The 60948-nt window shown below is 47.0% G+C and overlaps 9 protein-coding genes across 9 annotated transcripts; 3 read left to right on the plus strand and 6 right to left on the minus strand.

Moving 5' to 3' along the window:
• Window positions 1-13551: 13551 nt before the first annotated feature.
• LOC128725793 (39S ribosomal protein L50, mitochondrial) lies at window positions 13552-14552 on the plus strand. The gene is made up of 4 exons (XM_053819562.1): window positions 13552-13620; window positions 13730-13911; window positions 13991-14190; window positions 14263-14552. Exons 1-4 carry the CDS (start codon window positions 13552-13554, stop codon window positions 14496-14498), a joined length of 687 nt encoding a protein of 228 aa, XP_053675537.1. The 3' UTR covers window positions 14499-14552.
• Window positions 14553-14773: 221 nt separating this feature from the next.
• LOC128726016 (transcription factor grauzone-like) lies at window positions 14774-16789 on the plus strand. The gene is made up of 2 exons (XM_053819794.1): window positions 14774-14887; window positions 14973-16789. Exons 1-2 carry the CDS (start codon window positions 14774-14776, stop codon window positions 16419-16421), a joined length of 1563 nt encoding a protein of 520 aa, XP_053675769.1. The 3' UTR covers window positions 16422-16789.
• Window positions 16790-17172: 383 nt separating this feature from the next.
• On the minus strand, window positions 17173-20697 carry LOC128724884 (transcription factor grauzone-like). The gene is made up of 3 exons (XM_053818605.1): window positions 20590-20697; window positions 19177-20515; window positions 17173-18482 (listed from the first exon to the last, which is right to left on the minus strand). Exons 1-3 carry the CDS (start codon window positions 20695-20697, stop codon window positions 17173-17175), a joined length of 2757 nt encoding a protein of 918 aa, XP_053674580.1.
• Window positions 20698-21092: 395 nt separating this feature from the next.
• On the minus strand, window positions 21093-22754 carry LOC128724885 (transcription factor grauzone-like). The gene is made up of 2 exons (XM_053818606.1): window positions 22647-22754; window positions 21093-22571 (listed from the first exon to the last, which is right to left on the minus strand). The coding sequence occupies exons 1-2, from the start codon at window positions 22752-22754 to the stop codon at window positions 21093-21095; spliced, it is 1587 nt and encodes a 528-aa protein (XP_053674581.1).
• A 269-nt stretch (window positions 22755-23023) lies between these two features.
• On the minus strand, window positions 23024-24634 carry LOC128724887 (transcription factor grauzone-like). The gene is made up of 2 exons (XM_053818607.1): window positions 24503-24634; window positions 23024-24428 (listed from the first exon to the last, which is right to left on the minus strand). The coding sequence occupies exons 1-2, from the start codon at window positions 24632-24634 to the stop codon at window positions 23043-23045; spliced, it is 1518 nt and encodes a 505-aa protein (XP_053674582.1). The 3' UTR covers window positions 23024-23042.
• Window positions 24635-25303: 669 nt separating this feature from the next.
• Window positions 25304-26203, minus strand: LOC128724888 (transcription factor grauzone-like). Its single transcript, XM_053818608.1, has one exon. It carries the CDS (start codon window positions 26201-26203, stop codon window positions 25304-25306), a length of 900 nt encoding a protein of 299 aa, XP_053674583.1.
• A 1122-nt stretch (window positions 26204-27325) lies between these two features.
• On the minus strand, window positions 27326-28981 carry LOC128724889 (transcription factor grauzone-like). Its single transcript, XM_053818609.1, has 2 exons — window positions 28865-28981; window positions 27326-28798 (listed from the first exon to the last, which is right to left on the minus strand). Exons 1-2 carry the CDS (start codon window positions 28979-28981, stop codon window positions 27326-27328), a joined length of 1590 nt encoding a protein of 529 aa, XP_053674584.1.
• An 821-nt stretch (window positions 28982-29802) lies between these two features.
• LOC128725587 (protein hobbit) lies at window positions 29803-37940 on the plus strand. Its single transcript, XM_053819342.1, has 7 exons — window positions 29803-29861; window positions 29943-32631; window positions 32708-32851; window positions 33124-37254; window positions 37324-37425; window positions 37552-37566; window positions 37890-37940. Exons 1-7 carry the CDS (start codon window positions 29803-29805, stop codon window positions 37938-37940), a joined length of 7191 nt encoding a protein of 2396 aa, XP_053675317.1.
• A 962-nt stretch (window positions 37941-38902) lies between these two features.
• LOC128726782 (obscurin) lies at window positions 38903-60424 on the minus strand. The gene is made up of 24 exons (XM_053820610.1): window positions 60346-60424; window positions 59348-60213; window positions 56494-59254; window positions 55234-56304; window positions 54443-54577; window positions 53570-53809; window positions 53349-53490; window positions 52269-53220; window positions 51269-52184; window positions 49991-50125; window positions 48830-49600; window positions 47736-47902; window positions 47528-47642; window positions 46962-47460; window positions 46802-46905; window positions 46268-46730; window positions 46055-46194; window positions 44809-45988; window positions 43519-44731; window positions 42028-43449; window positions 40518-41949; window positions 40211-40436; window positions 40020-40125; window positions 38903-39946 (listed from the first exon to the last, which is right to left on the minus strand). Exons 1-24 carry the CDS (start codon window positions 60407-60409, stop codon window positions 39809-39811), a joined length of 15258 nt encoding a protein of 5085 aa, XP_053676585.1. The 5' UTR covers window positions 60410-60424; the 3' UTR covers window positions 38903-39808.
• Between the last annotated feature and the right edge of the window lie 524 nt (window positions 60425-60948).

Consider the following 60948-nt stretch of genomic DNA (forward strand, 5'->3'; position numbering starts at 1 on the left):
ACACACAACCACTTCGTACACTCATTCAAACCGTGTGGTTAAATATCGCGATCGTTTCAGTTAATGCTCCTTTGAGTTCTTTGTTGCACGTCAAATGGGATGGAAGGATGGGGAGAGGGCTTTCTTTTCCGCTGACTCGTAGGGGAAAAAGCTAGGAAACGTTTCCACAATCTTATCCATACGATCGGTTCAAAAATATCACTCGCTGCACATTTCATCCATCGCATCGTTTCGCACAACGCTCTCGACCGTGACACGGGAGGGCTCGTGGTGCAGTACGGGGTGCTAATGATGGGACCGACCGTTGGCTTCCGGAACTGAGGGGATGGGTGCTGAAATAAAGAGCAAGAAAGATGGAAACGAAATTAGGAAACGATATCGTTAACATGCACACGGTGCCGCGTACGGCTGTCTCGCGGAGTTTTCCTCGCGATCGAGTTGGACTTTGGGTGTTTTTTTTTCAGCTCGTGTACGAACCCCATTATTCACCGGCTCGATGACATAAAACGAATTAATCGAAAGCCGTCGACGTGATCGAAATAATGCACACATCCCCACCGGGTGCAGCGTGGAAAATTCACTCCCTACCGCACCGGAACCGTCCAACCGTCGATCGAAGGAGCGCACGATGGTTAGCATAAATAATCGATCGCGATCGCGAGGATTGCGATGGAAAGCATCGATGTTGCGGTTTGTAGGTGGCGGCCAGACTCACGGAAGCCCGCCGAAGGACTCGGTGTAGAGTCGGTGTTGAAAGTTGGGCGCGTTTCGGTGACGCAGGCGATGCCGTCGATCGCTCGCGTTACGTAAAACTGGGCCCCCTTTTCTTCGGGGTAGAAACATTTCGGCTTCATTTCGCGCCAAGGTTGCAGAGGTGCGATTTGAATCAAGCGTAAGTGGATGCCCGTGTCTGTCGATGTCATAGTGCTTGGTGTCCTGTAGTCGGTTTTTTTTTGCGAAATTGAGGCTCTTTGCGTACGGAAAGTGCTGTTGAGAGCACGTGCTTAAATCATGCTACATGGTCGAGTAAAGCGGGCTCCTCTCATTAACGATGTTGCTCTCATCATTAGGTTGAACGGGTGGGAGCATTTCTCTCTACTTTGTCGCCCAACAGGGTGAGATATGCTTTTAGAAAAGTTTCATAATGGTTTAGGGCTAATGTGATTTAATTAATAGCACATCTTAAGGATGTTCCACTTGATCGCTTCGTCTTTTGTGTACCATTTCACTCCCAGTAAATGTGGCTTGTTTTTTTTAAACATACATTATCTTGCTTTTCCCTGTATATAAATATATCATTCCATAAATTTAAACTGATGTGATTCTTTTTCAAGTATATATTTTATTGATTGTATTCAATGGATCCATCAGGAAACATTTCTACGGCTTTTGGCTGTTTCGTACAATATTTTTTACATTTCCCAACATGGTTTCATAAGTATCCTGTGCAATTTCCTCGGCGACAATGTTGAGTAAACTAGCAGCAGTGAGTGTTTGTGGTGATCAATAGTTGAATCCATCGAAACTACCAAAAAAGCAGGCGCACTTCACGGCACAGCCTACCTTGTCTAACAAACAAAACCCACGCTGTTTGGCAACATAGCATGCCAACGAAAATTACATTACAACCTTGCGAACAGTTGTGGATGATTGCACCCATGGCTAGTTGGCGGGAGAAAAAGCCACCCCACCCTACCATGGTCCGAGATGTGAAATCCGCAGCAACGTTCGTCCGGTAACGGGGCCTTCGTGGTGAAAATGTCCGCAACCATTTTCCACCGACATACCCAGCTGCCAGTGCTGGCAGGAAAAACCACTCGATCTCCCGGTTTTGTTTATTTTTTTCCACTTTTCTGGTGGCTCCTCCACCGACCACCACCGGCTCATATCGACGAGTAGATTGATGGTGCCGTTACCTAACGTACGTCAAAAAGGGCTCGCGTTTGAAGCCTCGCAGGGGCTGGCGTACGAATTTTCTTCGATAATTTTTTTTTTTTCGGGCGAAAGTGATTATGCGCACCACGGGAGCGGGATGCAGTTTTGCTTCGCGCCGGTTGCGAGGTTTCGCCTCTCGTTTTGTTCAATAAACTTTCTCGAAAATTCACGGCCGCCCGCGTTGCTCAACAGCCAACGGCCATGCGCGCGGCTCGCGTTGATCGTGATCGCGATCGACTGCGTCCGCGCTGATGGCTGTTTCACTTGCCTGCACAAATACAATCCATCCCACGGACGGAGGTTTCGCTGGAAAAACCGATTCCGTTTCGCCTAATATCGTTACAGGGCTCCAAACGCCCACATAAACTCTCTTTATGCCGCACGGTTGCAGCTTGGCCGGATTAGAAAGAGAGCTCACCTTAAGTGGCGGCTAGTAGGAGCTTATGTTGAAGTTTTGGGCCCGGTACGCCACATAAATCGCTCATAAATCATCATGCGCAAGGGCCATTCCGCAGTGGGGGAGGAAAACCTAATTATTCGAAAACCGGCAGAGGCAGAGCGAAAGAAAATGCGGAATGCACTCTCGCGCGCGCGCAACGATCGCTGCAGACGGTCGAATTAATGCTGCTTTCTATGCGGCACCAACACAGCGACGCTGCGAAGGTTCGGTTGAGGGAGACGTTCGTTTCGATACGTTTACGTTTTCGCTTTCAGCCCTATTGGAAAAGCGGACGAAAAACCCGCTCGAGCCCAGCGGGAAAATGCCTGCTTAAACCCGCCTACCCATTGCAGCTCGTGTGGCGGGAGAAATTGCTTGCTTTCGTGAATGCAATCGAAGCGCGGATCGGTTTCAAATCGGATCGAGTAGGAATTTAAGGAGACCACTGCAACGAGCTTAAAACCGGCAGGATCGAATATTATTTAATTTATTTTTGAGTAATAAATAAGACGATCTCGGGATTTTAAGCCGGGAAATTTGATTCATGTTGCTGCTGCTTACGAGGTGAATGTGGCAAGCAACGGTAGGTGAATTGTAAGACCGATTTTTCGTGACGGAATCGTGGAAAGGAAGATTATTGGTGAATGGGCTTGAGTAAGGCGGACCACGCCGTTTGTCGACACTCGTAAATGTTCTTGCTACACTTTCCTTTGCAGCGCAGCGTTGGTGGCGAAACCGTTGCAAATGCAATTGCGGAAAAACATGACTGAAACTTTATTTGGTATTAACCCGGCAAAGAGAGTTGTGTGCCTAATTACAAGAATGATAATACTCGGAGGGTTTAAGGTTAACACAATATTTTAGCCAAATAAAATAGATTTCATACAACCTTTGTTTTATTGCTTTAAATGTTGTCGACCATTTTATTTTCCCTTTACTATGATACAACTTAGATTATAAAATACAGCGGTATAAGCTTGTGAAGCATTCAAATACTAGATTCACAAAATTTTAAAGCCACACAAGCATCTACAATTTATTTACAACACCTGTATACCGCTCATTAACTCAACTGTTTTGAAGAAAACTTCCCGCATTAGAAATCCCCCTAAAAAAGCTCTAAAGCTCGTCCTTTCCGCCAGAAACTCGTGGCGTAGCGTTCAGGGGCGCTTCTCCACCCGAACCATCATCATACTCCCGTATGTACCACTCGACCAGATAGAAAATGATAACCGCCAGCACGATAAACCGCACGTAAATCCAAAACACGGCCCACAAATGTCGCCCAACCGTGCGTAGCCGGTGATCGTGCGGAATCATGTTGTGGCGTGGAAATTTGAAACCACCACCCAACGAGAAGGAGCGTCGTTTCGTGGGCGAAAAGGGGACACAACAACGTAAAATAGCTCTCCTGCTGATGCAGCTTTGATAACCTCAGGCGGTTGGCAATTGCACAATTTTTCATGCCACCTTTAATAGGGGCATCTCTTCTGCGATCGCAACCATCCACAGGAGCCCTCGAGATGTCGCCCGCACTCTGAGCCTGTAGCCTAGCAACCGGTGGCGGTATATTCGTCACTTTCTCTCCCCCACAAGCTCGTACTCGATTTATGATCTCTTTTAATAAACGATATTATTGCATAATAAAATCCACTCGCTCCCAATACTGCCACCTTCCGTGGCCGTCTGCAGCACGACTTTTCGTGGATCGACTCCCGCTGACCGCTGGAAAGTCGCAAGGTCCCGTCGAGGAGTTGTTTTTTTTTCGCCCTCACTCTCTCTCTCTCTTTCTCTGTCGCTCCACGCGCCCGCTCCGGTGCGGGTTTACGCCGTTGCGCTTATTATGCGGTTGTTATTTTGCATTTTCATTGCGCTCGGGTCTCGGGGAGGCTTGACCCTTCATTCCTGGCGGCTACCGGAGTGGGAGGATGCCGTGCCTTCCCTTCTTTCGGTCTCTCCTGCCTTCAACCCTCCAGACGAGGTGGCAACACCAACCAAGCGCCTCCGTGTAACCGGCCGAGTGTTGCGTTAGCGCAACCACCCGAAGGGTAGCATTTTTCGGAGCCACACCGACCACGAAGAAAGCACACGAGCGAACGAGGACAGGGATACGACAAAAATAACCTCCCCCAAGAAAAGCCGGCTCGCGGCACGGTTGGAAATTGGATCAACTTCACGGAAGGGGTCGTGGCTGGGCCTCTCCACGCCGCTTTGGTGCCGTTTTTGTGACCGTCTGGACGGGTTAAAGGGTTTACCGAGTCATTCGGTTGGGTGACATAACCGATTCTATGGACCCGTCGCCGGCCGGTTGGTTGCCGGATTCGTTGTGTACCTCACCGATCACCACGCGCTTTCTTGCACTTGATTTCTTGGCCCTTAACTGCACCATGCGCGGGCACGCAACTGCACCAGGCTTGCGCACGTAAGCCGGATGAGGCTCGAACGCAGTGCACCGTGTGGTGACGCGTTTGGCTTACGCTTGAGCTGTTTCCCTGTATCATACGCACCTGCAAGTAGGAAAGTGAGAAGAAAAGCACAATTAGAAAGCATAATTAAGCGGGGTGGGTTGCAGTTGCGTACCCTATTTTTAGTGAAAATTAAATATGGTTGCTCTAATACTAAAAAAAATCGTTGTTTATTTAAACTAGTTTTTCTCAAACAACAACAAATAATGTGTGCCCATAATGCACCATAGTATTTGAAGCGAGCATTCTCAAACATAGACCAATTGTGTGAATCCGTAAATGTACACTCAACTCATGTACTAAGAATCAAAACACCTACTACTTTTTAAATGGCCAAGATTCTCTCATCCTTTGCGTTAAATACGCCTTGTTAACAGACAATCTTGCGTCTTGAGAGAAAGCTTTACTTAAAGATAATATGCTACTTTCGCGTGCACGAAAAAGTTTAAAAAAAATGCTCTATCCTTACGCCTCTGCCATTAATGGACGCAAGAAAGCTCCTTATCTGCCATTTAAGTTCCATGCTCAAACAGAGCAGAGCTAAATGTATGCGTCACTGGAGCGCAATCGAAAGCGCACCGTGCCGTGGTAGCAACAACCCCTCTCGCAGACAAGATGGATGCATTTGGTCCTCTCGTCCTCGGTGTACCCTTTTGCGCACCCCTCGGGGGGTTTGTAACTGCACGTAACTAATCAATAACTTGTAACAAATTGTTATTAATATTCCCGCAAGCACCACTTCAACCAGCTTCACCCCGCCCGATTCCAAAGGGAGACCTTTCATCGATGGGTCAGTGTGTATGTGTGCGTGTGTATGGATCTTCCCCAACCACCATCCCCATCGGATCATCCCACCGGCACCGGCTCGGAGGCTGGTTTGGTTGGCAAGTGGTCCGTTTCGTTCCGCGTAACTTGTATTTCCGGTCCGCTTCTATTCAACACCAAAGTGGAACGACGTTCGGAAAAGGTGACCGAAGCGCGGCAAGGGCAGGAGGTGCTATTTACGGGCACGGATCCTCCAGTAGAGCTGGTACACCCGCCGGTAGCGAGGCGAGACATGGCAACGTGCTGCGAGATGTCCAGCATATCAATAGACCATCCGGGAGTCGCTTACGTCCATCGGGCGATCGATGAAAGTGGCAGTAACGCTTGGCGGGAGGCAAAACTCACGCACAACACTGTTAGCCGGTTACAAACACACGCGCAGGCGCGAGAGTGCCCGTGCGCAACCAAATTTCCGACGCTGTGGCGATCGCGTGGAAAGTGAATTTAATGACCACTAGACGCGAGCGATCGAGTAGCGAGAGTGTGAAGATTTCTGCCCCACAGCTCCAGAGCAACTGGTTTGAGCCTCACTTTGACAGGTGCATACACACACACACACATGAGCGCATGCGCATGCAAAAAGCTCCCGACTGCTGCTGCTGCACGCTGGGTTGGCGTATTTGATTTGCGTTAGCGTTTTTTTTTTTGCAATGGCGTCGGCACATGGCGAAAGCGCATCGAGCTGTGGATGCATCTGTTAGACCCCGGTTTCGGGGAGGCAATCTCGCAAACGCCACCGGGCTGGGATCGTTAAATCTCCTGCCGCAGATTAGCCCGGGTGCGGGATTCGTTCGCAATTAAGCACGGCACAAGGGTCCGAGTCCTGCTCGCGTTTGTTCGGTGTGTTTGGGCAAGTTTATGCACCTCATGGCACATTACATGCACCATTCGAGAGCTTCCCGATGTTGCCCCGACCGTTTGTGGCCGGTTTGGCGAGAAATTTATAAACGCCTGCAAGGGTGGCGGCAAACGCGAAAGTGTTGCCATTTTTTTTCCTCCTTCATTTCACGTTTGCTGAATGACGGATTCGGGTCAGATTTGTGCGCTTTCAGTCTGCACACCCGTTGCACCGTGGCTTGAAGCAATGATGGAGAACGTTCCGAAAGGGGGGGAAAAAACGCGAGCAGAGAAAATTTGCGAAGCCGTAAAATGATGTAAACGTAGCAAACAAATTGGAATGCGCTTAAATATTTACAGGAAACTGTACGTTTATAGCACTATCATGCATTTTTAAACCGTAGCAATGAGCTAAAGTTGAATGAGTAAAAATTTACTAGAACATTTTGATTTCAATGTATGGCGTAGCGCTTCGTTCCATTCATACAGTGGCGATTAAAATTGACGATCATCACAGTAAAATCATATAAAAATGTAAATCAATACCATAATGCGATCATTGGGAAAATTATCCTACTCCGATATGTTTCCTGATAAGCGCTTTGGACGTCCCATTATACTACGTTTCGCTATATTTTTCTTTCATCATTTCTTTTTAAGCTGCTGTAAATTTGCACATTTATAACCTCAACCATTTCCCAACGTCGAATTGATTAACGCACGCGAATTTAAATACTAAATTTTTCTCGCACACCTGCCCGGTCACAATACCGCACCTTAATGAGATTCAAACTCGCATTAACCCCGCTAATGATGCCTAGCTTTGGCTTCACCATTCGACACCGTGACATTCACTAGAATCGCACAAAAACAGTAGAAAAAAAATAACAATAACCAACCCGATTACAACCTCAACTTTTCCTAATCCGGTGCGAGAGCGAGAGAAAAAGGTGAAAGGTCGTCCCGATGCCGCCAGCCTGACAAAATGGTCAACGAATCCGCCAAGGCGATCGCCAAATGTCAGACCACGCAGCAGACCATCAGCGATCGGCATCATCACCATCAAGGACACGGCGACGTGTGCGCTCATCGCCGGAGCATCGGCCATCGGGATGAGTGCGTGATAAATCACTCCAGATTAACATTCGCCCCCGGTTCGTTCTAATGTCGCCACCGGTGGATTGATCCGTTTGCATAATGATCGTAAGGTTGCTGGGAAAAAGGGACCGAAAGAATTAAACCCACGCCGAGGCGGTTTGATCGCGCTATACTTCGGACCGCGCTTTATTGGTCAGCGAGACATTTGCGAAACGAACCGAATGGAGTTTGCCCCCATAAGGAATCGCCCCTTAATGGAGCCATTGCCGTGAACCGGACGGTCGCACGATTTGATACGCTTGTGACCGTTTGGTGACAGATAAAGATATTCATTAGAATTTCAAATGTGGCTCGAGAGAAGAAAAATAAAACAAAGAGCTCGCTCACCCACGGTGTACTAGCGCCGGCCACAAACGAGGCAGATGAATCTCCATGTTGCCGAGATGGCTATCGCTTCAGAACTCGCTTGTCGCCATCTTTCTGACCATGTACGATGAACAACCCTACTACCCCTGGACGAAGGATAATAAATTTGATACGATCAGGTACAAATGAAAGAGAAAACCCAACAAACACACAAACGTGTAGGCACAAATTATGCTTCGAGCCGGCATAATCGGAAGATCGGATCGGTCGTTTTTCTCTCTCGGTGTGTATTCGCAATTGTTTCACCTTCGTCGCGTTTGGGTGCAATGTTGGCGGTGCGCACTAGCAGGCATTGTTTGGGATTGCGAATTCATTTGCGATGCAAATTCTTCCGCCAACAATTGACAGCAGGCTCCCTCCTGGCTCTTATGGTAATTTTGGACGGATTGCGCTACGTCTGGCACCGTTCTTTTTTATGGTGAATGCCAATGCCAATCAAACCGCGATCCCTTTCGTAACGAGGGTGGCAGTAATACCGTTTTCATCTGCACATCTAAGCATATGCATTGGACGGGGATTTGTGAAACAAAAGGTTTTATAACATTACTGGGCAATGCTTGAGAAGCTAAGAGAAAAACCTACCATTAGCAGGATACACCAAGCATTTGCATCAAGTTGGTCTAAATTTGTGTTAAAAACCATGGAACATAAAACACAATTTTACTCGTAACATCCTACTAAATAGATTTTCACACTGCCCCTTGGAGCTTTTCTTCCTTTTCTTCATGATCGTGATCCTCAAATTACGACAACACAGATGTAAACAAAACCACACTTTTCTAGACGAACCCAACCGGATAATGGTTCCCTCACCCGTGACGTGCCGCGCGTGCTTTTCCAACACAATTTTCCAACCTAGCTGGCTCGTGAAGATTAGTTCCGCTTCAACGCAACCGGCACATCTTACCAGCGATGCGCGATCATTATCCAAGATGCTGCGGGTGGTTAGTAAAACGTTAAGTGATCATACATTCCAGCGCCTTCGATTGGAAGGAATTTCCCTGGTCGAGCATACGCGCGTGCCAATCTAGCCTGGGCTTGAAAACGCATATTGGCCCGCTTTTCTTTTGATCGGTCTTCGGTTTAAAATAGCAGAACGAAAAAGAAATAATACGACACCATGCAAATAAAGGCTCCCAATGCATTGGTGATTTTCCTGGCTATCTTTTATTTCATCCCAGCTGCGATGATGGTTTTCCTTTTTTTTCCAGCCCATCTTCTGGCTATTTCGTCCCATCGCACCCAACCTAAAACGAGCTTAGTGCTTGCTATGGACAATGGTTTACCTTGATTTTATTCTCTCCTGTTTTCGTTGAGGTATCGATCAGGCTCGGCTCGAAGCGGTTGACAATGGCGATTTTCCTTATTTTCCCTGCACCCCCGGGGAATTAGAAAACCGCACTCTGACGAATGTTCCGTACCCGGCACCACAGTCTTTGGGGAGTAAGAGAAAGAGTGAGACAAACACAAACAGAGAGAGAGAGGCGGGGGGGGGGGAGCTAATGAGGAGGAGAAAAGCTCCCCAACCTCAGCGCACTGATCGATCGGGCGATCTCCGCGGCCGGTTCGACGTCGGAAGCGCCCGATTATTCACCCCGGAAATTTCGTGAACCGGAAGGAAAAGTGCCACACAGAGGAAAGGGGAGAGGGGGATGGGGGGGGGGGGTACCGTAAGCCGCACACGGCCACCAAAAAACAAAATGAAGAAGAAAAACTCCGAAAAAAGGCCTCCGGTGACGAGAAACGCTTTTGTGACGGTTTTGTTGCCAGCGTTTTTGTTTAGCTCGTTTGCCTTTGCGATATTTGTATTTGTACTTATGTGCGTGTTTCTTTTTTTTTTCTTCTTTGTCGTTGTCGTTGTGCGTGTGTGTATGTGTGCACACAAACAATAACACCACTGATCACACTGAACGCGCGCGACTTGTTGCTTTAACGATCCGTCGCGATCGACGGAAGATCGGAAAGAAGGGGGATCGATATTCGTTCACCGTGGCTCCGAGGGAGCATTACTTAATTTTTACTTTCCACCACGAAACCGTGCGCGCGCGCGCATGGGCCAGACAACAGGAGAAGGGAAACGACCCACCAAGGGCCACCGTGGAGCCTCTTCGTTCAATTAGCGGGCGAAATATTATCTTTGGCGTTTGGAGTGGAGCAAACAAAGCGGGAAAAAAACCCCCAAACGCAAACACCACACACAGGATAAGCGACCGCCAGGCGCGGACAGATGAAGCGAAAAGTGAAACATCTATTTAAATAAAACAATACACACGGGCACACGTACACGGGCACACACACACAAACACAGAGGAAAAGCGCGATCAACACTCACACCGACGGACGGGAGACAACACTGAGACGGAAGACGGGTGCACACCGATCGCGAAAGCAAGTCTCACGGGCCTGTGCTCACTCATCGAGCGCTGCTGCTGGGGAACTGAACGCAAACGCAAGCGACGAACGGGCGAAATGCGTGTGCGCGAACACAAAACGCAAAACCCGAAACGTGATCGTCGGCTTCGTCGTCTCGGGCCGCCGTCGTCGTCGTCGTCGTGGTGGTTATGAAACGTTGGGCTGGTGGCTGCTTGGCTCGGTTGGGTGGCTGGCCAACCTGGTCCCAAACATGGCCCACCGGGGTGGGGTTCAATACTAGCCTTCCCCACTCCGGACGCGATGGCGATCCGAGGAGTCCCAGTCCACACTAGGGAAGCCCGCGATCGAAAGCCGTTGTCCGTGTAGCGACTTGTTTCGCGATCGCTCCGACCGGGACAAATAGAACAGCCCGGGTGGTTTGAGTGGGTGGTGGTAAAGTTGCCACCCTCCGGTACTGATAAGCGAAATTACTTTTCCCACTCGTCAAGGATTTAACTGCAGTGAGCTAAAGCGTGTCATGATATTTGTATGTATTTAAAATGCAAGCAAAGTCCCAAAAGATGTACCGATCATCGAACAGCAAAACAAATACGATTTCATAAGATACAGAAAATGCCTTATTAAACACGAAGAATACTTGCATCGTGTGGTATGATAATTGATTGAAATTTAAATTCCGTTCGATAAGATAAGCAAACCGAATGCAGCTTGGCGCGCTGCCAAGCTTGCCTGCAGAGCTTTCGGCATGTGGAATCCATCCTTCATGTTTATATCCATTCGATGTAAATTGCACATTTGAAACAGTTCGCCTGTATGCAATAAGAGTGTCATTAAGTCTCCCAAACCTGTTTCCAAATGCTGCTACACGTGTGGGGCTCCACGCTCAGTCAAAGGATGGGGGATTTCGAAATGCGTGCAACTTCAGCAAACGGTCTGCCATTGCAACGTGCGGGAGCTTTTGCGAATGCAAAATTTTTCAACCAACCTGGCACCTGAAACACGGTAAACTTCATCGAATTTAAGCAAACAGCAAGCCACTGACCAGCAATACCGCAGATCGCACGGACGGCAAGTGTCGATTTGGCTCAAGGAAAACAAACATTGGCCCGTCTTTGACCAGTTTCCAGCAACCGGTAAGCAGCAGGGCGAGATGGCATGAGAAGCGTCATCTAATGGTCTAACCGCGACTCTTCAGAGACCTCACCACTACCAGCGAGCCAACGATCACCAGAGTGACGATGATGATTAGCAAACCTGCTCCACTGGCAGCATCGACGAGGTGGGAAAAGTGACGATCGCTCCGCACGAAGGCGGTGGCATTTTCCGCTGTAAAGTTTATGCGGACACGCGCACAGAAGTGCGTCTACCGGTTGGTGCACGCAGAAACAAGGAGCATCCACGGATGGGCCACCGGACGACGCGGACGATCACGCCAAACTGCGATCGTACGGTTTGGTACACCTCAGCATGGTCCAGTTAAATGCATGATGTATCGAGTTTCGAGGAGGAAAGCTAGTTTACTCGTGTGGGTATGCTCATCTGCGGGGAAGCGCAAATTGATTGACTCATGTTTTATAACTTAACCTTCACTCTGCTATGACGAACTGATTTCATCTCGATTTCGGTTGAACACGAACCAAGATCAATCAACAGATATTTTTTGAAGGCAACGATTAAGATCTTTACACCTCTTCTTTTGTCTCAAGTACCAAAGAAATCCTTCAAAATTACTGAGCTACTGCGTGTTGAATCATGCTTAAATTGATTCAAGCGCGCATGCACCTCCTCGTGCCAGGCAACCAAACCAACGTTCGAAAAGCTCTCTGACATTCATGTGGCAAAATCGGTCAACTCCATGCGCCAAATCCGTCGTTAACCTGTTGTACATCAATCTGCTAGCTAATCTCTCTGATGGCCAGCTAAAAAAAGGCCGATAGGATCTTGTTGTCACCTTGGAATGCGACACCTTAACCGAGGCCTGCGTTTGGGCTGTTTTGGGTTGCGGATGTGCGCGGACTAATTTCAACATTCCGCCAGACAGGAGGGAGATTCGAGCCTGTGGATCCCCGTAGCATCCCGAAATGTCAAAAAGTCAAAGCGGTGCGTTTGCAGCACCTCGAAAATGGCGAACCGTCCTAACCTTGTGCCGCAAATATTACCGAATCAATTCCTCGGCTCTGATGAGCTGAGAGTGAGCTTTTTCTGGCTACGAAAGTGCTATTATTCAATCGAATCGTTGACAGCCCCGGCCGTATGGGGTCGTCGGGGGCCGGTTTCGATAGCTTGTTTTTTGGCACCTAGCGAGAAAGGCGAAAAAAATCCCCAACTATACACCAACGATCGTCCATGGATCACTGATGGAAGGCCACCATAATCGAATGTCGCTAATTAGCCGAGTACTCACCAGCCAGCCTTCTGTTCTAAACGAGAAGAACCTACAAGCGCGCGCATCTTTGATATAGTTATTAATCAAGAAAAAAGGTTTATTAAACACGTGTTACGCGTTAAGAAACACGCACGCGTATGCTTGCGTATGATAATAAACTAAACAGCGATCTGTCAAAGTGATGCATATTAATTTCCGAAAGAGATAAAACTACTGGATATGTACATTCCTCGAATAAATTCAACTTACTTGCATTATCAAAACCCTTATCATCTCCCAGCCCCAGAAAGCCTTATTTTATCAGTACATTCTCGGTGAAATTATATTGATCTATTCATTTAAAACTTGCTATAAAATTATTTCGCTGACTTAAGATGCAAGGTTGGGCAGCTTTTTGGACTTGTTCAATTAACCGAATTTTATTATGAAGCAGAAAAACAATATAAAATTTTGATTATCCGTACTTGGTTTATTATTTTCTAATAAAACCATCGACATGATCCAATGGATTCCGTTCGACGTAGGAACAAAATCAGAACTATTACAGATTTCAGCGATTGAATATAAACGTTTATGCGCATAGTATTGTCTGTCATTAGGACGCAAATACAGAACGACAAACAGCTCTTATCAACAAGAAAGAAAACACTCGTAGTAAAGGCCATATGGCCTTTCGTTGCCGGATAAAGACTTAATGTAATTTATAAAGTATCAATTCCTATTACGGATTATTTAATTTTTCATCTTAAAGTGAACAAACAGTAGAAATGGCTGGAATTATTCGTTCTTTGGCTGCTTCACGAAATGTTACAATTCTACTGAGCAAACAGACTGTGGTAAAAGTTAATGTTTACTGTATAACAATCTCAATAATTTGAAAGATTAATGTCTATATAAATGCAAAACTTATTACTTTTCGTTTAAATATCCTTTCTTCATCCACAGGATTTAACAACTCTGCGATATGCTAGCGCAAATCGCGTAAAACGCATTAAGAAACCAGAGATCACTGATCGTGATGCGAATCAGGCCAAATCTGAAGCAATGCGAGCAGAAATAGAGGAACAGAGAGTACTTTATGAAGGGAAACGATTCGAATCCGTGGCTCAATCACTTTCTGCAAAAGGGTATGCAATGACTTGCCATCATTTTTATAATAAATAACAATCATACAAACTTAACTTTATCTGTATTTTCTGTCTTCAGTTATCTTAGAGCAACAAAACCGTATACACCTCCCGAAAATGCAGCTGCACTAGTGGTCAAACTAGCGAAGGAAAATGGTATCAATGATCCTAAACAGCAATTCAGTGGAAAAGAGCAAAAATTTGCTTTTCTTTCCGCATGCGAGAATTCCTTCTCTCATAGGGTTCCAAATTCTATGCTGCATGAACTACATACCATTGGTATGTATCCCATTCAAAATATTTGTATCTTTTTAAAATTTTATTTATGAGTTTTTATGAATCTTTCGGTAGAGGATGCTGTAGTATTTTATCAAACGCCAGTCGATACCAGATTGCCATTGGACGCGATTCAATCTATGGATTTGCCCGAAAATTTGCACATTCAACATGAATACGTTCGCTTCCATCCAGAAACGGACACGATGTTTGGTGGAAAATCGGCATTCCCCAAGAGCTCTACGGTAGTGACAGGATTAAAATACAAACAAAAATATCGTGGCCATGAAGCAAAGAAATCCTGGCCCTAGTGGCAGGGGGATTGTGCACGTGTTTTAGTATATTTAATAAATTAGCTAAAAAATAAACCATAAAAAATTTTGTCTTATCATGTTTACAGACGTATTCTAATGCCTAGCTTAGAATTTTATGTAATAAATGCATGCTTTCTGGATGTGCAGTTGCAATTTCATTTTCCTCTGTCAAATTTCCTGTTTATTTGTTGACATTTCTTAGAAACAAGCGTCTGTCAACCCGCACGCAAAGTTTCTGTAATAAAATTATTTGTAGATCGCACAAGCTCACAATGGACGAAAAATGTCGATTATGTTTGAATCAAATAGATTTCAATCAAACTAGTGTAGCAAAAATTGGTGACGAGCTATTTAGTAATAAGTTAAGCTTGATTTTTAACTTTTCTGTAAGCACTGAGCGGTTTTGTAAAATTTACACTCGTGTTACAGTTTTTCTGCATGAAATAAACTATCCCGCTGTTATTTTTTTAGATAAATGCTAGTGAATGGTTTCCATCGTCAGTTTGCCTACAGTGTGAGACTAAGGTGGAAGATTACTATACCTACCATGAGCTGGTAAAGAACAACCAGGATCAGCTGTGGGCCGTGCAGCATCAAAAGCATTTCGTAGAAGTTAAAGAGGAACCAGATTCGGTAACAGATTTTGAATTGCCCTTCGAGGAAGCTGAACCCGTTCTGCAATGTACGGAACGCGTCTTAGAAAACATTCTAGACAGCCCAGAAAACGTCCTTGAACGCAAGGAAGATATGAATCCTGCCAGCGGCTATGAGTCTAGCGACAGCCCTAGCGGCAGTTCCGATGGGAGCGAGTATAAAGAGGAAAAAACGAAAACACCCTTGCGTTCGGGTAGGACGAAATCCGTACGATCTGCTGTGACACGCCAAACTCGCCCTGTTAAGAGAGGTAGCATTAAATTAAGCACACCAAAAAAGTCAACGGAACGTAAGCGAAAAACGACGGACGAAACCAACCAGCGGTTGCTGGAGTTTTACGACATGAAGTGCGAGATGTGTGATGAAAAGCTGGACTGCTTCACGGCGCTAAAGAATCATTATTATAAACAGCACCAGACCCAGGGCTACATCAAATGCTGCGGACGTACTTTCCACAGCCGGTATCGGTTACTTGAGCACCTGTCGTATCATGTGGGTGCAAGTATGGTTCGGTGCGAAATTTGCAACAAAAACTTTAGTAGCCGGAGCTACTTATTAGTTCACAAAAGTCGCGTTCACGGACAGGATAAAGATCGACCGTTCAAATGCACCCAGTGCCATCAATCGTACGCGATGGAGTGCCACCTTAAAGCGCACATCGTGTCGCATGTGCGAGTCAACTGCACTATCTGCGGGAAGGAATTGGCGAGTACGCTCTCGCTTCGCACGCACATGTTCAACATGCACCGAAAACGAGAGAATCATATATGTGAGTCCTGCGGAAAGGAGTTTCGCAGCCGGCAAGCGTTCGAAAAACACATTAAGATGCACAAGGGTCTCGACACGTCGGAGCAAATGCAGTGCACTGTGTGCTCCAAATGGCTAAATAGCAAGCGAGCGCTCCAGATGCACGTGAAGCTGGTGCACACTGAAGCAGGCCAGACATTCCAGTGCAACCTTTGCACGCAACAGTGCCCAAACAGTAGAGCCCTAGCGAATCACAAGCAACGTGTGCACGTGGAAGAGAGGTTTAAGTGCGAAGAGTGCGGAAAACTGTTCAAGCGCCGGCTATACCTGAAGGAACACGTGGCCGCACTGCACACGCGAAAACCACTTTACTCCTGCGAAGTGTGCGGTGCCACATTCAACTCGAACGCCAACAAGTATTCACATCGGAAAAACAAGCATCCCGTAGAATGGGAGGCACGCCGCAAGCTGCTACTGGAACAGCAGCAAGAGCAACAACTGCAGGCTGCTAACAGGTGAATGTTTTTGTTGACCAAAATGCAAATATGAGTTGGGCCTGCAGTTTATTTCATGATTGCCATCGTAGACTTCTCTTCAGTTGAAATAAGCATGTAAACCTTCAAGCTTATGTAAAGATTGGATTGAATCACAGGAAATTGAACATCGAAATAGGGTGGAACACGCAGGAAATTAATATAGCTTTTCCCTCTACCGTCAGTTTAGCAGTTCAGTTTAAACTCAGTCTACCTCTATTCCACAGATAGAATCGAATCTTTTCGATATGAAACCGTCTTGTTTCCATAAAATAATGCAGTTACGCATTTGCCTTCCTGCTGCCGTTACAGTTAAATAGTTGATTAACATAAGATAAAAGTGTGCTTTTTTCCTTTTACGGCCAGTGACCGAGCGGACAATTTATCTAGAATGTCTATGTTGCTTGCGCAACGAGTCGGTTTAAAACACTACGTTTTTCGATGCGTAAGAACTCAAACAAACTCTGGACAAGACTTGCCTGACCATTAGTAAATAAGCTCAAACATGTAGAAAATAAATTCGATTCCATTAGGAGCTCATACGAGGAGGTATTCTTTATTTGTTGAAACGCAACAGTCTAAATAAAAAAACGAATAAATTTTTTTGTAAAATATATCTTCTTTCTATTTTGTTGATCACCTACATTTGAATTCGATTGTAGTATTGGCTTTTCGACAACAGAATTATTGAATAAAAAGGGTGTTGGTAAAATACGGTACTTTATATGGTAAACTTATCATTCTAGTACTTCATTTGCCTTGGATCGGCTTTGCATTTCCTTCTCTTCTTTCTGCATCTTCCACTCAAGTGGATGCCGCGTTTTTCGATGGTTGTAGTAGTTCGCCTTCGAGTTGAACGTTGTGCTACAAAATTCACACCCGTATAGCGGCTTGTGCGTGTGAAAAGCGGCAACGTGCTCCGTAAGGTAGACCTTGCGCTTGAAACGTTTCTCACACTGTTCACAAACATAGTTTGTTCCCGAGTGCACCCGTTTCTTATGATTCTCCAGCGCAACGCTGTTGGGGCTATCGTGCCCGCACACACCGCACCGGAACTGTTGGCCCGGTTCCAGATGCATACAGCGAACGTGCTTCTTCAGGTTGTACTTGCCGTTGAGCCATTTGCCGCAGTAGCTGCATTGCAATTTTTCAATCGAATCAACGCCTGCATGCTTTTTGATGTGCCGTTGCAGCGCACTTTCACTGGATAAGTTCGTTCCACACTGGTGGCACATGTGCTTTGTACGCTCACCGCAGTGTATTTGCGCGACATGCATCTTGATATACCTAGCCTGCACCGTTTTTCCGCAGATTTGACACTCCACCGTGTCATGAGTGGGCTTATGAATAGCTAGCTCCTTCTCGGTATGATAAGTCCGTTTACAATGCTCGCAAGCGAACGAACGCGGTTTCAGAGCGTCCACGTGCTTTCTGGTCATGTGGCGCAAAAGATACGTCTTGCTATTGAAGGACTTCTCGCACACCTCACAACGTATCGTACCTCTATGAGACGCAATGTGCTCTATGACTCGAAAGCGGCGAAAAAATTGCTTGCCACAACAGCGTACGTATCCTCGACAGTGGTGTCGCCTGCGGTAGTGCTGCTGGAGCAGTAAAAGCCGATCGAAATGCTGCATCGAGTCAGCAGGACACAGCTCGCAATGCATCTCGAAAAACTGCCCTATAATGCGATCATGTTCATGCAACCTGTTCGGCAGGTTTTGTTCCGCGTCCGTACTATCTTCCGAATCCCTTACTTTGCACGTTGTTACTTCTTGCGGTACTACTCTAGTGTCATGTGCTGCGTGGGTTTCCTCGTCCGGTTTTTGCATTGCCATTTCATCAATCGTCATAGAAACGCCAGAGCTTCCGAAAAAACGTGTAGTAGAATCTACATAGACGTCGGTTTTCGGTACTTGTGTAAACTGCTCTGCATCAGCTGTACCAGTAACGTTTTCAAGGGATGATCCATCCTGGCCGAACAGATCGCGCTGAAGCAATTCCTGATTGCTTTGCACGTGTAGGGTGAATTGGTGAAATTCCTGGACTATTGAATAACACTTAACGCAGACAAAGGCAGGCAGGTTGGGCTCGTTAGAAATCTACAAACAAATTTATAACATTTTATTCACAAACCCCAACGTATGGTGGTCTCGTACATACCAAGTCACTGAAAAATCGTACAAGGAGCGCCGTGAACTGATCGTCCTTAACAGAGGGTCCTGTTTTTCTTCCAATTTTCCTAAGACAAAGTCGACACTTTTCATTCATTTCTAACTCTTTTACTTTTAAATATTATTTCTAAAAGGATTACTGTTTGTTTCATTAATTCAATTTTTCGTTATCCATTCCCTTTTGTTTGACATACTCAACAATGCACTTTTTCAAAGGTGTCAGTATTGAAATGTTTCAAGATAGTTGAGCTAGTTAGCTTCATACGCCTCTGTATCCTGAAATGCCAAACAAGGATTTCATTTTGGACAGGAATGAGAATGTAAAATGTGATAAAATCATATGGCTTATTGTGTTTCAACTAGTTATAGTAATGTTTTAAAACTGTCACATAAAATGACGAACCTTTATTGGTTTATTGCTCTCTTTGAGGGTCTCTCGCGTATCACGGATAGAAGGCCCAGCTCCTCATGAGCTGGATGTAATATTCTTCTCAACATACCAAATGCTGTTTGTTTAAAATAAATGATGGAGCGCACCTATACAACTAGGTTTTTTTTAGGTTTTACTCATTTCCTTCTTCTGTTTCATGCTTTTGTGCGCTTCCCACTGTTCCGGATGCTTATTTTTGCGATGAGTAAAATGATTCGCGTGCGAGTTGAACTTCATGCCACAAAATTCGCACGTGTACAATGGATTGTTAGTATGGGATGCCACGTGTTCGCGAAGGTACAGTTTCCGTTTGAATCGTTTGCCACAATGTTCGCACTCGTGTTTCTCCTGCACGTGCACCCTCTGCTTGTGGTACGTCAGGGCACGACTATTTGGACTTTCGTGGCTGCACAGATCGCACCGGAACACTTGACCCTTTTCTTTGTGCAAAAAGCGTACATGCTTTTGTAGATTGTACTTCCCGTTGAACCACTTCTGGCAGTAGGTGCATTGCATTCGTTCCACTAATTCAACGCCCAAGTGCTCCTTGATATGGCGGTCCATGGCAATCTTGGTGCGAAACATTTTACCGCATGTCGCACAAATATGATTACTGTTATCGCTATGCATCTGCGAGACGTGCACTTTCAGTGCGTGTTGGCTTGAGAGGATCTTTTTGCAAATGTCGCATTCCACCTGCACGTGCATCAGCTCATGCGATCGCAGGAGATACTGTTTTGGGAAGCCCATACCGCACTTTTCGCACTTAAATGGCCGCTCGTTCTCGGTGCCATGGCTTTTGGCAATATGCAGCGCCAGATACCGTCTTGTTTTGTAGCTCTTGTTGCATATTTCACACCGAATCGTACCTCGGTGTACGGCGATGTGATCCAAAAGCGTATAACGTTGGAAAAACTGTTTATTGCAACATCGTATGTAACCTCTGGTTTCGTGTTTTTGTAAGTAGTGCTCTTGAAGCTGCACGAAATCCTCCAGAGAAATGGAGCATATTTCACATTCCAGCGTAAAAAAATCCTTTATCTCTCTGTCTTTTTCCTGCTGTTTGATCAGGCTTTCACCATCCGGTTTGTCTTTGTTTTTAGACTTACTCGATGGTTCCAAATCGCCCTGTTTTGCTTTACGACGAGTCTTTTTACTTCTGGGCTTTGGTTCTTCGTCACTTGACGACTCCAAGTCGTGTTCCACGGCAGACGAATCTCCACTGAGGGGTTCGTTTTTTATATCAACACGCTCAATCGCTATAAGCTCCTCTTCCGCAGTTTCCGTTTCATGGAAATCAGTATCGTAAGATGGTTCCTCTTTTACGTCCCCTGAAAATGCAAGTTCATATTTCATAGCGTTTGATCGTAACCGGTGCTGATTGGCTTCCACTAGCTGGGTGAACGTATGAAAGTCGGAAACTTTTGCACAGCATTGCCGGCACACCCCAACCGGCAGTGCACTTTCAGCAGCGATCTATATGGAAGAAAGTATAAAAGTAAACTTAGAAAAATAGAAAAAAAACTGCAGATAAAGTTAACATTACTTACCGAAAATATAAACACCTGTGCCAGTTTTAGCTTAAGAATATCATCAGTTATTAATGTGGGGGTAGCACATTTTACATCTTCCAAACATAGACGACACTTTTCATTCATTGTGATAGATGCAATTTTTCCTTGCAAATGAACACGGTATTGCTCCTTCGGGAAAATAAACAGGTAAAGATGCTGTCAAATGAAAACAGCATCAACAACAGTAATAGACAAAAAACACATCGCTTCGTTGCATTTGCATTGAATTTTCTTTGCAGATTGTTTTCTCAACAAGTTTCCTACAAGGATATTCAACATACCACAGACAAAAGTTTAAAATTTCACTAATAAAGATATAAACTATTGGCAGATACCATGCTGCGTCTAAATAAGATTTGAACGAATGATAGCCATTTCCAACGCGGAAATATGATAGCGAACCAAATAGTACTAAAAAAATGCCAACGGCTATAAAATGGTTACATTTTATTGTATAATAGTACAGGATATTATTATATCTAGGAACACTCCTTTTTCAATTCACTACTGGGAGGAGCTTTACGTTGGGCCTCGTGGAAAGCCTGCCTGCGGGCTTGCCATTCTTCGGGATGTTTGCTTTTCCTGTGGTTGTAGCAATTTGCATTCGAGTTAAACTTGGCATCACAGATTCCACACTCGTATAATGGCTTGCCAGTGTGAGAGGCTATGTGTTCACGCAGGTAAAGCTTTCGTTTAAAACGTTTGCCACACAGTTCGCATTCGAAGCGCTCTACCACGTGCACCCGTTTCTTATGGTCGAGCAAAGCGCGACTGTTAGGACTCTCGTGCGAACATAGGTCACAGGCAAACACCTTGCCACCCTCGATGTGCATGAATCGTATGTGCTTCCGCAGGTTGTACTTTCCGTGGAACCACCGCTGACACACGTGGCATTGTACTTTTTGTACCACCTCAACGCCCATATGCTCGTTAATGTGTCGCTCCATGGCTTGTTTTGTGCGAAACTCTTTGCCGCAAACATCACAAATCTGATTTCCGTCATTCCCGTGCATATGAGCCACGTGCGTTTTTAGTGCATACTTCGAAGAGACGACCTTCTCGCAGATGGGACATTTTTCCGACAAATGGTTAGCTTGGTGCGCCTTTAACAGATGCTCCTTGTGAAACGATTGGTGACACTTGTCACATTTAAAGGGCCGATCTTCTTCCCGACTGTGGCTTTTCATCATATGTAGCGCAAGGTAGCGACTACTCTTATAATTTTTCTGGCATACCTGGCACTTGATAGTACCCTCATGTGCAGCCATGTGATCTAGCAACTGAAAGCGCCTGTACAATAGTTTCTCGCAGCAGCGAATGTATCCCTTCATGCTGTGCTCGCGTCGATAGTGTACTTGTAGGTAAGCCAGGCTTTCCAGCGGTATTCCACAGACCTCACAATCAAATTTGTAAAACTCTTGTATCCGCTTGTCATCCTCGATATGTTTGGCCATCTCCTCCATATCGAGCTTATCCAATCCCGGCTTGTCTGTCTTTGGTGCACGTTCTGAATTTCTCGAAGGTCTTCCAGCTTTTGTCACCTTGCGACGACGCTTCGTTGGTGGTTTTAGTGTGCCATCTTTGGGATCAACTTTGGGCACGAAATCATCGTCGTCCTCATCATCCTCCTCTTCCTCGTCCTCCTCCACGAATCCATTGCTTTCAACGCACTCGATATCGAGAGCGTATACTGTTTGCATTGTAGGTTCACTTCCAGTGGCCACTGAGTCGTTTGCAGATTTGTCGATGGGTTCATCGATTTCAGCGCCATAATAATAATTTTCGTCTTCTGGAGCCTCAATTTTTACCACCTCGAAGGGTTGCATTTTTTTCTCCTTCGTCAGCATCCATAAGAGCTCCTGGTTCGACTGTACCCGTACACTGAACTCATGGAACTCTGACACAGTCGTTATACAACCCCGGCAAACTTGCTCGGGCAGTGAATCCTCTGCGTGTACCTACCGTAAAACAATCAATTGTTAGTGACGCCAGTCGATACTAAACATAAAGTATTCACCAAACATTTTACATACTGGAAATTTAAACACCGACTCTAGCTTGGCGCGCAACTCATCATCGCTGACCAGCGTGGCGTCTGTGGAATTGCAATACTCCAAACAAAGGCGACACTTTTCTTTCATTTCGGTTTCTGAGAAAGATTGATCTATCTTGAGCATTTTGCAAAAGTTTGTTATTCTGATCGTTCAGCTCGTACACAATGGATCCATATGGTAAGCATCCTTTTGATGCCAACTGTCAAACAACAGTGACGAACGAGTTTTGCTTTACGAATCTGCTAGGAATAAAATTCCAAATAGTTTAAATAGGGATTCATAGAATCCTTAACAATAATCGGAGGTTTAGATAAAAACAGTGCTATGCTTAGTGAGATTATCAAATATTGGTTGCATTTGATACAATTTTGGTTGTTAATTTTTACTCATTTCTCGTTCCGATCTTAAACGCTTTTGTGCTTCCCATTCTTCAGGATGTTGATTTTTGCGGTGCGTAAAATAGTTGGCTTTCGAGTTGAACGTACGATTCTTGCAAATCTCGCATGAGTAAAGCGGAACGTTTGTGTGTGATGCAATGTGCTCCCGGAGATTTGGCCTCCGTTTGAAACGTTTACCGCAATACTCGCATTCGTATTTTTCCTCCACGTGGATGCGTTGTTTGTGATTTGCTAACGCGCGACTATTTGGACTCACGTGTTGACAGAGATCACACGAAAACACCTGGCCTTCTTCCTTATGTAGAAAACGAATGTGCTTCTTAAGATTGTATTTTCCGTTGAACCACTTTTGGCAGTATTCGCACTGCAACCGCTCCACCAGTTCTATACCGAGGTGCTCCTTGATGTGTCGCTCCATAGCTGGTTTGGTGCGAAAAACTTTACCACACGTTGCGCAGATTTGATTACCGTCGCCGCCATGCATTTGTGCAATGTGCACCTTTAGGGACTGATTGTTTGAAAGCATTTTCTGACAAATGTGGCACTGCTCTTGTACATGGAGCAGTTCATGGGCTCGTAGTAGGTACTGCTTTGGATAAGATACATGGCATTTAGCGCACTTAAACGGTCGATCCTCCTCGCGGCTGTGGCTTTTGGCGATATGTAACGCCAGGTATCGTCTTGTTTTGTAGCATTTTTGGCATATGTCGCACCGTATAGTGCCTCGGTGGGCAGAAATGTGATCAACCAGAATATACCGACGAAAAAACTGCTTATCGCAACATCGCACATACCCCTTGGTATTATGCGCGTCTCGGTAGTGGTCCAATAGATGTCCAAAATTGTCCAATGGTGTCGAACAGATCTCGCATTCCAGGGTGAAAAAGTCCTTTATAATCTGATCATTTTCAACTTGTTTTGCAAGCGATTCGACTTGTAGTTTATCCCGCTTGTCAGTCTTTTCACGCAGGCCGTTCTCATATCGCTTGTTTCTTCGTATAGGGCAGCGTCGGTTTCCTTTTTCAGCTATCTCGTCCGTATCTTCTTCATCACTAGTGACTGGATTGATCAATTCCTCATTGTCAACTGTGCCAGTTGGACTAGACGGTTGGACAAACTCTAGCTTTACTTCTGGCTGAGCTGTGGCGGTCTCACAAATTGCTTGCTCTTCTACTTCAAACAAATTTTCATCAAATAACGATTCTACTTTGATATTCTCCACAGGGTGCAAAATTTCGTCCTGGGGTTGATTAAGTAATTGCTCTTGGTTGGCTTGAACCTGCTGTATGAAGGAATAGATATATGATACCACTCCTCTGCATTCTTCGCATACAAAATTCGGTAGCCGCTTGTCGCACAAAATCTAAAACAGAAAGAAAAAGTTACAAAATATATTCACCAAATAAATCTGTTAACTAGAAGCTGTAATAAACTTACATCAAATTTGAATACATTTTGCAATTGTTCATAAAATAGTGTATCGCTAATTGCGATCATAGGCCCATCTAGTAAACAATTGAGGCAAAGGCGACATTTTTTGTGCGTTTCTATTAAATGTCCGGAATCCATATTCTATTGTTTGTCCTTTGAACCATAATATTCACGAGCCTTCTCATGAAACGCACAATAACTAAAAATACACTGCTTCTAAGGTTTACTTATAAATATTTATCCACGAAGCCCGACTAGCTTCGCATTGTTGAGAGTTGTTCACAATTTGCCTATAAAGCTATATTGAACATCGTATCCATCGAACACAAACGATTCTTTAATTTAAAGTTGTAATTAATTATCTCATTTTATGAATGAAGATCATTTATTCGTTTTAATATGGTTAAATAAGAATGAATAAAAGTGTTGTATTGATGCTTGATTCAAATGTTTACAAATTTTATTTTCAATAACAACACCGTTCATCGCTACGATGCACATTGGGAATACTACTGGTCTGGCAAATGACAGATGTGGAACAGCTTACTTGCACATAATATTAAATTTAATTGATAATCATAATTACTTACATTCAAATAAAAGTAAGCAAATCAATCTTTGAAAAGTACAGGTATATATGAATCAAACATTCAAAAGAAATAAACTCTATTAAAACACAACATATTTTAAAACGTTTATTTAATGTACTTTACAACGTTGCAGCTTTTGCACTTACCACAGCGTTGAAGTAATATGCCTGATATTCATCTAAAAAAAAAACTTGCAAGTATAGCACAGGTTGAATATTCATACACTCTGTTGAGTATCTATTTTTGAGGCATGTGCTTTGTAAGCTTTCCATTCGGCGGCATGCTTGTTACGCCGGTGAGCGTAGAGATTTCCGTTGGAGTTGAAGGTAGAATCACATATCTCACAAGAGTACAACGGCTGCCTGGTGTGCGAAGCGATATGTTCTTTGAGATAAATTTTACGCTTAAACCGTTTACCACAGTATTCGCATTCGAATTTTTCCTCCACGTGGACACGCTGCTTGTGATAAACCAGTGCACGTGTGTTTGGATATTTGTGGTGACAAATATCGCATTGAAAATCTTGACCCTGTTCGATGTGAATGAAGCGAATGTGCTTTTTTAGATTGTATTTCCCATTGAACCATTTTTCGCACAGGTGACATTGCACCTTTTCGTTTAACTCCAGCCCTAAATGTTCCTTGATATGTCGTTCCATTGCGCGTTTCGTTCGAAACTCTTTTCCACAAGTGGCACATATCTGGTTGCTGTCTTCTCCATGCACCTGAGCGATATGGACCTTTAACGCTTGACTACTGGATAGTGTTTTTTCACAGATTGAACATCGTTCTTGTACATGCCGTGCAAGATGTGCCGTTAGAAGATGCTGCTTTGGATATGATTGGTGACATTTATCACATTTAAACGGCCTGTCTTCTTCTCTGGTGTGGCTGTTGAGTCTGTGAAGATTTAACGATCGACTACACGTGTAACTCTTTTGGCATATATCGCATCGCAAGGACCCTTCGTGCACGAAAATATGCTCCATCAGCTTTGCTCGTCTATAAAGAACTTTATCACAGCATCGAATGTATCCACGGGTGCTATGCTCTTTCCGATAGTGCGTTTGAACCTCGGTGAACGAATCTAATTCGGTTGAACATAACTCACAACACATCTTATAGTGTTCAAGAATACGTTCGTCTTCAGCTTTCCGGGAAAGCTTGCGCTCATCAATAAGAGAAGTTTTTTCTTTTGATTTTGTCTTCAATTTTCGACGTGTATGAGCACGTGTCACAAATATTGGATCATGTTCTTCGGCGTTCTTATCTGCATTATTTCCATCCAATGACTGGCATCTTTCATCAATGGTATATACCATCATTGTAGACAAGCTTTTACCAAAACTTTGTCTATCAAACGAGCTGATAATCTTGGGATCATTCTGTTCGTCAATGATTTCGGTATCAACAAGCGCTGCCTTGTGGGAAGACTCTATTTTAACCACTTCAAACATGTGCTGTTCTTCAGGTTCTTTCGCAAGTAGGATTAATTTCTGCTGATTGACTAGTACCTGAGCACTAAAAGCATGAAAATCATTTATAAGAATTGTGCATTTTTGGCACACCATCACTGGAAGATTTTCTTCTTTTTCTATCTGCGAAACAATAAAATTGTTCAATAATCTATTAAAGATTACGTACCAATATGATGTTAAAAAATTTTCTTCAAACATACCGAAAATGTGAACACATCGTGCATTTTCTGCCGAAAAGCTTCATCAGTTATCATGCTAATGCCTTTGGTTTCGCAATTTTCTAAACACAACCGGCATTTTTGATCCATCCTTCGACCCTATGCGACGAAAACACGTCTAACTAGCAAAATAACTCTAGATGCACTTCATATCTATGTTATTGTTTACCTTGTTTCTTCTTTCCCGATGTTGCTCAGATAGTTATGTCAAACATGTTTTGATACGAAACAAAGGGATTTGTTTTGGACAAAATATAGATCAAGAAATTACGTCCATGAGGTTTATTTCTGCCTGCTCTGATCTTGGATTCTAATACCATGAACTGAGAGTATTCGTATAGCAACTACACGAGTTTGATCCATTAAAAAGCGTTCGTGGGAGGAAACGGGCATATGGCTTCCAATCTTCCTCTTAGGGGCGTTTATAGTCAAATCTTAGGGGCAGCGAAATCGACAAATTGTCAGCAGCAGTTTTTCATCACGAAGAGAATGAGGACCTCCCACGTGCCATTGCCACGTGTTAGATCTCACATAACGTTAGACGTTAATGTCTTCTGTCTACTGCTAACGTTGGAGTTGATGCTTTGCCCATTTTCTCTAACAGCTTACGCTGCTTCTGTGCCTTCCATTTTTCCGGGTGTTTGCTTTTGCGATGCGAATACTTATTCGCATTGGAGTTGAAAGTGAGTCCACAGAATTCACAGGAGTACAGGGGAATCTTGGTATGCGTCGCCATGTGCTCACGAAGGCCAAGCTTTGTGTTGCGCTGCTTTCCACAAAACTCGCAATCATATGTCTCTGTGTGACTATGAACGCGCTGTTTATGATGATTCAACGCTCGTCGGTTAGGACTAACATGCTGACATATGTCGCATATGATCTGACCCTCTTCGTCATGTATATAGCGAATGTGTCTTCTAAGATTGTATTTTCCATCGAACCATCGTTCACACTTATCGCATTGCACCTTTTCTATCGTTACGATGCCCATGTGAGCATTCAAGTGGCGATCCATTGCCGTTTGGCAACGAAATTCTTTTCCACACGTGGGACAGATCAGTGAAGTATCCTTGCCATGCATTTTCTGCATATGTGCTTTCAAACCTTGCGAACCCATGAGCTGTTTGTCACATACATTACATCGAACCGGTTCGTGACGTTTTTGATGCGTTTTCAATAAATAAGGCTTATGGAAGGACAGGTGACACGTGTCGCACTTGAAAGGTTTGGTGCCTGCTTCACCGTGGCGATCAATCTTGTGCAGCTCGAGGTAGAAGGTACTTTTGTAAATTTTGCCGCATATCTCACACGAAATTGACCCAACATGACCACCGAGGTGTTCGAGAAGGCGCGCACGTCTATAAAATTTACGATTACAGCACCGAACATAGCCGTTTATTTTATGTTGGTGTCTATAATGCTGAAATAGGTCTGGCACTGTTTCAGACATATACGAACATATCTCGCAACCAAGATGAAAATATTCACGTAATTTTCTATCATCCTCTGCTTGCTTTTTCTTCTTTTCCTCGAGGAGATCCTGGTGTTGTAAACTTTGTTTATCGGTAATCTGCTCGTCAAAATATGCATCCGATTCATCCTCGTGAGTATTTACAGAATTGTCACATAGTTCATTCGAAGATTCTATTGTAGTTAGATCTCCCACCGAAGGATCTAGACCGTCTTGTAGCAGTATCTTAACACTATCTCCAAGTGGAGCATCCAAAATTGGCTCCACTTCTATTACTTCGACATGGATGTTTTCTTCAAATGTGTTATCTGACGAGATAGCTGATTTTTTGTGGTGGGATCCATCTATATTTTTGAACGCTAAGCTCCCTTCAAATGATTCTTCCTTGTTAAGTACTGGTAAATCACATCTAGTACCATTGGGCAGCTTTGTCGTACGTAAGCTTTCCTGATTGTAACGCACTTTTTCGCTATAGATAAAGAAATTATCAACCGTTACTGAACACCCACGACATGCCTCGGTGGGCAGCGATTGTTCAGGCAGAATCTGTAAAAAATGCAAGAAAAGAACTTCATAAAGATAAAGTTTTGTAATACGTACATTGCATCGTACCGCAAATGGAAACACGATTTTCAGTTTTTGTTGGAATTCTTCGTCAACAATGGCCACTCTGCGCCCACGGGGAAACCTTAGCAGGCATAATCGACAGTTTTCCGGCAGTTTTTCCATGACCAACATAAACAACTGCTACTTTTTAGTCTTCTTCTTCTTTACTAAGGTTTTAACAGGGTACGATTTTTTTTTGTGTATTTTTATAGAGACTTTGAGCCGGCGTGGCTACATTCGCCTCTAAACAGGGTACGATGCAGAAGTCCAGCTACCTGGGCCCTCCTGTATTAACCCGTGTTCTGACTCCACTCAACCTTAGTAGTAACTAGGACCGGCAACTAAAGGCCACATGTCCAGAGATATCAATTTCAACTTGAAAACTAACAACTTTCCCCATGCTTACACTCGATATTGATACCAAAAGACGATTGAACTGCACTGTAGGAGTTTTGCTTGCATTACATGATTGAATGTTTATGATGTTATGACAGAAAGAATGTTTGGTTCCTTTTCTATTGTTATAATGTTGTAAATGCACTTTGCGGCCAGCATAAATAAAAACATGTATACTTAAAGCAAGTATTAAAATTAATACAAATTAAATGCTGTTCTTCTTTGCTGCTTGTCACATGAACTATAATTTCTTTACTTTTACAATTAATACTCAGTTTTCCTGCTTGTAACCGGCATAAACATTATATCAGCTGTTTTCTGCCATCATTGTTGATATGTTTGCGTCAATGCATGTGACGTATAATAAGAAAAAATTTAAACTGTCAAGCAGAACTAATTTACCATTTTCCAAAAAAATCTCTTGTGCGGAAGGTTGACATCATTTATTCCGCTAATAGTTGATTGTTTTTCGGCCTAAACACTAAGTTTAATACTGCTGTATACATTTTAGAAACATACGCTTTGCTGATGGCAATGGTGCTGAAACAATGTTGAACGTATTGTACGCTATTGCCATCGGAACATTTAGTTATTTAGTCTTATCATGGTGCGTGCAATTTTCTTAAAATTCAACCCCGTCCATGTGCGTGTAAATTTTGTCTTAAATTTCATCATTATTCTCTTTCAGGCTGGTACCAAAAGTAATCGGGTACGTGCTAAAGAAGCTGTATAATATAGAAATCAATGTTGGTCGTATAAGTCTGCCATGTTCACTGCGTGATGTGACCGTCTGCAAAAGCGGCTTTTCTGTTCAAATAGATGAGATTAGCCTACAGAGTAGCTTCGTGAACTCAGATGTATCGAAGCTGCTGTCGATTAATGTGCGCGATGTGCGTATCAACAAAGATATCAACAAGTTCGCCACATCTGGTGGAGGTGGCGGAAGTCCTATGGGCGGAGGCAATACTGTCCCCGGTAGTGCGTCCGGTGGTGGCCAGAGCAGCGACTGGACTGGTTCACGTTCTGCAAAGACAAACGGCCAGCCTAAAACGTTGGACTTTCGAGAAAAGAAGGTTCCACCAAGGCTGCTTAAGTTCGCCCAATTCATGGCCGTGCATATCAATAACGTTTCGGTAGCACTGTTGAACAGCGCTCAAGAACCTGGTTGGTTGTTGCATGCTACCGCCAAGGAACTTCATCTAGATGGCAGCCTTGTACACAGCACGAAATCGCTACTAGTTTCCGCTTCTCTGTGCGATGCGCAAGCAAAGATCTTACGTCACTGCATCTCCACCCCGAAGCGGTTAGAACGATCGCGAAAGACATCTGACTTGCCTCAACCGTGTCTTGGAGAGCTAAGCTTCGGAATTGCACTAGATGGTGTACTAGTGGTCGATGCACCTATGTCTTTGGAAAAGCTAACTCTAGCGATGACGACAACTAAGGTGATTCTACACGGCGGCCTGTATGAGTTTATTAAGGACACTCAAACTCAGAAACGGCGGCATCAGTTATATCTCAGACAGCATAGTGTTCCGGAAACGGAAGCTGACATGGGTAACAATGGCCCAGCCGATCAATCATCTGGAGAGGAGCCATCTTCACTCTACGATAGGTATCAGCGTTTTGCTCCAATTATACCAAAAAATTTCTTCGTGAAAATCGAAAACACCACCATCAGTGCAGTTCGTGAGAATTCGTCTAACGATTTCTCTGCTACACTGCAAACGTTCGCAGTATCGAGCAAGTTCAGTAGTCCTCCAGGCATGAGTGATGACTGCCAGCTACCGATGGTGTATGTCGGATTGCAGCTACAGCAGCTTGAGATCGATACAATGCACGAAAAGCTACTGCTCCTACAGCAGTTTAGCGTTGACTCGAAACTAGAGGGCAGTCTGGTAAACATATATTCGAAGCTTTCGTCCTTTGTGCTGATTTACAATCATCGAGAGATATATGGGTGGATAAGTAAAAACTTTTTTACTGGCGAACGCATAGCCAGACAGTTGAATCCAAAGAGCCTGAAGCTTTCCGGCCTCGGAGTGCAATGCCGTACGCGTCGAAAGTCGGATGGCGACTCCAGCTTGCTAAAGGACTTCCTGAAGCGCATCGTCATCAAAGGATGTGCGGAGCTGTGGGACATAACGACGGTGTTTCGGTTCGGTCCATCACAGGTTTCTTCAATCTGTTGTAATCACGTTAAGCTGCTACTCGAGCAGTTCGCCGAAAAGCGCAGCAAGGTGTACGAGAATCGGATGTTGAACTTGTTGCTTGATCGTCGGCATTGGAGCGCCGAGTTGCTAATTGAGTCGGTCTGGTGGTCCTTAAGCTCAAACATATCACATAAGGACAACGCGCAAAGTCTTAAAAAGGGTCACATACGTGGCAGTCCGTTTTACATTGCGATGAGTTTGAGCAAACTAAGCAGTTACGGTGATACGACCAAGTTGGACTTATCAATTCACACGTTTCGCGTGGAGTACAGCCCGACGCTTGCCGACTATTTGGTACACACCAAGCGATGCTTAGATCAGTATAGATCAACTCCTTCCGTGGGTCCCCGTCAACCAACGCGTGAGCCTTCACACTCCAGCGGTAAAGATCGAGGAAGAACGATAACACGTGCCGATCTGCTGATCAACGCACGTGTCACGGACATTTCGGGATTTTTCTTCAATCAGCACGAAACGTGTATGCTGGCAAATCTTAACGGATTGACCGTGGGCAAGACGGCGTTGAAGAACTGCATTCGCTTCGACAGCTTTCAGATGGAGATACTCGATTTTCGACACATCAACGGTAGCGAGTACAGTTCCGCCGAGCTGCAGAATGTATTCGCGAACGTGAAGGGGGTGAGAGTTGAACATGTCGATGTCGGAGGCGTCCCCAAGGTGGACGTTTGGCTACTTGAAGATGCGATTGTTATGTGGAACACCAATCTGCACATGCACATCGTCACGCTGTTGCAAGAGATGAAGCAGCTTCGGGAGGATTTGAACACAAAACCACCACCAGAACCACCGCTGGAGCTTCCCATTCTTGAACCAGAGCGAGATGCATCCAGAAAAAGATCACCATTCCGCTCGATGATCCTTGAGTTATACGCGGAAGGGAGCGTTGAGTTTGGGATCAAGATCAGCGAACGTCATTCGATGCAGGTATTCGGAGAGAACGCGCTAGTACATCGTAAAGGCCAGTGGATGCTATCGATCGAGAATATCGTGATAAAGATCGACGACCAGCATATATTCACGTTCAAGGACATGGTTGTAGAGTCCTTGGAACGGGTGGAGCTGCTATGTCAAGAGCGGCAAAATTACGACCATTTCCAGCTTGACTCTAATCGCGTCTGGGCAACGACAATAGGTGGTGTAAAGGTAACGTTGGTCATGATGGAAAATCTGTGCCGTTGCCGGTTTCTAATCTACTAAGCTACTTATTACATTCTTACAGGTCATTTTTCCATACGAGCATGATTTCTACGGAGCGATTGTGAATGAGTTCGTTTCGATTTACAAGTGGCTGAAAGTGGTACACAATTACAAGAAGAAACCATTCACAGATAACACGCCGCTGCCCAGTGACATGATAATACAGGTAGAGATTACGAATTAATAGCTTAATCAGCAATGCGTTAAGGTCAGATAGCTAACGATGAAACACGATAGATAACGATGATAGATGTTAACGTGAACATACTTAATGATCACGGAAATAGTCTTTAATTTTATCAGATTAGAATGCGTCAAAGTTAATTATTCAGTTTCAGTATTTTATGGATAATGTTATGGGATTCCTTATTCATTTGTTTTTATTCTCGGTCGATAGGAATAAGAATACTAATAGTCGTATTGTTTTTCCTTTTTTAGATTAAAGAATTTCTGCTGGAAATGAGCGACGATCCTTTCGAGGTAAAGTTAAGGGACAACTATGTACTCCTGCTGGACGAGTATCATGAAAGCGTTAAGCGTAAGGAACTGTTTGATCAGAAGATTGCTCAGCTGTGCTCGGAGCGATTAATGCTTCCACCAGGCACACTCGAGGAGTTGAATGCTAATTTGATTAAGAAAAACAGTGAAATCTACATACAGCGATCGAAGAAAATTTCGGAATCTGGTCCACCACGCACTCGGCTCATCGCTTGGATTATGACAGATCTAGAGATCATGGCTATGGCGGACCCTTCGCTGCATGGTGCGGAAAATGCAGTACGCATGTTGCACATGCTCGATCCAGAGAGCCCATGGCCAGACGAGGGTATCGAATTCGTTACACTATGGGTTCGAGCGGTCAATATCGGTTGTACGGAGTGGAAATTTATGCTACGCGACTACCCACAACCTATGTTCCACGTGAAGGCGATGCATTTGTTCGGCACGTTAGCTGGTGCTGAGATGGCACCACCGAGGCGGGCCAAGCGTGACGTCGAGATCGAGCTGGGTGAGCCATTCGGAACGCACACGGTTCAGCGCAGTATGACTTCCATCAAGTTCTACCACGATTTTAACTGGGAGCTGGACTATCTCGCATACGCATTTGGGCCCTGCTGGGAACCCGTGATGGCCCAGTGCAATTTGATGATGGAGAAAATTTCGGCACCGTCGCGCGACCCGAGTCCGCCACTACCGTTCTGGGATAAGATGCGATTGCTCATGCATGGACAACTGTCAATCATCGCTAAACAGTTCACTATCCTACTGCACGCGTCGCTTGATCCTTACAACACTACGGAGGAGATGGAACTGACGTGGAACAACTGCGGTATCATGTACTCGAACGCGCGGCTCATGTTTAAAGGGGATCTTAACATTTACGTGCGAACAGCTTCGCGATACGACGATTGTCGGTTGTTGCATCTGCCTAACTTAAAGCTGACGTTTAAGCTAAACTGGGTTTGTCTGGCGAATCCTAACGATCACCACGCGGTCGTTCCGTGCGCTCCGGATAAGCTTCCCGAGTACAGCAGCAATCAGGTGCATGATTCGTTCCGTGCTTTCCGCTCTCAGCATCTGAATATCTGGGTATCGTTCGAAATCAAGCAGAATGCCGCGTCGGACTACGATATTCCCAATCTAGTGCTGTACGGGAGTACGCTGCGGTGGTTCGAAAGCTTGAAGCTGATTCTGTCCGGAGTAACCCGTCCGACACGCCGTGGTCCGGTGTTTAATAATGTACGGCCGAGGAAGAAGCAGCTCAGCCGCCACTATCGGAAAGCCAATCTACAGATGAGCCTGCATCGGTTTCAGATTTTCTACTGGATGTCGCATGCGCTAAATCGAGGCTTCCAGCTGAGCGGAGGTCGCATAACGTTCAGTTCGGAGCACACGCTCACACTTTTACCGATCGACGATGGCCTGATCCACCGGCCTCGAGCCGATTGGTCGGTGATGTACATGAACTGTGAGTTGAACGATGCGGAGATTTGGTTGCGAACCACGCAGATCAGCAACGAGCAGCAACAGAGCCAACAGCAGCAACGTACGGATACGAGTTCCGAGAGCCTTTCAAATGCTAGCGGAGACATTTATCGATACTACTTCCTCAGTGTGGCGAGGGTTTCGTACGGCCGGGAGGCACTGCTCTCTACGAACGGAAAGGACACTCCAACCCACAAGCTAGTAGTGTACGATCTGAAGGGAGCCTGGACAAAGGACAATCGGGATGTAGCGTTCGCATTGTTCGATTCGCTCGTTAAAAGCCAAAAGCTGAAGAACAACCTCGCAACTGAAGCTCTAAAATGTTTCCGCAAAGAAGGCGGAACAGGTGGAACCGGCGGAGGATCAGCTTCAGGAGGGTCAGCCGATCTGGGAACGCCGTTTAAATCTAGAAGTCAGGATCTCCACCAGAGCGGTGGCGGTGTGGCAGGAGCAACCGGTGGTGGTGCTGGTGGAAGTTCACACTTGAGTGGAAAGGGAAAAACGCAACAGTCGAGCGATAGCATGGCGATGCTGCAACAGTTGATACAGGAGGCGGATCATAAGCCGCTCGTTTACAGCGACGATCAATCGGTGCAGACAAGACAGCAACAGCTGAAAGGACTGCAGGCCTACCAGGAAGGTGACGTGTTGCATTACAATTGGGCGATTTCGCTCGTAAACTCGCAGGTGTTGCTGAAAGGATGCGAAACATCTGGCTACGTGATACTGAGCGCCGCTAAGGCGGAAATTCTGCAGCGCGTCCATCGACCGGTGTGGCGGGATCACACGATTGTCTCAAAAACGACCTGGGTTGGATCGCTGGAGTGCATGCAGTACTATGCAACGGTCAGCGCTAACGATGGCGATTCGCACGAGATGGCCGAGATTATGTGGCTCACAGTGGACAACATTCAGGAGAAAGACCGTGACGCACCAGTGATAATCAGCGAACTACCGGATGTGCCGCATCTCGTGGGTAGCGGCCAGAGCGTCGGTGGTGTCGTCTCGGAGACAGTCGGTGTGCTTGGAGAGAGTAGCTATGCCAGCGGCCAGAAACCACCGATACAACTGCAACGCATCGTGTCCCGGTGTAAATGTGAATTTTTCTACGTCAGCTACGGTGACACGAGCATCGATCCGGGCACAATCAACGGTGGCGAATTGTTGCCACCACCGGTTGAGGAATCAATGAGCCCGTGGGAAAATCAGGACGAACCGGTCGACGCGTTTACGTTGATGCACCACGATTTGGACGTTTGCACTAACTCTCTGCAGTACGCGATGATCCTGGACATTGTAAACAACCTGCTGCTGTACGTTGAGCCGCAACGGAAGGAAGCGCTGGAGCAGCTGGCACGGATGCGCTTCCAGCTACAGCTTTACAGCAGTGAAGACCAGAAGCGTCCTATCCAGCACCTGCAGACGGAGATTCGCAGCTTGATGTCGCGCATACGGTGTCTAGAGAAGGACATTCACTTCATTACAAAGGCGCGCCTGGAGGAGGGTGACTCGGAAGACCTCCGTGTGGAGTACGAAGAGGTCCATCATGCGATTCTGCACTTTAAAGAGCTTCTGACGACCAAAAGCGACGAGTTGGATATGATGCTTTCGTGCTACAACGAAGCCCAACTGTCAGCCTCCAACCGACTGGCGACGTTCCGAAAGGACAAACCGGTCACGATCGTTCGTGCTAACGAGATCTGCTTCAAGCACGCTCAATGGCGGTTAACGGAGGCGGACGGCCAAATCGGTATAGCCGATCTGATCCTGAGCAACTTCCTGTACACGAAAAATTCTAAAAGCGACGACTCAGTGGATCATCTGCTGGAGCTCGGTTATATTCGGATCTGTAATTTGATTCCGCGCGATAGCTACACGGAGGTGCTGTGTCCAACCGAAATACAGCGTGACATGCCGGTCGAGCATAAACGCGTACTGCGAGTATTCTGCAGAGAGAAGCCACCGGTCGGGGGCATCTCGGTTAAGGAACATTTCGAAATCAACGTCGTGCCGATCACGATTCAGATATCGAAGAAATTCTACAACACCATGCTGAAGTTTTGTTTCCCCGATCGCGACGAAGCGGACGCAGTTGACGAACTGGACGGTGCGGATGGAGGAGGGAGCACCTCCACCGCTAGCACCAGCGGAGCAGGAGGAAGCAGTTCCTCCGCCGCTTCCAAGGGTGGAGTGAAGAAGACTAACTCGTCCTCGTTGGCAAGCGCCGGTGGTAGTGGAGGCGCCTCGTCCTCTTCCGTATCTTCCGTGTCCACCGCCGGAGGCTCCAAGTCGGCCGCCAGTGGAGGGAAGAAAGCTTCCAAGGACAGCAACTTCTACGTGCGCATCCAGGATGACGTGGAGAAGATGAAGGAACGGGCTGAAAAGAACAAGCTATTTATCTACATTAAGATCCCCGAGGTTCCGGTGAAGGTGAGCTACAAGGGAAACAAGGAAAAGAACTTTGAAGACATCACGGATCTGGCACTGTTGATACCGACACTTGAGTACCACAATGTCACGTGGACGTGGCTCGATTTATTACTTGCGATGAAATCGGACAGCCGTCGCGTCCTTTTATCTCAGGTTGGTAACTTTGGGGAATGGAATGAATCGTTACAAACGTGGCGTTTATGTGTGTTTCATCTGTTTTAGGCAATCAAGCAAAAACTGAAGCTAAAGAAAGCACTAGTCGACGAACAACCATCACCACAGGAAGAAGACAAAGCTAAGATGTTGTTCGGCAATCGACACGCGGTAAGTACGGAATGTATAGCAATTCAATGATTTGCCCGCTTCCGGAAGTGTAGCCTATGGTTGAACATTTTTATACAAATTTATGTATTTCTCTCTACATGCTGTATGATTCGTGTGGTGTAACAGCGCACCCGGAACAAGGTATACTGGACTGTGAAATTAAACGCAATGTGTTGGTTTTAATAGCTTCATGTTTCTGGCTGTTTTGTTCATTATTGTTTTTTTGCTTTGCTTCATTATTTATAACATAAGCTTTATTTTATCGTCGCTTGATGATACTTTTGTACAGCTTTTATTTAAGCTACTTTATACAGCTTTAATTTATTCGTTCCTTGATTAAACATTATTTTAATCGGCCTATTGATTTGTTTGAAGCATCTTTTTTGTACTCGTGTTTATGTAAATATTCTGGCACATGTGTATAGAGCAAATTTTAAATTTAAATATTTTTCATATGATTTCAGCCGGAAAACAAAAGCCTTCGAAAAGGCGTGTTCAAGTTCTCCAAGTCATGAAGCTAAATGGATGCAAATAGACTTCAACTCGGGTTGGATCACATCACCAGAAACTGTGAATGGGACTGATGGGGTCAGTTCTCGTCAGAGCCCAGAAAGAGTGCCTGCAGCAAGGTTACCGTTCCCAATAGCTATCAGATCGAATGATCCCAAAAATATCATTTATCCCATCTACTGGATACAATCATTAAATGAACACTATAAGTAATAATTAACATTGTGGAGCATTTAGTCGTATGAATTGACATAGCATACAAAGAGTGCAATTTTTCCCCCAGTTAAAAGATGGTTCTTCATATCGTTATTGTATTAATACAGTTGATTACAAAGGGCCGGTTGGTATGACCAAGTAAAAGTCTGAGATATTGCTGAGCCTGCAATGATTTCACATATGACCGGAAGAAAAATTACTTGAATAAGACAGGGATAGGTTTACTTACGCTTTAAAGATTATCAGTTTCGCTTTAGCATTTTATATTCTTACAGACTATTTATTTGTGTACTCTGTACAGCTTGATTTTCCATGATTTTTGTATTCGCACTGTATCTGTTGAGTATTAGAACGCGTTTGATATCGTGTTACAAAGATTAAAAATTAGCAATGTATTTCTATGTTATACCGATCGTGCTTTGTTACCGTTAAATTAGTACATTTAAGAAGTATTAAAGCGTTAACATACACAGGCGAGAAAAGAAAGTCAAAGGCAAGAGGAAACAAAACGGATTTTGGAAGTGGAAAAGCAATAAAGGTGCGCATTAGAATTTAAAAAAATACGAGTGATGAGAGAAATAAAAACAAAATAACTCAAATGTTCTATTCAAACCAATAAAAAATGTCTTGATTTTAATTCCACAGCTTCCGAAACAATATTCCGACCGACATTTGAAGTACTTACGAAAGTAAACTATCTTTAGAGCATTTCAATTCTTTCCTTGTCCTTGCAAAAGAAACTCGTAATAAGCAGTTTTGAACAAAAAACAAAAATAAACAATTTTTATTAATCCAATCGTTATACCGAAGCCACGTTGAACGTACTCGCAGTCGTTCATGTGTGGAAAATAAGAATATTTGAAACCGATCAGAAAGTACGCGATGAAGCAATGTAATTTATATCACTAAGCAGTAATAAGTAAATATACAATATACAATAAATAAGTTACACTCTTCCCTGCACGATCCGGCAGCGATGCTGGCCGGTGTGTTGCTCAGGAGAACCATTTTTTCTTGTATGTCCTTCAAGCCTTCCTAAACAACTATTAACGCTGTGCTGTGCGGACCTGCGGAAACCGGTTTTTCTTAGGGATGTATATAAACGTGGTTTTGTGTGTTTGTTTTGCGGTTAAAAAAGTCATATAAAAAAGATCCCCCGGTTTCGCGGTCGCGCCCAGCTTCCATCACATACCGGCAAAATGTGTGTCGCGTGTATAAACTTGTGCGATTGTATAAAGAACGTTAGGGTCGGATGATCTTGTTTTTTTTTGGTTACAACATGTTCTAACATCTTTTTAGATATCCGCGGTATGCGCGGTTCGACTTCGTTCAAGAATAGATTTTTTTTTCAGTACGAGCAAAGAAAAACGTGGGAAAACGATACTCGACAGCGGAAGCTACTAAAACATCGAAGAAGCCCAAACGCACGGTAAGAAGCCGCAAGCCTGCCCAACGATAGGAAAGGATGGGAGCTGCGATAACAGAGGATAGGCGTTTCGGCAACAGAAGCTATCGAAAAACTAATGCCACCGAAAGGCGCCTTCTACCATGTGCTAATGCTATTTACACGTTAAAGAAATAGCAACGAAAGGGTAGCGAAAATCTGTTTGCTAAAAGGGGAAACCTAGTGCGAAGGGAAAAATTAAAGGAAACGGATCTAGAAAGTCGTCAGCAGCTCCTCCTGGATGCTGTTCGACCGCAGCAGCTGGCGCGGTGATTGACCACCGAAGTTGGAGATGGTCTCCGACTTGGTGGCTTCGTTCGTTTTCATCGTATGATATTCGTCGGAAATTTGCTGCAATTATAACGGTCGAAAGAATGAGATTATGACGGGAAAGTTTGGGAAAATTCATAAGCCACATGCTCACCTTCAAGCGATTTCCTGGGAAGATTGCTCTCTCGCGTTTCTTCGTCATGAAATCGGTGTGTACCAGCCAGCGATGATCGAAGCACTCCTCCACCGTTGGACGTTTGCTATAATAGAAAGCAAGTATGGATGTCAGTGAAGAACCCTTTAATGCATCACCATGACGACGCAGCATAGAACTGATACACTTACTTTGGAGCACGCTTGAAGATCAGCATCAGGAAGCGAGTAGCTTCGGCGGTAACTTCCTTGAACAGGTTTTCGAACCGATAACGCACGAAACTGATATTAGCGCGAGTTTCTGCCTCGTCCTGTCCACGGAAGGGACTGGTAGCCGACAGGAACAGATACGTCAAGCAACCGACCGTCCAGATGTCCGTCTGCGGTAGTGCCGGTTCGTCATTCAGGACCTCCGGTGCTGTAACAAAAGTATCGTATGTGAAGACACTCGAAACGGCTTGACAAGTACTCCGCGATCGCGAAGTTATCTGATACTCACGCATAAAGTCCAACCAGCCCGAGCGAGTGACGTTGGTGCCCAACTTGGAGACGTACTGCGCTGATCCAAAGTCCACCAGCTTGATGTTAACCTGACGCACTGACGCCATAACGATGTTGTCCGGCTGCAGGTCGAGGTGGCAAACACCACGCCAGTGCAGGTACTGCAGACCATCCAGCACCTGGTTGATGATGGTGGCCACGATCTGCTCGCTGTACTCCGAGCGGCTGCTCAAGTACGTCAGTACGTCCGCACCCTGCAGCTTCTCCATGACGAGGGCCGCAATTGAGGTGTTCTTGGGACGGAAGGCCGCCAGCAACGAAGCGATGCGTTCATGACGCAGAGTGCGCAGTACATCAAACTCACGCTCGACAGCCTCAGCCGCACGTTCATCCCCAAGCTCGAAGATCTTCGCGACCACGATCTTGTCCGTGGCCTTCTCTAAGCCCTTCACCACGATCGAGAAGCGACCTCGCGACATCTCCGACATAAAGGTGTACTTCTCGTTGTAGTTGCCTTCGATGCTCCACTTCAGCGGTGTCTTTTCGTAGCTGTAGTCCAGTCGGCTGGTGCGCTCCTCAGGACCGACCTGCTGGCCAGACTCGGTCAGCTGCTGCAGGTGTTTCATGGCACGCGTGATCTGAATCTTGGGCGCACCAGGATCCAACGTCGTGATCGTCTTCGTCGGCAGTCCGCGATCGCTCCAGCCAATGCGGTTGTACGCAGCCAGCCGGAACTGGAAGCCTGCATTCGGGCGCAGATCGTGCACCAGGTAAAACTCGTGGTCAATGTTACTCGCCACGTCCACCCAGTCGACCTTGCCATGTTCCTTGATCTCCAGGCTATAACAGATGACCTGCGAGTTACCATCGCTGCGAGGTTGCTTCCAGCGCAGCAACACCTCCGTATCACTCACGGCAACAGCATCCGGTGCGTCAGGTGCATCCGGAATGACGGCGATCACGACGCGGCAGCGAGAGACCGTCTTAGCGATGCGATTGCTCGCCACCGCCTTATACACGCCAACATCATTGTGCGTCGCCGGGTGGAACTGGATCACCGATCGGCCATCAACATCGTCCAACACCTTGATGCGGTTGGTGTCGGTGATGACCATATCGTTGCGGAACCAGGTCACCGAAGGCTTCGGATCACCAACGGCATAGCAGATGATCTGGTTGGGCTCACCCTCACGAATCGCGATCGTTTGTGGCTTCTCGCGGAAGAATGGTGGTTGTCCCTCACGCTTACACTCGATCAGTGCCTCCGCCTCAAGGTACGACCCGAGACGTGTACCGACCTCATTGCGTAGACGGCGTGTCACTGTTACACTATCGTCGGTTCCGTAGCGCGTGATGCGACTGCGACGTTCATCGTCGATCTCCTCATCCATCACATCCGTAAAGCGGCGTCGTTCGCGAATGATCGGCAACTAAAGGATGAGTTCAAATCAAGGAGGAAAACAATCATTACACAGAGCAAACCTCAGAGCATGCAGGAGGATACTTACACTTCCATCATAGTTGGAATCCGACACCAAGCTCGGTGAGCGGTGTTTCGCGATCTTCATGTACTCGCGCAGTCGGCACGGGAAGGTGGTATCACGCAGCTGCAGCAGATACGTGTCCGGTCCATACTGGTAGTGGCTCTCGGACTTGAAGGATGCCGTCTCGTAGTCCGGATGGTTGTCCTTCGAGACGTACTCTTCCCACTTCTTGCGCTTGTGCGGGATCTCGTCGACCTGCATCGGTGGTGGCGTGCCCTCGGGCGTGAAGATAATACCAGGTGGATACACCATGCGCGATGGATGATCGAAGCAGCTCATCAACGGACGACGTCTGTACCAGGTACGGCACGATGCGTTCGTGTACCAGTCACGGTAATGATAGTAGTAGCTACGCAGTCGATCCGTACCAATCTGGTACTCTTCGAACGATCGGCGATAGATGAGATCGAACCAGGAGTGGTTCAATGCATCCCTGATCGTCATACGGTGCTTCTCCTCATACACCAGCAGGCGAGTGATGAAGTCACGTGCCTCAGTCGAAATGTTCTCCCACACCGAACCGACGAACGTCCATTTGCCTTCCTTGATTCGGGTCAGCGTTTCACGATCATTTCGGCCAAGGAACGGACTTACACCGCCCAGCAGGATGTACGTGATGATACCGACGCACCACATGTCTTGACCGAGGCCAACACCGCACCGGTTGATCACCTCTGGTGCGATGAACTCCGGCATGCCGTAGTCGAGCGTGTACAACTTGTCATCCTCGATGCGCCGCGCTAGTCCGAAGTCGCAAATCTTCAGGTTGTCACTGCCCGGGTGCGCGATCAGTAGATCCTTGATCGTCAGACCCATGTGTGCGATGCCACGCGTGTGCATATGCTCCAGACCCAGCAGGACCTGGTACACGTAGATGGCGATCTGCCGCTCGGTGTAGTAATCGTACTTGAGCAAATTGTCCCGCACCAGCTCACCTCCGGACGCGAGCTCCAGGACGAGCGTGATCGATCGGTTTATGTCATACGCATCGTGCAGACGGATCAGCTTGCGATGGTTCAGTATGTTCATGATGTCTACTTCGTTGAACATAAACGGACGAAGATCGGGACTGCCGTACATGATCTTCGCCGCAAAGTTGCGACCATTCGAGCGATCCGTCGCATGGTACGTGATACCCTGCGTACCGCGTCCAATCTCATCTCCAAGATCGTAGAAGTCCTGGTACACCTTGTTGCGAGCGCGCACGTACGGCGTACGGTGGTGCGCGTTGTACACGTAGTCTTCCTCGTTATCCTCAACGTGCACGGTCACCGACGAGCTGATCGAACCAATCGCATTGCGAGCGCTGATCGAGTACAGACCCTCGTCCTTCTTGATCGCGTCCGTTAGCAGCAACACGCATGTGTCCGGCTCGTAAAAGATCATCTGCAAGCAAGACCATCAAGTCCAAGATGTTACGATCGTGCGTATTGCTCACAGCCAAACCACACTTACCTTGATACGAGAAGACTCGTGGATCGGTTGCCAGTCCTTGTACCACTTGATGTCCGGGAACGGCACGCCCGTGATCTTCGCCTCGACACGTCCCGATCGACGTCCCATAATGAACACCTCTTCCGGACGCTGCAGGAATCGTGGGTATTCACCCAACTCCAGGCAGACGCGCTGACGCACGGTACCGTGTTCGTTTGTGGCCACCGCCTCATACACTCCCACATCCCGATCAGTCATCCGGTTGATAAACAACGTCGCCTGTCCGTTGCGCGTATAGCTAAAGCTATAACGTCCGCCCGCCTCAATGATCTGATCATTGAAGTAGTACGTCATTGTAGGCTTCGGATAGCCGTACACGAACCAGAACAGGCTAACGTTGTGATTCTTCGTTCCAAACTGCACGGGTTGCTCCTGGCGCAAGAACTCAGGCGCCTGTGCTTGATGCCGGTGACCTGGCCGCTCAACATCGAAATCACGCGGATAGTGCGACGACGTATCTGGACGGAAATCGCGTCCCGGTCCCAGGTATGGATAGAACACAGGCGGTTCCGGTTCCAGCTTCTGTCGGTACGTCTGCACGTACGGGCTTGGGTCACTCACGCCGTACAAGTTCTCCACACGGATGCGGAACTTGTACTCCCGGAATGGCTCCAAATTGCGCACCTCACACGAGCAACCTCGAATACCGGAGCGAGTTGTATGCCACTCTCCATCCGGCAACTCGATCATCTCAAGCTGATAAGTGACCGGATAACGCGGCACTGTCGTCATCGAAGGCCGCCAGGACAGTGTGAGACGACGATCGGACAACTTCGAAATCATAGGCTTCTCCGTAAGCGGATACGGTGGTGTGTGCAGGAGATCCTTGCCCTTGCCCTTCACGTACCGGCGACGTGGTCGGTAGTCCGACGGTTCGAACTTGAGATTTGCGTGGCAAATGGCCTCTCCAAGGTTGTTCACCGCCTTGCAGCTGTACCGACCCAGATCCTCCTCTTGCACGTCATCCACGATGAGACGAGCGAGGCCGTTCTTCTCCGCCTCGATGCGGTACTTCTCGCTTGGTACAAGTCGGCGTCCATCCCGGATCCATTCAACCGTTGGCATTGGGAATCCATCAACGCACACGGTAAGCTTGGCCTTCATGCCATCCAGTAGGGTCATGTCGTTGAGCTTCTTCATGAACGACGGTGGTGTTGGTTCATCGCGCTTTTCACTGTAGAATAGGAAACGAAACACAAAAACACAATTAGTAGAGCAAACGCTTTCGAAAAGAGCGGTTTTTCGACTCACATTCTAGTGACAACATCCAGTTTGGCTTCGATGGTGCTGCTTCCCTCACGGTTCGTTGCAGTGCACGAGTACAGACCAGTGTCCTCCGGTACGCACTCCTTGATGTACAAGCAGCAGCAATCGCCTTCGTACTTCATCTTGTAGCGATCACCAGGTTGGATGGGGGTCTCGTTCTTGTACCATTGGACCTCCGGGCGTGGTACACCGACCAGCTTGGCCGGGAACTTGGCCTCCAGTCCAGGCAACTGTTGCATATCCGAGAACGGATATACAAAGTTCGGCTTCTGGAACACCTTGCGCACGATGGCGGAGGCACGTGTTTCCGTTTCACCGAGCGGATTTGCCATCAGGCAAGCGTACTCGCCCGAGTCGGACATCTCCGCGGGAGTGATCGTCAGTCCAACACTCTTGCCATCGCACGTGACCGTAACGCGGCCAGTGGGTTGCAGAGGTTCGCCATCCTTCGTCCAAATGACTTCTGGGGCGGGATTGCCGGCAAACCGGGCCGAGAACGTGAGCTCCTTGCCCTCGTCGGCTGTGATGTCACGCAATCCACCCAGGAAGCTTGGTGGTTCTTCTGGCACGGATGGATCCGTCGTCGGCAGGATGGTCACCGTCGCAGCACTGACCGTTTCACCGTGCTCGTTTGTTGCGATCGCTTGATACTCTCCACAATCGGTGCCGACGGTTTTGTCCAGCGCCAGCGTTACATAGCCTTCCGACTCCTCGACGATCTTGAAGCGATCGCCGGTCACGAGAGTGCCATTATGGGTCCACTTAACTTCAGGCTTTGGATAGCCGATCACCTTGACCCCCAGCTTCACCGGGAAACCTTCGACAATGTTGACGTTCATCAGTTCACTGACGAACTGCGGCTTCTTGCCCTTCGGCACGATCTCCGTCAACGAAGCGGACTTGGCTTCACCGTTCTTGTTCTTCACTTCACACGTGTAGATACCACCATCCTCAGCCGTAACGCGATCGATAATGAATCCGATAAGTCCATCGGGCTGGTTGATGAAGTTGATTCCACGCGTCTGACGCAACGGCAGGCCATCCTTGAACCAGCGTACCTCAGGCATTGGGAAGCCGGCGATTTCAGCCTCCATATGCAGCGTGTCGCCGACGGTGAGCTTGTGGTCTTGCAATGAACGCAAGAACACTGGGGGCTTTTGCTTTGCTGTGTTAGCGAAATCAAGAACATGTTAGATAACGAATGAGAGTAAACACAAGGCACAAGACTTACGAGTGATGGCGACACCGCATTGCGTGGTTACATCGCCACTCTTGTTCGAAAGCACCAGCTTGTAGCAACCACTATCACCTGGGTTGACATTTTCAATCACCAAACGGCAGATGCCATCATGTCCATACGTGATCTTTACGCTAAAAATTGACCAGAAAGGACCTTGTTAACTGTTGCACTCCCATTTTGAAAACTCGCCTCGTTTGCACTCACTGATCGTCAGCCGTAATAACGTTGGAATCCTTGTACCAGGTCATCTTCGGCAGTGGGCTGCCGTCGACGATGCAACGCAGCTCGAGACGATCGTCTTCCTCAAGATCCAACGAACGTTCCAGACCCTTTCCAAAGACGGGCTGCTCGTTCTTGACCTGAATGTTGAACTTGGCCTCGGTTTCTCCGCCGATGCTTGACGCGAGACAGGAGTATTCACCCTGTAGTTCTGGTCCGAAATGGGTGATAAACAGTTCGCTCGTCACCTGGGTGTCGCCCGACGTAACGATCTTGATTTTCGGTTCCTGGGATTCTTCATCGATCTCTTCAGTATCCAGCGGGGTGCCATTATGCAGCCACTGGATCGCAGGACGAGGAACACCCTCCACTAACACCTTGTTGTACACGTCGGCCCAATCATGCACGGTGAGAGAGTCCGGTGGCGAGGTGAACTTGGGTTTCTCGGCTACGATACAGAGTAGAACGATCGTTAATGATCCTCACCGTTCCCAGGGGGTACAGTATTGGGCTACTTACTATGCACGTTGAGCTTGGCAGTGGCCACAGTTTCTCCCTGAGCATTCGACGCTGTCAGCGTGTAGGAGCCGTGTTCGGCAAGAGCGCAGGATTCGATCACCAAACTGTTGAAAAAACTCAGTTAGCATTTTGATGGAACATCACGTACGATTCCACTTACGTGTAGACCTCCTTCTCGACATCTGCGATCACATCACAGTTATCGTTGTTGCACAGATTAAGACCATCCTTCGTCCAAGTTACCTTGGGCTTGGGATTAGCCTTGATCAGCACCTGGAACACACCCTGCGTGAACGGTAACACCGTCGTGTCGTGGAAGTTTTCAATCTCAGGCTTCAACAACACATCCAAACGACCGTTGGATTCGCTGATGTCGTACTTGTTCTTCGCTCGGAAGGTGTAGTCACCGGTGTCGTAGTGTCGTGCCTGAGCAATGTGCAACGTGTACGTGATCTCCTTCAGGTTGTACTCCAGCTCCTTGATTTCCGTTTTCATCTGGATGAAATCGTCCGCCTTCACCTCGTTGCCGTTCTGCAACCAGCTGAACTCCGGCTCCGGATCCGAGGTAAGCGTGACGGAGAGCGTCACCGGTTCGTTCTTGTGCACGGAGAGGCTTTCCAAACCCTTCATGAATTTTGGCCGACGGTATTCCTTGCACGCTTTTATTAATCGAAAGGGAATGATATCAGCATCTAGAAGGCCGTTTAGTGATCACGTGCTACTTACGGATAACAGTCAGTTTCGCAGGCAGAGACTTTTCACCGATGCGATTTTTCACCACAGCTTTCCATTCTCCAGCGTCCGCTTCCTTAACGTCACGATTCTCGATCTTGTACGTCGTCTGTGAATATGTTCAAAAACAGCAACATAACATAGCATAAATGACCAACACTCAGCTTTCTAATGACCACTGCGTATAAACGATCATACGTACACCTGAGTCGGTGATGCGAATGCGATCGCTAGCCTTCACAAGCTCGTCGTTGTGGTACCAGGACACCTCCGGTCGTGGGATTCCATCGGCCTCCACCGTCCAGATCAGTGGCAGCGAGTCGAACGTCGTCACGTCGGCAATGTCCGTCTTCAGAATCTCCGGCGATGCTGAATGGAGTATGACGGCAGATGTGAGGTTAGAAAAGACATGGCATGGGCACGATGGCGTGCTAGTCGAACTATCGACCGCTAGCCTAGATTGGTTAGTTCCGAGAGTTGCTAGTGAGTGAAGTTGGAAAGTCATTATCATCTAGCATTGAATTCCATTCTATGTACATCAATTTCTATTTGTAACAAATAGTGTCAAAGATAGTAGCAGACAGACAGACAGCGCGAGACAGTGAGTAAAATAACTCTAGTGAGTGAGTAGTAAAAACCAGCGTATGAGTGAAGACTGTACAGATGAAGATTAGCGAAGAGAAGAGGAAGACACTACGATTGGTACATAGTACACCTAGAGGAACAGGTTATAAACTCCTTCCCCAGCTTCGATGGATAATACATAATTTATACCCAGTTTGCAATATTTCCCTCCCCTGGAAAGGAAAAGTAATTGGCATATAACTGGAACCGGGACGGATCTATACTATGGCATCACAACCTCACACCACACTCAGAAAGTGAAAGTCGGTTCAGAGGAAAAAGTTTGCGCTATGTACACAGCTATCTACAACTCGTTTTGTACTCGTGTCGTTCAGTGTAACGATGTCGGATGCATATTTTTCGGCACTATTCATGAGGTACTTACGTCAACTTACCGATCTGCCAAACGGGCGAGCCCAATCCAAGCTAGCAAAGTACGTAAGGTAGACGATGTTAGTTAAGCTCTTTGCCAAATCATGTAACCAATTGAAAGCTATATCAAACATTAGATTATAAACGACTGATTGACATTGGTAGAGGAATAGGAGAAAAATAGGAAGCCTGTTTGTCAAGAGAATCATGCATAAGATACGGGCATCAGAGATAGCATAGAATTGGTTGGTGAATATGTGGCTATCACATAGCCTGTTTGTGCTGATGTAGTGTTTGTACCTTCGGGACGCGAGGATTCTTGTGGCTCTTTTGTAACAGCTTTTTGTGAGCTCTCATCAACCGAACCATCTAGAATCGGTTCTTTTGCCAAGGCTCTCTTGTTGGCGGACTTCTTCTCAATGACCTCCTCTTGAACAGGCACCGGTTGTTCTGGTTCGTTCGTGACAGCTTCTTGCCTTTCCAGGCACTTGCCCTGCTGGGGAAGATCATCTTCGAAGGAGACTTTTTTCTCTACCGTTTTTTTCACACGGTGCTTCTCGGCCTCGGCGGAGTCTAGTAAATTACCCTTGCGCGGAGAATCGGTAACATCAACCACCTGTGGTTTGCTGTGGTTCGTTTCGAACTGTTCCTGTGAGGCGTTCTCCTGTTTGACGTCACTCTCACCGACCGTAGCGTTTGTCGGTTTAGCAAGTTCACCTTCAACAGCTGTTCGGCTGTTTTGACGCGACAACATCTCGTCCTCCGAGGCGGAAGTGATCGAAACTCCACGAGATAGCTTTCCTGCCTTCGAATCGGTATCAGACTCAATTTCTTCGATCACCGTATGCGTGGCAACGCTAGCTTCACTGCTCAAAAGCTGGGATTGGTAATGGCGCTTTTGTTCCGGCGAGGTAAATGTGATGGTATCGATCTCTTCCACGTGCAGTGCAGAGGCATGGGGCTGGTTGGGATAGATGATCCTCTGCATCACCTCGATCGGTGATCCGCTATCTTCCTCAAAGATCACGGTAGTCGCGCGCATTTGGTGTACAGAGTGAGATTCGTCCGGTCCTAATGGATGTTTAGCAAGATTGTTCATGTTGTGTGTCGTGCAATTGTATCGGTGAAGGAATAAAAATGTGCAACATCAACTATGGGAAAGTGCTCGAATGTGTGCTTAAAGGAGTGTGTGGCGTCGTGAGGAAAAAGTGGAAGGATCAAGTGTGCTTTTGTGTTGAATAATTTACTACACGTTTGACATTCTCTCATGCCTTTGTGCTGTGTGGAAGGACATAAACAAACACGCCAATTCTGGGAATAGGAACTACTTATCCGACGTCTAAGGATGTAGTCCAATTTCAAAAGAGGAAACGGGAAAGGGGGCTCAAATTGGATAAGGAAACGGACGATCACTACACGTATAGAAGAATTGAAAAAAAAACGATTCATTCCGAAAATTACCTGTTACAATTGCTGCGTGGCTTTCCTCGGTACAAACCGAGACCATGATCGTTTCACCGTGCTGACCAATCTTCATACACTCACTTATCATACGATGGGCTTCGGCATTCTCCCCGGGACTCGCTACAATGGCCTCTGCCGTATGGAGAATAACCGTGCAAGGTGCATGTGTCGTTTAGAGAATATGACGATGTCGTGTTGTTTTTTGTGATGTGTTCAAACGCATTGTTGACGTCGAGTACACGAGAATAGGTGATTGGTAAGATAAAAACAGAGCGTTATTTGTACAGTACATTTGGATGCAGGTTTCGCTGGCCATCACTTCTGGCGTGAGGCTTCGAACCGCTGGATCTATCGGCTAGACACCAACTAAAACTAAAACCAGTAACACCATTGAGTTGCTATTCGGCTAAAAGTATGTACACTGCCGCACGGCCGGCAGGAAACTAGGTCTACGCATCTAGAAGGGTTTCGTAAGGAGCGAAAGAAACAGAGCCAAGAGTGGACAGGATAGGTGCCTAGTGTCTAGCGCAAGTGGATCATTCAAACGCAGGCAAAACGGGCAAAAACGAAAAGGACTAATTGCTCCGTCTAATTGACTCTTGTTACCCTCTTGCGTGGAGACTTGCGCCACTTTCGGATCCTTCTTGACGGGTGACGGGATCTCATCCGCCACGTCGTGCACCTGTTCCGGTACCGCCATAGGAGCGGTGACTTCCGGAGCAGCGATCGTAACCTCGGTAACGATCTCTTGCACCAGCGTGATCTCCTCCTTAATGGTAGCTGGTTCCTCCTCCAACGGTTCCTGTACGATCTGCTGCGTGTGGTTCTCGATGGCCTGTAATACAGTTTCTTCTTCCTCGATCTTCACCGTTTCGGTGACGATCGCTTCCTCCTCTACTACCCTCGGAGGTTCACCGTCATCACGCTCTTCAACATATGTAGCTGGGTGATACGCAATGAGGTCAGCACGAGAACGGTGATGGGTGGGGTGTCAGATATCAAACGAACATATAGACGGATTATCACAATGGAAATGTAGGTGTACGTGTAGGTAACTTAGCTGTACGTGTGCTTGAGGTTTTATCTTCCACACGGACGATACGGTGTGAAACACAGTATTAAAAAAAAAACCAACATATAGAGGCAACTTCAAATGAACAGCGAATTTACAAAGAGAATAATTTTTCCGATCGTTCAACAGCAATCTTGTTTCGGTGTACCTGCATGGAATGTCTGGCAACAAGTGAAGGTGATAGGACGTATTGGGATACTTACTTTGAACAACGACTCGGCCCTTGGTCGTAGCGGTTCCCATGGAATTGACTGCACGGACCTCGTAGTCTCCGGAGTCGGCTCCACGCACCATCGTCAGTGCGAGCGTGTAGTTCTCGATGCGCTGCGAATCACGCTTGATCGTAAGACGAGCATCGGTTTGGATGGGTTGGCCATTTTTGAACCACGTCACCTCCGGAACAGGCTCAGCGTAGATCTCCACCTCGAGCGTGAGCGTCGTATTCTCGTCCACGTCAGTGTCGACAAGAGGTTTACGCACCTTGGGCGAGCACTGCACCGTTGTCTTGGCGCTTGTCTCGTCCGAACCGAGGTCGTTGGTGAATTTCGCCTTGTACGTGCCTTGCAGCTCGGCCTTCGCTTCCTTCAGGATGAGCTGGTAGTACAACCCGTCCTCCTGGAACTTGAACTCGTTGCGCGATTCGGTGATCTCCACGTCGTCGATGTACCATTGCACCTTCGGGCGCGGGTAGCCGTCAGCTTTCACCTCAAGCATCACGTTCGAATCGCCTTCCTTGCAGGTAACCGTGGTAAGCTGTTCACGAACCTTCGCCTTGGTGGTTACACAGACTTGCGACTTCTCCGTTACCGTTCCAAAATCGTTGATGATATCAGCAGTGTAGAGAGCCGTGTCATCGCGGTTTGCGGCATGGATCTTCAGCACGAAACGACCGTCTTCGGCGATGATGAGGATTCGCTTACCATCGGCAACTACCTCCTTACCATCCTTGTACCAACGCACGATCGGGGCCGGGTTGCTGTCCGCCTTCACGACCAGCTCGATGTCCTCCTTCTCGTTGACAACCGTTTGATCCTCAAGATGTAGAGTAGTTCGTGGTGGCGAGTTGATGGTGAATTCCCAGAATTCGGACGCCTGGCTGATTTCGTTCGTTGCAATGATCTGAACAAGGATAAAAGGTAAAATATGCAGCATTACACTCATGTACGAGAGCAGCAATGCTTGATGCACAGGAACGGTACATACCGAATAGTTGCCAGCATCCTCCAGTTCAGTGTGGTTGAACTTGATGATGTAATAGCTTTCAGCAGTGAGGAACTTGATACGATCGTCCTCACGAATTTCCTTGCCATTGCGGAAGAAGCGCACAGTGGCCGCTGGAACGGCGTTCACCTCGATCGACATCTTGTACTGTTCTTTCACCATCGCAGCCATATCGTGCGGTTTGGTGATGGTGGGAGGCGTCTTCACGATCAGATTAATGAACGTGGAGTCTTCGCCGAGCTCGTTTTGGGCCACGATCGAGTAGGCGCCCGCATCCGACGGCTGAACGTCCTTGATGACGAGCGACATAGACTCGGCGTCCTCATAGAGGAACTTGTAGCGACCACCGGGTTCGATGATCGTACCTTCGTGGCGCCAAACGATCTCCGGCTTCGGATAGCCCTTGACCTTCATCTCGAGCAGTACTTTGCCGCCGATTCGGGCCAGCGCTTCCTTCGACTCGACCTCCAGGTGCGGCTTGGATGGTTCCTGCATGAGCTGGTTCACTTGTCCCTGAACCGTCAGTTCAGCACTACACTGGATGTTACCCGAAGAGGTCGCGGCAACACAAGTGTACAGTCCAGCATCTTCTGGTTTTACGTGCTGGAAGACAAGCGCCAGCGAGTCGGAATCATCCGCCATCAGCACCTTAAAGCGCTCCTCGGGATCGAACGCAATGCCGTTCTTCTTCCACACAAACTTCGTCTTGTCGTCCAGGTGGTCGAGCTCGGAGAACAGATCGAGCTGGTCGGCGACGAGCAACTGGGCCTCGGTCTTGGTCGTACCGAACTTGTTCCAGGCCGTGCAAGAGTACACACCGCAGTCACCCTTGTGCACTTCCGGAATGATCAGCTCGTAGAAGCCGCTTTCCGCGTGGTCGCGATTGATCTTCATGCGCTTGTCGGTGTCCAGGATTTCCTTGTCGTCCTTGCAGCTGATCGTTTGGTTTGTTTCATTGTTGAGGAATACAGATTAAATGCAGACATGCAGTTGGCGACATGCAATCACGAGTAAGCTCATCTAGGATTATTTGGCACTACGAGGCGCATACTCGATACTTACAATCGAACCTTCGGTGCTGGGTCGCCCTTCACCTTCACCATGAAGGTGAGGTAAGTCTTCTCAATCACCTCGGTGTCCTTCAACTGGATGCTGAAGACCGGTGAATTGGTCTCCGCCAACGCTTTGCGTTGTTCTTTCGTCACTGGCAGGGAGCGAATATACCGGAACAGTTAATGCATCCACAAGCCTAGCTTAGGCGATCATACTGAAGGGAAACTTACGAGATTCAACGATGAGTTGAGCTGTGCACGAGGAACTCTCGGTACCGTTGACGGCACGAGCGGTGTAGATACCGCTGTCCTCCTCGCGGCAGTGCTGAAGCTCCAGCGTATAGGAGAGATCGTCATTCTCCTTCGTAATAACTCGATCGGCCAGTCTATCATCCAGCGGCTTGTTGTCCTTTAGCCACTGCATGTTGGACAGTTCGTCGACTTGCACAGTGAACTTGGCATTCTCTCCCGCTGTTCATTGTAGAAGAAATTAAATTACTATTGGTTCATAATGATTCATCTAATGATGATGATGTTGATCGGGTTTGTACGACATCCGCAAACAGATCTCATGAAGTTTGTACTACTGCCCTGAGAAAAGGGGATTATAAATGTACGCAAACAATATTGGTCGCATATTTTGTTTAGAGCGAGGATCATCGCCATTTTGGAATCTTGAGAATCGCCTTCCAAGGAATCTTGAGAAACAAACGGACGGACAGAAGCGTCACACGCAAGGGACGATACGGGACAAAACACTAACGAAAGATGGCATTTGATGGTACAAAGCATACTCTACAAAGCTTAGATCTACAGAAGCGTTGCGAATATATTTTATCGATAAAAGAACGAAGGGCTTTCTGAAAGGATTTGCACCTTCGGAGAAAACTCACTTCCCCAAAGCAAAGGCAAGGAACTCCCAAGCCACTACATTCAAAGCAAAAAAGCGCTGTCTGGTGGTACTTTCTTGTACTTCTTTCGGGACAGTATAGTGAAATGATGCCTTTCGATCAGCTACCGATCGCAGGAAGAGAGTTCAAACCGCGATCGAGTCCAAATGATGATGAGAAACGTTGGCTGGAAGAAAGGCGAATGAACACTTACGCTCGACATTGAGACCACGGATTGGTTTGACGAAGTGTGGCCGAATGTTGGTCGGTACACGGATTTTCTTCGTATTGTTCGTCGACATCTTGGACTCGTGGCGTGTCTCTATCGCAGCTAGTTCTTTCTCTTGAGCTGTATATGTACGTGTTGCGTGGTTGGTAGCGATCATGGAAAATCGGTTCGTAAAAGTGAGATCGTTTTGGTACGTTGGATCATTGTCGAGTGTTTGTGTGTGTGTTTTATGTGGTATTAAGCCAACCATTAGGCGAATGTTACGTGTGGGGTGTAAATTGAGGAAAGAAAAGTAAAGAAATTAAATAGAAGCAATAGATTAGAGATAGAGTTTAGACGATCGATCGTAGCACAAGAAACGGATAGTTTGAGTCAGCCTGGTAAGAGATGTTTGATCAGCACATGAATTGGTGTGATGTGAGTTAGTTTGTTAACGATTTGTTGGTAGAAAATTGATACGAATCACGATCACTTCAGATCAACATCAATAGAAACAACAGTGTACAGTCAACGAATGTTGCGATAACAAGAAGAGCCATTAGTGACGACGATTTGAAGATCTACACAAATACGTGCTACGCATACGCGTGTGTTGCCGAGATAAAGGAGACCCACAATATTTGAGATAATTTCGTTCCGATTGCTAGGACACTAAGGCAAATGCGTACTACATTGACGTGCGGGTGTTGGTGCAATTATGACACGGATGCACACAATACAACATTTAACAGAACAGAACCCCTACGCTTATGCGGGTTCAAGGTTTCGCGCTGTACCTTCAGTGGTGTGACTCCTGCGTGAAGACAACCGCGAGGAAGAGTACCGCGAGTGCGCCGTTCCGTACTGATCCTCCATTCTGAGCTCCTTCTCGATCAACACCACGTTCGGATCGGCCGTGCAGACTTTGGCTCCGGTCACTGGATCCTCAACCGTGTACTGATACTCGTACACTGGCTCACGTGGACGTTTGTCCTCTTCCGGTTCTGGGATGACGATGCTATCGAATTCACCCTGTTCCGCCTTTACGATGGTATCTTCCGCGTATAAGACCGTCTCGTCTGCCTTCTTGCAGATGTTTTTGATGCCCTTGAGCTTACGATGGGCGGCGGCGATGGAAAAGTCCGGATCGGGTTCGTTTATCTCGCCGTCGAAGAAAGCTTGCGTCTTACGCTCGAGTTCGTCGGTGTTGACCACGAGCTTGCGAGTGATCTTCGGTGGCGGCGGTGGTGGAGGACGTTCCTTTTTGATGAACACCTCTATCGTCGCCTGGTAGACTGGTGGAGGAGGCGGATCAAAGAACGTGGGCAATTGCAGTGGTGGTGGCGTGCGTTTCTGCTCGTCCCGACCGTCACCGTTGCCTTGGTTTCCGTTTCCAGCAGCGCCTTCTTCGCTGGTTTGTTCGGACGAACCGCCTTGATCACCGCCGTGGGATTGCTGATCGGTAGGTTGACTATCTGCACCTTGATCGTTTCCTCCAGATGATCCTCCAGTGGTGTTATTCTCACCTCCGGTGGTGGCACCTGTCACCGCTTGTACGGTCGACGGAAGCTTTGGACTTGTTTCGAGCACCGAATGCACGAGGTTTCTAGTTGCTTCGATCTGCTGCAAAAACTCTGAGGCCGTCTCCTTGATCTGCTGGATCTCACGGATGCTGCGTTGCTCGAATTTTCTTCGGATCTCTTGCTCCTCGAGCTCGCGAACTCGCTTCGCTTCGGTTAGGGCTGCCTTCTCGCGGGCATATATTTCCTCTAGCTTGCGATTGAGCGCCTCGTCGCGGGACTTCTGCTCTACCGCACCCTCAACGGTCGAATCTGGCTCGTCGAGTACAGCTACACTAGCACTATCTGCTATTAGACAATGCGCAGCGTTCCCAAATGTGATGGAAATATTTATATGGATGAAAATATACAGTAATCCCTGCCTCTTATACTAGATGTGGTTTCGAGATGGAATGAAGTGTGAGTCGATGAGAAAAGCAGCGAGTGGCGCAGAGAAAGAGGAAAGAAAATCATGCAGCAATAGCAACGTGCACTTACCTTTTTTGGTCGTGACAGCCTCTACTTTCCGGACGGTTTCACTTGCCTTGTGAATTGTCGTTGTTTCAGTCTTTTGTTCCTGCACCTTAACGGATTCAATCTTCTTTTCCGTTTGCTTGAGTTCCACCGGATTCTTGGTTGGTTGAGGAACCTTTGCTGGTTCAGGTTTCTTCGCCGGTTCTGGTGTCTTCTTAGGTTCCGGTACGGCAGGTGTCTTCACTGGTTCAGGCTTCTTCACTGGTTCTGAAATCTTCTTGGGTTCAGGTATCTCAGCAACCTTCACTGGTTCAGCCTTCTTCACCGGTTCTGAGACCTTCTTGGTCTCGGATACCTCGGGAGTCTTTACTGGCTCGGGTTTCTTCACCGGTTCTGATGTCTTCTTTGGTTCATTTACAACGGCAGCCTTCGCTGGCTCAGACTTCTTCACTGGTTCTGGTGCCTTCTTCGGTTCATTTACCACAGGAGCCTTCGCTGGCTCGGGCTTCTTTACTGGTTCTGGAATCTTCTTGGTTTCAGTTACCTCTGGAGTCTTAATTGGGTCAGGCTTCTTCACAGGCTCTGGTGTCTTCTTGGGTTCATTCACCACGGATACCTTTGCTGGTTCCGACTTCTTTACCGGTGCTGGAGCCGTCTTGACCTCGGCTACCTCAGGAGCTTTCGTTGTTTCAGGTTTCTTCACCGGCTCCAGTTGCTTCTTCGGCTCGGTTACTTCAGGTGCTGTGGCAGGTTCAGGTTTCTTCACCGGTTCGGATACTTTCTCAGGAGCCTTCTCAGGAGCCTTTTTAGGTTCGGTTATCTTGGGAGGAGATGCTTTCTTCGGAGAAGATGCTTTTTTCGATGATTTTGGTGAGTCAGGACGGCGCGAAGGTTCTTCCGTCTTAGTGGGTTCCGGTGCCTTTGCGGACGCAGTTGTTTTGATTTCTTCTGGTTGCTTCGGTTTCGTTACCGCAGGTGTTTTAGATGGTTCTGAGGCTTTGGGAGTTTCAGTTTGTTTTGCTGCCTCGACCTTTGGTTTAATTTCCTCCGATTGTTTCGGTTTAGTGGACTCAGGAGCTTTCACTTGTTCCTGCGTTGGCTGTACTACAGGTTTTTTCGGAGTCGAGTCTGCATCCTTCGGTACAGCAGATCCCGCAACTTTAGTTTGTTCCGGAGTTTTAGCAGGTTCGGTAGATTTGGCCCCTTCGATAGGCTTAGTGGGATCTACTACTTTCGTTGGCTTCACTGACTCAACTGGCTTTGCTGGTTGAGCAGGTTTAGCTGGTTCAGCGGGCTTCGTTATCTCGACGATAGGCTTCGACGGTTCGGTGGGCTTTACTAGTTCCACGGGTTTTGAAAGCTTCGTTGGCTCAGATGGCTTTGCCGGTTCGACAGGCTTCACTGTCACTGGAGCTGCCTTGTCTTCGGGCTTCTTTGCTGCTTCCGCTACCTTTGCGGGTTCAGTTTTCTTCGGCTCATCAACCTTGAACGGAGCGGATTGTTTCTTCGGTGATGGCGATTTAGGAGATTTAGGTCTCTTTGATTTCTTTGGTGAATCGGGACTCTTATCACCAGAAGTCTTGATTGGCTGATCGGTTAGCTTGATCGGCTCAGGAATCTTTTTTTTTCCTTCAGAAACCTTCACCTGTTCTAGCTTTGTTGTTTCCTGGGTTGTTTCAACTTTTTCCGATTGTTTAGCAGTGACAGTTTTCTGTTGGGAAGCTTTCGTTTCAACAGCACTAGTAGCTTCCGCTTTCACCGTGGATGTCTGTAATTGCTGTTCTTCCTTTTTCACTGAAACCGGTAGCTTCGACTCTGTACGCGTTTTTACCGTACTTTCATCGGCATTCAGCGATTGCTGTCGCTTAAACGCATATTTCGCCTCAATTTGTGCGATCTTTGACTGTGGCTCGTCAGTGGTCTGCTGTTGTTGCGATTGTTGCTGAACTTGAGTCTGCGCAACAGTGACGCTCGATTCCGTGGTCACCTCGACGGCCTTAATTTCTTGGAGCTGTTGCTGTTGGCGTGCTTTGAGTGCGGCATACTTCGACTCGATCTGTTGGATTCTGGACAGTGACTCGGTTTGTGGTGAGTCCGGCACATCCTGCTTGGAATCAACGTTGACTAATGCAGCGTCAGCTGATTCCTTGACCAGTTCCTTGGCCTGCTGGATGTGGGCCGTGTACTTGGACTCGAGCTGTTGGAGCTTCGTGAGCGGTTCTTGGATGGTTTCGATGGTTACCGCTTGCTGCTGCTGTTGTTGCTGCTGAACCGTAGAAGTAGCCTGCTTGGATTCAATTGATTTCACAGATTCCTCACCCGATGCTCCGCTGAGGGATGATTTTCTTGCTGCGTATTTAGATTCGATCTGCTGAATCTTCAAAACAGCTTCCTCCTGCTTCTGGGCAGCGTATTTCGCTTCGATCTGCTGAACAGTGCTTTGTTGCTGTTGTTGTTGTTGCTGCTGTTGCGAAACAGCAGTAGTAGTAGTGGTGCTAGTTACCTGCTGTTGTTGTTCCTGTAGCAACAGTTCCTGCTTCTGCTTGAGTGCTGCAAACTTCGACTCGACGATCTGGAACTTGGCGTCAACGATATCCGACTTCTGTTCTAGCTGTTTTTGCTTGAGTTGTGCGTACTTCGATTCGATCTGTTTGATCTTATTCTGCTGCTCGAGGAGCTGCTGTTGGGTTTCAGCCGTCACCTCCAACACGGCCGCAGCTTCCTGTTGTGATGAGCTAACGCTTGAAGCCGAAACTGAGGTGACAGTAGATGAAACCTTGCTCTCCTTGCTGCTCGCGGAAACAGTAGAAGAGGTTGCGATCTTACTCTCCTTGCTCGAGGTTACAGTTGCGGTTGCAGTTGCAGTTTTACTCTCCGCTGCAACTACCTTGCTGCTCTTGGTGACGCTCTCCAGCTGAGCCTCTTGTTGGCGCTTAACAGCCACAGAGCGGTGTGACTCTTGCACTTCTTGTACCTGCTCCTGCTTGACGGATGACGCGACAGACACCGACGCGGATGTCGTTTCCGACTGCACGATCACACTCTCCTGTTTGGTGTGCGTCAGGTCTAGCTTCTTAGCTGACTTCTTTACCTCGAACGCCGCCAATCGCTCCTGCACGGAAGCGGGTTTTTCTTGTTCCTCTTCCTCGGACGGTTCACATTGCTCCTCACCAAGCTGCTGCGGCAAATGTTGTTGCTGCTGCTGCTGCAGATACTGTATCTTCTGCAATGCCTGGTGCGACTCGTCCCGGCTTGTCTTGTGCTTGAACACCACGTAGCTGTCCGCGATGTCGGACGGCTTGATGTTTTCGTCCGTTTTGTGCGCCTCGATGCGCTGCGGCAGCTTGATGATGCTCTCGTCGATGTTCGTCTGCGTCGGGTCGATGCGCAGATCGTCGCTGGTGTGCTCTTGCAGCGCGACCGCGTTGCTAGCGTACTCTTCGATCTCGTAGATCCAGCGCTGTTTCGCCTCCTCCGAGTACGCGATCAGGTGGACCGGGTCGGCGCCTCTCGTCTTCGGCAGCAGCTCAAACGCACGCGTATCGATCTCCCGCAGCTGGCAGTCCGGCAGCCGCACGATGTCCTTCAGGATGAAGATCGACCGGTCGTCAGAGAGGCGCTTCACCTTCGTTATCAGGATGCGTGACTTGAAGAGGAACAGGTAGCGCTCCTTGATCTTGTTCTCCCGGTCCCGCACGCCGAAGTACTCGTGCGCGAGCACGCGGCCAAGCTTCTGCAGGTTGCCTGGTAAGAGGGGTAGGTAGGGTAGGGAAAACAGGTGGATATGACGGAATATCACGCATGACGGGGGGCGCGTTTGCTACCGTGTGCGTCTACACGCACGCATGCACGCACGCACGCACGCAAAATGCCTACCTCGGAATCCTTCGATACCCTCGAGGAACTTGTTGTTCGCCGCTCGGCTAGGAACCGAGAGCATCAGCTCGAGTGCCTTCTGGATGTCGAGCACATTCTCACCGAGTGCGGTCGAGTACTTAAGCAGCTCCTGTGCGGTTGTTGGTTGGTAAGATGAACAGCGAAATAAAAATCAATTATAACCGGTTCTGTGCTTCACCCGGTCGGTTTTTTTTTGACTAGCGATCGGTTGTCGTTGACCACGGTATTGGGTTTGAAATGTTTCCCACGAGCCTGTTTCCATCAACGATTCACCGCTGCTCCTAGCTCTCCAGCATACGTGTGTAGATGTGTGTTTGAGTGAAGTATTACAAACATTTCTGTTCTGTTCATTGTATTGTTCCATTGATACGGCGTCCGTTCGAGATCTCCAGAGTCAGCTGATCTCGATCAGAAGGGCTATGAATGGAGGTGATGCACAGGTGATCTCACGAATACAGCTTTATGTCAGTTGCGGGCAGCTTTACCAATAATTTTCCTTCGTATCGCGCATTACGAGTACCAAAAAGCGGTAAACACCACACGATTGCATCATACGATCGTTGACTCATCAGGTACGACGGC

This window comes from Anopheles nili, chromosome 3 (genome assembly GCF_943737925.1).
Source record: "Anopheles nili chromosome 3, idAnoNiliSN_F5_01, whole genome shotgun sequence".
NCBI lineage: Eukaryota > Metazoa > Arthropoda > Insecta > Diptera > Culicidae > Anopheles > Anopheles nili.

Coding starts and splice junctions, on each gene's coding strand:
- LOC128724888 (XM_053818608.1), bottom strand. CDS start 26,203: ATGTGTTGTGAGTTATGTTCAACCGAATTAGATTCGTTCACCGAGGTT.
- LOC128726782 (XM_053820610.1), bottom strand. CDS start 60,409: ATGCTCTCGGTTCCTAGCCGAGCGGCGAACAACAAGTTCCTCGAGGGT. Junction 54,578..55,233: donor CAGGAGTCACACCACTGAAG/GTACAGCGCGAA, acceptor GTACATATACAG/CTCAAGAGAAAGAACTAGCT. Junction 47,643..47,735: donor TTCGCATCACCGACTCAGGT/GTACGTATGATC, acceptor ACATATTCACAG/ACGACGTACAAGATCGAGAA.
- LOC128725793 (XM_053819562.1), top strand. CDS start 13,552: ATGGCTGGAATTATTCGTTCTTTGGCTGCTTCACGAAATGTTACAATT. Junction 13,621..13,729: donor TACTGAGCAAACAGACTGTG/GTAAAAGTTAAT, acceptor CTTCATCCACAG/GATTTAACAACTCTGCGATA. Junction 14,191..14,262: donor GCATGAACTACATACCATTG/GTATGTATCCCA, acceptor ATCTTTCGGTAG/AGGATGCTGTAGTATTTTAT.
- LOC128726016 (XM_053819794.1), top strand. CDS start 14,774: ATGGACGAAAAATGTCGATTATGTTTGAATCAAATAGATTTCAATCAA. Junction 14,888..14,972: donor GCTTGATTTTTAACTTTTCT/GTAAGCACTGAG, acceptor TTATTTTTTTAG/ATAAATGCTAGTGAATGGTT.
- LOC128724887 (XM_053818607.1), bottom strand. CDS start 24,634: ATGGATTCCGGACATTTAATAGAAACGCACAAAAAATGTCGCCTTTGC. Junction 24,429..24,502: donor AAAATGTATTCAAATTTGAT/GTAAGTTTATTA, acceptor TTTCTGTTTTAG/ATTTTGTGCGACAAGCGGCT.
- LOC128724885 (XM_053818606.1), bottom strand. CDS start 22,754: ATGAAAGAAAAGTGTCGCCTTTGTTTGGAGTATTGCAATTCCACAGAC. Junction 22,572..22,646: donor AGTCGGTGTTTAAATTTCCA/GTATGTAAAATG, acceptor GTTTTACGGTAG/GTACACGCAGAGGATTCACT.
- LOC128724884 (XM_053818605.1), bottom strand. CDS start 20,697: ATGAATGAAAAGTGTCGTCTATGTTTGGAAGATGTAAAATGTGCTACC. Junction 20,516..20,589: donor CACAGGTGTTTATATTTTCG/GTAAGTAATGTT, acceptor TCTTCCATATAG/ATCGCTGCTGAAAGTGCACT. Junction 18,483..19,176: donor GAAACAGAAGAAGGAAATGA/GTAAAACCTAAA, acceptor GTTATTCAATAG/TCCAGGAATTTCACCAATTC.
- LOC128725587 (XM_053819342.1), top strand. CDS start 29,803: ATGTTGAACGTATTGTACGCTATTGCCATCGGAACATTTAGTTATTTA. Junction 29,862..29,942: donor AGTTATTTAGTCTTATCATG/GTGCGTGCAATT, acceptor ATTCTCTTTCAG/GCTGGTACCAAAAGTAATCG. Junction 37,255..37,323: donor GTCGCGTCCTTTTATCTCAG/GTTGGTAACTTT, acceptor CATCTGTTTTAG/GCAATCAAGCAAAAACTGAA.
- LOC128724889 (XM_053818609.1), bottom strand. CDS start 28,981: ATGGAAAAACTGCCGGAAAACTGTCGATTATGCCTGCTAAGGTTTCCC. Junction 28,799..28,864: donor AAATCGTGTTTCCATTTGCG/GTACGATGCAAT, acceptor CATTTTTTACAG/ATTCTGCCTGAACAATCGCT.